This window comes from Globicephala melas, chromosome 7 (genome assembly GCF_963455315.2).
Source record: "Globicephala melas chromosome 7, mGloMel1.2, whole genome shotgun sequence".
In the NCBI taxonomy this organism is placed as follows: domain Eukaryota; kingdom Metazoa; phylum Chordata; class Mammalia; order Artiodactyla; family Delphinidae; genus Globicephala; species Globicephala melas.
In genome coordinates this window covers 93,036,668-93,093,315 of record NC_083320.1, presented here as the reverse complement: position 1 = coordinate 93,093,315, position 56,648 = coordinate 93,036,668, and the positions used below count along the sequence as shown (strand labels likewise).

At 37.9% G+C, this 56,648-nt stretch overlaps 1 protein-coding gene across 3 annotated transcripts; it reads right to left on the bottom strand.

The window, feature by feature from the left end:
* Window positions 1–208: 208 nt before the first annotated feature.
* Window positions 209–45,950, bottom strand: MCM6 (minichromosome maintenance complex component 6). 3 transcript variants are annotated; one of them, XM_060302486.2, is made up of 18 exons: window positions 45,766–45,948; window positions 35,899–36,045; window positions 34,467–34,577; window positions 33,323–33,572; window positions 31,591–31,756; window positions 31,159–31,304; window positions 30,244–30,394; window positions 25,613–25,754; window positions 23,030–23,171; window positions 22,207–22,314; window positions 21,184–21,339; window positions 18,546–18,674; window positions 16,660–16,821; window positions 10,460–10,501; window positions 7,985–8,120; window positions 6,455–6,610; window positions 4,091–4,230; window positions 209–743 (listed from the first exon to the last, which is right to left on the bottom strand). In XM_060302486.2, exons 1-18 carry the CDS (start codon window positions 45,870–45,872, stop codon window positions 627–629), a joined length of 2,508 nt encoding a protein of 835 aa, XP_060158469.1. In that variant the 5' UTR covers window positions 45,873–45,948; the 3' UTR covers window positions 209–626. The 3 variants fall into 3 exon arrangements, with proteins under 3 accessions (XP_060158469.1, XP_060158471.1, XP_060158470.1); XM_060302488.2 differs by lacking the exon at window positions 4,091–4,230 and having other exon boundaries at window positions 45,766–45,950; XM_060302487.2 differs by lacking the exon at window positions 10,460–10,501 and having other exon boundaries at window positions 45,766–45,947.
* Between the last annotated feature and the right edge of the window lie 10,698 nt (window positions 45,951–56,648).

The following is a 56,648-nucleotide window of genomic DNA, read 5'->3' as shown; positions in this document are numbered from 1 at the left end:
AAACTTTTTATTTTCATAAACTGTCTTTAAAAAAAACCAAAGAGAACTGGAATTAACCTTGGAAAGTCATCTCCAAGGCCTCTTAGCTTTCACACTAACAAATTCTTATAAGGACTCTCCTCACAGGAACCTACACCTAAATGTTTACCATAATGCCGTATTTCCACCCCTTTGCCCCAGGAATCAAGCAAAAAGGGAAAGACTCATATTCATGAATAAATGGAAGCAATAATTTATAATAGAAATAAAGCCAATAGACAACTGCAGAAAAAGTTATTTTGGTGAAAAAAAGTAGTTGGCAATTGAAAAATGTTATTTCTCCAATAAGACACCACATAACAAAAACAACAGACCTTTTCCTACACATGAAAACAAAGGTCTCAGTTATAGAAATGACACACTACTGCAATCCAACTTTTTTTAGGCAAGAAGCACACTAAACAAAGGGATAAAACCTGCGTTGGTATAAAAGGAATGTGACATATGAGGCAATCAACTTGGTTCTTCTTCCTCAGAGTAAATCTTCCTGAATCATCACTCCCAGAAGCACTTCTCTGGCTAGTAGAGCTCCACTCAGACTCCACGCCAGAGGTGGAAGGCCAGTTTCTCTGGTTACTTTCAATAGCTCAATCTTCAAGCAAGTAGTTAGGGTTAACTACTAAGTAGGGATCTTCTTCATAGCTCTCACTTCCTTCTGTGGAGCCTTTCAATCCAGCTTGGGTGAGCTCAATTAGAACATGATCCTATGAAACACAAACGTTTGTCCTCAGTTCTCCAGCAGTATTATAAGAATGTTAAGATACACAGGACTTGGACTTGACCCTTCTTCTGAATATTTGTGACTAACATTTTCTTTCATTTCCCCCCAGAAACTCTCTCAGAAAAAGGACTATATCTTAAAGTCAATATCAAGCTTCTGCTAAGTCACCTTCCCATTAGGATATAGACTTTTTCATATCATAAACTTTTGAAAAATTAAGAAATACATCAGTAAGACTGACGTTGTGATTTTAATCAGGTTCCCTAGCATATATATCAACTACTTATAAATATAACTTCAAAAAAGAACATATGAATTTTACAATCATGCAATTGTATAAAATCCTCTGATAAGTATGTTTATGATTCTGTTTATCACTCTGATAAGTGTTTAATTTCACTTAATATTATGTTAATTTTTAATTATTGGCCACTGAACTCTTTTATATACCATCCATTCATAATTTAGTTAGAAGTAGAATCTAAAGATAATTAACATGAAACAATTTTCCCTCTGACCTATTAACTAATTAAAAAAAGCAGAACATGCCATGTGGCTTAATAAACTTGATGACAGATTTGAAGCCATGATGTAACTATAAGTCTAATACGTCCACAAATGAGAAAGGCTCCTACCGAAGGCCCATACAGAGGAACTCAGGAAATAGTGATGTGATCCTAAGAAGGTGGAAAAGGCCCACAGTATAAGCACTAATTCCACTAAGAGGGATTGGACACTTTCAAGCACTCACTCTATGTACTAACACACCTTCACAGGAAGCATATTTGATTAGCACAGTACAAGTTCCTTAGTCTTCTGTACTGAGTTGGCTCAGGCGGTGAGTCAAACTTAAAAAGGTAAGCCCAATTTAGATCAGTTAATTTCACAACGTGTCCAAATGTGGATTTCTTGCATGGACCATCTTATCTTACACTGATCCCAGGGCCACAAGGGAGGGAAGGGCTGGCCTGATGCAAACACATTGCCCACCACTAACTAGATAGACAACTCTGAGCACAATGCCACCCCAGTTCAGCTTTATTTTTATACATATTATTCATTAAATTTTGAATGGAATAGTTCTTCCCACACCCCCACACCTGTAACCATAGACTCATCTAGTTCTACAGGGAAATAATTTTTCAGATGACAAACCCTGATATGTGACAACTATAATATTTATATAGTGAGCATTGTGAAGTCAACTGCAATCTCTGCCATTTGAACAGAAAAATTCAATCATTTAACAAGTATTTGAGCCCTCTATGACTTAGGCACCACTGTAGATTCTGGGGACACAGTGGCTAAAGAAACAAAGTCCCTGTCCTCATGGTGCTTGCATGTTAACAAGAGAGACAAAATAAACACCTAAATAAAGACTATACTGCCAGGCAATGATAAGCACTATGAAGAAACAAAGCAGGGTAAAGGGGTGACAGCAAGGAAGAGGCTATTTTGACTGGCCAGGCAAGAATAACTTCTCCGAGAAGGTAACATTTGAGCAGACCTCAGAATGGAGGATGGAATATGGGCAAAGAAACAAAGGGCATGTACAAAGGCCTTCATGCTTGGTGTGTCTAAGGAACAGTGACAAGGCCAGTGTCACTAAGCAGAATGGGCAAGGGGAAGAGGCTATGAAAAGAGGTGAATGAGGTGGGCAGGGGCTTGCTTGTGTAGGGTTCTGCAGGCCACGGTACGGAGACTGGATTTTATTCTAAATGTGAGAGAAGGACTAGAAGGAAGGGCACTAAAACAATTTGATTTGTTAAAAGATCTGTCTGGCTGCTGGGCAGAGAGCCACTGCAAGGGAGGACAGTTAGGAGGCACCCATGGAGGTCCAGGCACGGTGGCTTGGGTAGATGTGACGGTGGTGAGAAGAAAACAGAGAATACTGATACTGAAGGCAAGGCTCACAGGATTTGCTTATAAAAGGAGAGAAGTTGTGAGGGGAAAGAGAAGTCAAGGAATCAAGGATAATTCTAAGGTGCCTGGCTTAAAGCAAATGAGTAAGTGAAACATTGCAAGGAAAAACTGTTTTGAACACATTAAGCGTGAGACGTCTATTAATTTGCAAGTAGGCAGCTAGCTACATACATTAGCAATTTAGAGGACAGGTGAGAGCTGGAGATATAAATATGGGAGTCATCACAAATGGTTTTTAATTCATAGAACCAAATGAGATCACTTAGGCAATGAATATAAATAGAAAAGAGGTCTGAGAACTAAGCATAATACTTCATTTAAAAAGTGACAAGAGAAAGACTCAGGAAAAGAGAATAAGAGGAAATAACCAGTGAGAAGGAGAAGACCCAGGAGAACATGGTGACTCAGAAGCCAAGTGAACAAAGTATTTCTAGGAGTGATCAACTTTTTTTTTTTTTTTTTTTTTTTTTTTTGCGGTACACGGGCCTCTCACTGCTGTGGCCTCTCCCGTTGCAGAGCACAGGCTCTGGACACACAGTCTCAGCGGCCATGGCTCACGGGCCCAGCCGCTCCATGGCATGTGGGATCTTCCCGGCCCGGGGCACGAACCCATGTCCCCTGCATCGGCAGGCGGACTCTCAACCACTGCACCACCAGGGAAGACCAGGAGTGATAAACTTTGACAGATGCTGCTGACAAGCTGAATACTGAAAATAATCAACTGATTGGAGTAGTGAGAAGGTATGTATGTAATGGTCCTTTAAGAGAGTAGGAGAATGAACTGCCTAGGGAAAAGTAATAGCATCAGGCAGTGCTACTGTGAGGTCAGTACTACTGTGACGTTGATAAGACAGAAGTAAAGAATTGTCCATTTGAGATTTGTGGTCATGAATTTAAAATAAAAGTGGGCACATGGTTGTATGCTTTTCTCCAGATACTTTTAACTGCATAGATATAGGTATAGAAAACGAATTAGATTGAACCAAATCTGGAATTTTGCCAAGCAAGTAATATAAAAGAGAATGAATGAAGTTGAAAGTATAAGAAAAAAGTGATCATGGGATAGATTTTAAGCTGGGTAATGGGGGAGATAACATGAGGAAGGATAAAATGCAGAAAATAGGTGACAGTGGTCAGGACGCTCAAAGGTTTATGGTAGAGTGGAAAACAAAGGTTAAAAACACACAAATAATAAGACCCTAAATTCACTTTACCAGCTTTAAGTTCTGCTTATTTTAGCAGAAGAAATAAGTCAATTAACTGTTAATAATTCTCTCTTGTTTTATACAACTCCTAATTCTGACTAGATCCTAATGATTCAAAATAAATGAACATCTAATGAACCTACAAAGATTTGAGGCATGAACTCCTTCTGTAATACCTCAGCAAGCTTAATTATATACGTACATAGTGGGTGAGTCGATAAATGACTTTCTCTATGATTCTCTTTTTATTTATCAGCTCCTCTTCAGAATCTATTTCTGATTCGATTTCCTTCAAGTACCAATTAACAAGCTCACTCCTCTTTAATGCCGACTCATCCTCTTCTGTAACAACAAAAAATACATTTAAAAAGGATTAAATTATCCTTGTAGCAAACTGTATTGCCAATTCTTGGAGTCTGCATGCACAAGATAATGTACAGATTAGATAACCTTCAATCTGTCAGAAAACATATCTGCTGAAATAAGATTTGCAATCTTCCAGCATAAGCCTGAAAAATATTACTTGAATTAAAGTATGCCTTACTTTATCTTGAAAAGAAAAATCTAAAAAAATAGAGATTATAAGAAACAAGTTTCTTAAAGCTATAACGACTTCAAAGTATGAAGGTGTTTCCTTCACCTTCTCATGCTTCACCACCTATGATAATCTGTCAACAGCAGTTGAAAGCGTAAATTAGGAATGAAGTCACAGCAAGCAAAACTGCTTAAATACAACTATTCCTCTTTGGAAAGGGGAACACTTTATGGAATTGAGGTCAACCAAGGAGTGAAATCCATAGGTGTTCACTCAAAAATAAAAAATTACCAATTTATTCCAGCAAGGTCTATCCTTATTGACTGAACTACCTGCCCTTTAGGGTCCAGAACTCTAAATTCACAAGAGAAGTTGGAACCTGGCAATATTTTAAACTATCACAGATATAAAGTATACTAAAAGAAAACTTCATTTGTCTTGATTTTAGAAATTGCTAATAAAATACAAAATCAAAATAGGAAAATTTTAGCTTTACTGATGATGCCTCTGAAAAGTTTTATTATGGTTGTACTGAAATTTCAGTGGTTTGTCCAAATGCTTTTGAGTAAGTAATCTCTTTGGTTTACAGTTTAAAGTTTTGCCAGGGGACTTCCCTGGTGGTCCAATGGTTAAGACTCTGCACTCCCAATGCAGGGGGACTGGGTTCCATCCCTGGTTGGGGAACAAAGATCCCACATACCGCAATGAACCCACGTGCCCTAGAGCCCATGTGCTGCAACCAGAGAAGCCTGAGAGTGGCAACGAAGACCCAGAGTAGCCTAAATAAATAAATGAACTTTAAAAAAAATAAAGTTTTGTTAGAAAACAGCTGTCTATCTGAAGACTGAGAATTAATAACTTACCTGGCTGGGTGAATAGCGTCTTTTTTCTTTTTTTAGGGAAAGGAGGAAGACCTAGAATTTATCTGTGGAATGCACTGTGTGGGTGCTAATCGTATCTTTGCTCCATTGATGGTTGGCCATGTTTAAAACTTAGTTGCATGAGAGAGAGAAAGAATAAGTACAACATGAACACAGGAATGTTTGCTCCCAAAACTTTTTATGTGAGAAGGGACTGGAACTAAAACCTCTCTGTCCTAGTGGCCTCTTTACTGCCTTCTTTCCTCCTTCCCACTGGTCCACAGTTCCCAGGGGAATGAGGGCAGAAACTAAAGGGCTTAAATCTTTTAGTAAGCTAAGACAATCTCTGGTGTTCTCTTCCTCCATCGCAGTTAGGACACTCTGATGAGAATATGTCTGGAAGCCAGCATACTGACAGTCAAATAAGAATTTTTTGATGGTTAATCACCAAATCGAAGTTTAAGTTCAACCCCTTGATTTAATCACTTTTCCTTCTGCCTTGTGGCTAACTACAGGTTGAGAAAACCTGGATAGCATGGTAAAGCAGTTAAGAACAGGAAGGGTAGTAATGTTCAGGTATCACACTTTACCTACAGAGAAATGAGGATTTTACTTCATTTCTAGTCTGGAATGTACTTGTGCTAATAGCCTTTTGAGTTTCAATTACTTGTCTATGATATATAAACACTCTAGGAGTCCATCCATTTTAAACAAACCCATTGTAAGGAAAAGTGACTTTGCATCTGTAAAAACATTTGTTAAGTGCGTCTTTATATATTATCAGATCCCAAATTCAGCTTCACAAATATTAAAATAGGCCAAGGACATTAATAAGAATGAGTCATAAACCTTTGACAATGAACTTGTGGGGAAACGTCTGGGCTGGTAGATATGCTGACATTCCCTAGTAGATTTTGTTTGCCAAAGTGAGCTTGTCTAACAGTTTCTCATCTCTTCTGACAAAATAACACAATCTTTAGCAATCAGAAGTTGTTAGCTGATTCACTTTGTCATAAAGCAGAAACTAACACACCATTGTAAAGCAATTATACTCCAATGAAGATGTTAAAGAAAAAAAAGATGTTAGACAAAAAAAAAAAAGTTGTTTATGTGAATACAGCTTATGTAAGTGACTCAGCATGTGAGCAGCACTAAGTATGTATGGCCTCACCTTCTTCCATCTTTCTGAGATGAAGCACAATAAGGTTAGAGATTCGGCAGTATTCGGAGAAGCCCAGCCTTAAGGAGGCTTTTGGAACAGCATCTTGGTTCATGTCTTCACTGTGGCCATTAATTCCATTCACAGGAGCAGGGATATCAGCATGACCTAAGTGAAATATTAACTGTTTGAATCTTCTTTCTGTGCCTCCAATACTCCCCTATTAAATGTTTATAAATATACTACTTATATTTTAATACTACTATTAATAATATTAATATAGTTATATAATTATAACTATATTATATAGTTATAATTATATAACTATATATATTATATATATTTATATATAGTATATATAGTATATATAAATATATAATATATAAATATTTATGAGTATTTTTTATAAATATAAATATTATATAAAATTTTTATATTTATAAATATATATAAATATTATAAAAATATTTATATTTAAAAAATATATATAAATATATATTTTTTATATATATTTTATATATAAATATATTAAATATATATAAATATTATAAAAATATTTAAATATAAATATTATGTAAAAATATATAATTTTTTATATTATTATATATAAATTATATATATAAATATATAAATATAAATATAAATATTATATAAAATATAGTTATATAATTATATATAATATATAGTTATATAAATATTATATAAATATATATTTATATATATAATATATATTTATATATATTATATATATTTATATTTATATATATAAATATTTATATTATATATATAAAATAATATTTAATTATATATATAATTATATTTATATATATATAAAAATATATAAAATATATATTTATATATTTAAATATATATAACTATATATAACATATATAATATATATATAACTATATTTTATATAATATATATAAAAATAAATATATATTTATATAATATATATTATATAAAAATATAGTTATATAATTATAACTATATTATATAGTTATAATTATATAACTATATATAAATATATATAATATATATATTATATAACTATATATAATATAAATAATATAGTATTAAATTAAATAATTGATTTAATACTAATATTAATAATAATATATTTATACTTATATATATAAGTATAAATACTTATATTTTAATACTATAACCATATAGTTATACTCAGTATTTAGTAATTGTATAAATAAATTAGAAAGTTTATAAATGCTACCAGTGAAGACAAAAACCCATTTGGAAGGGATGGGAAGATTGGGAGATAAAAGGATTTCATAATCTGAAAGTGCATTTGCAATATTAAGTCCACTGTCTCCATTTTGGTGTTTTTTCTCTCAGTCTTTCAAGCATATATATTTTATATCAAGTAATTATATTTTAACTTAGAAACAGTTAATAAAATTCAATATCCATTTTTTCCCCTTTTGCTAATAGACTTCACAACCATCAGTAAGTGCATTTTTACCATGACATCTCAGAGAACATTTTGGTCCCTAACTCTAGAACAGTCATGAACAGACACCTCACCATGGATGCCATCTGGGCCCTCATCTACCTCCATCTGGGCATCTTCGTCTTGATCTAGATTGACATCAGGTGTTTCTACACGGATGATTGATTTATTCAGTAACCTGAAAGCTTCCTTCACATGTTTAGGCTGGACCTAAGCCAATCAAGATGAAGTAAATCAGTAAGCCAGTCTTTTTGATACAACAAACAGACTTTCTCCATATGAAATTACAGTGGCATTTTGGTTTTCTCACATTCTCCCTCTACACAACATAAAATATGAGAGAACACCATAAATTCACCAGAATGGTTAAAAGGACCAACAATATTGAGAATGTAGACAACTTTCATTCACTGCTGCTGGGAATATAAATTGTTACAACCATTATGGAAAACTGATTTTCAGGCTTTACTAAACTGCACACACCTACAATCTATGACCCAATGATTCCACTCCTAGACACACACCAAACAGAAATGTAGGTATAAATACATCAGATGAACTAAAAGACCTGCACATCCCATAAGAACCCAAATTGGAACTATCCAAATGTCCATTAATAGAAGAATGAGCCAATCACTGTGATAACATTCACTGATAGTTACGTGTATTTAACCACAACTGGGAGGGGAAAAAAGGTTGAAAACAACCTAACTAACCATCAGGAAAAGTATGGTTAGAATACTATATAACCATAAAGAAAAAAAAAAAAAGGTTATCCTCAGAGAACAGTAGCAGTGACTGTAAACAAACTGAAAGGGTAGCTCTTAGAGATGCTAGTAAGGAATGTTCAACTTCCTGATCTGGGTATAGATTACATAGATACGTTCATTGAAAGTTAACAGAACTGTACACTTGTGATTTGTGCACTCTCTATACGTATGTTTTGCCTCAAAAAAAAAAAGCCTACTTAGAAGAAAAATTACAAGTCTATTTGGGGGCAGGGGGAGACTGCTTTAAGTCTTTGTATGAATAATCAACAGTCTCTCTAAATCTACTCCCTTCCTAATGAGCTGAGCCCTATAACAATAGATAAACCCAGCAGAGCAGCCTTTTTTTTTTTTCCTTTAAATACATTACCACCTGCAATGAAACTTTAAGCCATTTGAGAACAGTCAATATCAAGACATATCCTAGTAAACTTACTGGTCTACAAAAATAAGAGAGAATACTTTGGAAAGAGAAAAATATCAAACTACTTATGGAGGAAAAATTAATAATCAAGGGCTGGCCTCAGATTTTCGCAAAGAACAACTGATGTCAGGATACAGTAGAAAAATTTCTAAGAAAAGAAAATATGAGCCAGAGGTTGGATGTCATTCAGGTAAAGACTACAAATAACCCTGCTGAACATAACACTCAGGGAATATTATTCCCATGAACTCATCTTTTTCATCAAACCCTTGAAAAAAGGCCAATTTTCAATCAGTGAAGTGATAAGTTAGAAATCGTAACAAATTTATCTCCAATGATCATGCCTTGCACACATTTAGCTACAAAACTAAGACTTAAACAAACGTGGGAATCAAGAGTGACAACAAAATGTAAATGGTATATTTCCTGAAGATAGAGGGGTACAGGGAGACCCAAGAGATGGGAGTAAATTTGCTGATAGCCCCCAAAATGAGCGGAAGACGTAAATAAACATTTCTCCAAAGACATATAGATGGCCAAGACGCATATGAAAAGATGCTCAACATCACTAACTACTAGAGAAATGCAAATCAAAACTACAATGAGGTATCACCTCACACCAGTCAGAATGGCCATCACCAAAAAATCTACAAACAATTAGTGCCGGAGAGGGTGTGGAGAAAAGGGAACCCTCTTGCACTGTTGGTAGGAATGTAAATTGATACAGCCACTGTGGAGAACGGTATGGAGGTTCATTAAAAAAACTAAAAATAGAATTACCATATGACCCAGCAATTCCACTACTGGGCATATACCCAGAGAAAACCATTAATTCAAAAAGACATATGCACCCCAATATTCATTGCAGCACTATTTACAATAGCCAGGTCATGGAAGCAACCTAAATGCCTATCAACAGATGAATGGTTAAAGAAGATGTGGTATATATATACAATGGAATATTACTCAGCCATAAAAAGGACAGAAATTGGGTCATTTGTAGAGGCGTGGATGGACCTAGAGACTGTCATACAAAATGAAGTAAGTCAGAAAGAGAAAAACAAATGTCATATATGAACACATATACATGGAATCTAGAAAAATTGTACAGATCAAACTTTTTGCAAGGCAGAAAGACAGAGAACAAACGTATGGACACCAAGGAGGGAAAGGGAAGGTGGGATGAATTGGGAGATTGCAATTGACATATACATACACTAATATGTATAAAATAGATAACTAATGAGAATCTGCTGTATAGCACAGGGAACTCCACTTTGCTGTACAGTAGAAACTAACACAACATTGTAAGACAACTATATCCCAATTAAAAAAAAATTTTGCTGATTGCCTCTCACCTGTAACAGATGATAAATCAAGCCATGGATAAGCATATCTGACTGTGCAAAGGTAAACAGTAAAATATTATTTACTAAAATCAGGTGGTTGGGAGGGAAGGGAAGAAGAAAGAAGATGAAACATGCTAATTTTATCACTTCATAGTAGAGAACCAATAGAGAACTAAGGGTACAATATAAAGTTATAATAATAAAAGTAACCACTAAAATAACTTTCTGAATCTCAGAACTACACATACAAGCAAAAGCAAAGTGACCACAAAATGAAAAATCATGTCAACTATAAAAAGAAAACAAAAACGAAAACCCAAATAAACCTATCTCTCATACCAATAAATGTAAATGGGTTTAACTTACATGCTAAATAAATTTTCTTTGCATCACAAAACAAAATCCGACTCTATGCTGTATATGTATATAAGACACACTTAAACTTACTCAGAAATGCCGAAAAATAGTAAAAAGTTAGGCAAAGGTATACCTGTATACCTAACAAAGAAAGCAAGGTGGAGTTCAGGCCAAAAGGCATAAATGAGACAAAGTTAGAGGGTACAAATCTCAATGAAAATATATGTATCAGTTAAGAGAACAACAATATCAGTAAAATAGAATTTATAGGAGAAAAAAGGATAAATACAAAGAGACAATAACTATGTTGGTAGAGAAATAAAACCTATTCATAGGAGACTTTTCTTTTAATTAATTAATTAATTTTTGGCTGCACTGGGTCTTCATTGCTATGTGCAGGCTCTAGTTGCAGCGAGTGGGGGCTACTCTTCATTGCGGCGCCCAGGCTTCTCCTTGCGGTGGCTTCTCTTGTTGCGGAGCACGGCCTCTAGGCACGTGGGCTTCAGTAGTTGTGGCTCACGGGCTCTAGAGCGCAGGCTCAGTAGCTGTAGCTCACGGGCTTAGTTGTTCCACAGCATGTGGGATCTTCCCAGACCAGGGCTTGAACCCTTGTCCCATGCGCATTGGCAGGCGGATTCTCAACCTCTGCACCACCAGTGAAGTCCCCATAGGAGACTTTTAACTTTCAATCTAGAGAAGATACAGTAGACCAAAAAACCCCACAAAAAAATAGAAGACCTATGTAACATAATAAGGTAACCTCCCCCTTCACAGATATATAAAATTATATACACTGTAAACAGAGACTAGGCCTTCCATTGAGGTGCTCATGGAACACTTATGGAAATGGGCTCTGGGCTACAAAGCATCCAAAAAACCAAATTCCAAAAAACCAAAAAACTAAATGAGAAACATAGACATCATTTTCTAATCACAATGCAGTAAAATTAAAACAAGCAACCAAAAAAACATTCTAACTGGATATTATTAAACTCTGAAACAACTCTTGGTAGTGGATACTTTTCTAGGAAAATGTAGCTTACCAAAACTGACCCAAGAAGAGATAGAAAATCTAAACAAGACTGACTTCCATGGCAGAAATTAAGAACGATGCACCCAAATTGTATACACTAGACCCAGAGAGTTTTACTTGAGAATTCATATCAGTAAAATAGCAGATAATTTTAATGCAATAGAAAACCATTCTAGAATAGAGAAAAAAGGGGAAAACTTTCAAAAATGTAAATGAAATAACCACGATAATAAAACAGACTGCAAAAACAAATGGAATCAATGTTTTTTATGAGTACTGCTTTAAAAATTCTAAATAACAGCAAACAGAAGCCAAATGCATTAAAAAAAAGTGGGATTTATTCCAGGAAGGCTTGACATTAGAAAGTCTATTAATTTATTTTTCATTTTAATAGATCCAGGAGAAAAAAAAATCATGATTAACTCTATACACACTAAAAAGACAACTGGCCAAAAAAAAAAAATCTTCTTGATAAAAATATTCAAGACATAATAATAAATGTATAGTTCCTATTGATAAAAACACATCGTATCTCAGCCACAGAGCCAATTAGGAACAAGAAAAAAATGTCCAATGTCATAATTATTAGACATTGTATTACAACAGCAAAGGTAAATTAGTGGAAAATATGGGAAAAGATTAAGTTTCTTTTTCAGTAAGAATAGAAAGAAAAACATATGCCATTTATCATTTGCAAATAAGAACAAAAATCTGGAAAATCAACAGACTCAACTGAAAAACTACTACAAACAAAAGGCATCAGTATAGTACAAAACTAGCATACAGAAATCAATAGTTCATATATACACGCAACAACCAGTTAAAATATAAAATGAAAAAAGTCTACCTTCAATACCCACAAAAATAACAAAATATCAAGAAATAAATTCAACAAGAAACATGCAAAAATCATATGAACTTTAAAACCTATTGAGTGAAACAAAAGACATATGTGGAAAAATCTAGAAACAATAAATGCTGGAGAGGGTGTGAAGAAAAGGGAACACTCCTACACTGCTGCTGGGAATGTGAATTGGTACAGCCACTATGGAGAACGGTATGGAGGTTCCTTAAAAAACTACAAATACAACTACCATATGACCCAGCAATCCCACTACTGGGCATATACCCTGAGAAAACCATAATTAAAAAAGAGTCACATACCAAAATTTTCATTGCAGCTCTATTTGCAATAGCCCGGAGATGGAAACAAACTAAGTGCCCATCATCAGATGAATGGATAAAGATGTGGCACATATATATAATGGAATATTACTCAGCCATAAAAAGAAACGAAACTGAGCTATTTGTAATGAGGTGGATAGTCCTAGAGTCTGTCATACAGAGTGAAGTCAGAAAGAGAAAGACAAATACCGTATGCTAACACATATATATGGAATTTAAGGGAAAAAAATGTCATGAAGAACCTAGGGGTAAGACAGGAATAAAGACACAGACCTACTGGAGAACGGACTTGAGGATATGGGGAGGGGGAAGAGTGAGCTGTGACAAAGCGAGAGAGAGGCATGGACATATATACACTACCAAACATAAGGTAGATAGCTAGTGGGAAGCAGCCGCATAGCACAGGGACATCAGCTCGGTGCTTTGTGACCGCCTGGAGGGGTGGGATAGGGAGGGTGGGAGGGAGGGGGACGCAGGAGGGAAGAGATATGGGAACATGTGTATATGTATGGCTGATTCACTTTGTTGTGAAGCGGAAACTAACACACCATTGTGAAGCAATTGTACCCCAATAAAGATGTTAAAAAAAAAAAAAAGACATAAGTGGAAAGATAATGAGGTCTCTGGTACTCAGAACTGTTAACGAATGTTTGCATTTGTCATTCTAGACACCTGAAAGGAAGGCACTGCTTTAACCTCTTGAACTTAGGCATGGCCGTGTTAATTCCTCTGACCAATGAAATGTGACCAGCAGTGTCATGTCATTTCTAGATAGAAGGTTAAGAAATGGCATATGATTCACCTTGTCTTTTCTGTCTTCTGTGATCATGGAAGTGTATGTCAAGAAAGAACCTTTACATCAGCCTGAATTTCTGAGCGATGTGAAGCGCAGAGCCTCTGGCTAACATAAATGAACATGAAGCATGAGCAAAAAAATGTAATTGTTTCTGTTTTAAACAGCTGAGATTTTTATAGTGGCATAATCTAGATTCTAACTGCTATTATGCTTTCTTAGAAAAAATCATCATAAAGAAGTCAATTCTCCATATTAACATATAAATTTAACATGTTCTCAATATCAATAATTTTGGGGGGGGTATACTATTTTTATTTTATTCATATTTAAATTTCACCTCAAATACTGAGCTCAAGTATATGCTGGCCCTATGTTCAGATTTTTGAAATAAAGATAAATGGACAGATAGCTTTAAGGGTGAATGTATTTCATATTTCACAATATATTCAACAATTAGGGAAAATCTAGGGGGTGGTATTATTATATACCTTTATACATTTGGTAGCACAAGTACAGGGAAAAGCCATGCAACTGGAGGAAAAACCCATTTCAGGGCTGAACAGAGAGGTCCTTGAATGCCAACAGAATCTCCCCTTGACTTCAGACAAACCAAGGAGTCTGTCAGTATACAAAAAACACTGAATTCAGGAGCAATAGGATAGGTATTAAGGAATTGGTTCTTGCCAATCAGGATTATGTGGGCCAGTCTGAAGTGAGCAGAGGTGGCTGGAGGCTGGAAATGTTGTAGCTCAAGTTCAGAATCTATAGATTAGAACAGCAGTCTAGAGACAGAATGGTTAGTGCTTTGTTCAAAAATTCCTGGGTTTTCCAAACAAGTTAGGATGCTTTCCTCAAACAGTGAATATCACTCATCAATAAAAACCAAAACAAAACAAAGCCAGCTGGCTATTAAGTTCACAACAGCCAAAAGAGAACAATGCAGTTGAACATGCATTGGAACAAAAGTGCAACAATGCAGTGGAACAAAAGAGAACATTTAAAATATTGTGGTACTAATGCAAGAGGAGGCTAAGACAGCATAGGAACAGAATTCAGGAAAGAGATCCTAACAAACACAAGAATATATAATAAAAGCATACCAAACCAGTGTGGAAAAGACGGATTGTTCAGTAAGTGGTGTTGGAACAACTAGGAAACTAGCTGAAAAAGAATCAACTGATTTACACCTCACATCTTACAGAAGGATAAATACCAAATGTTTGAATGATTTAAATACAAACAATGAAACCATCTAAATGCTTGAGGAAATCCTGAGAAAATTCTTTTATAATCTTAGAGTGGGGGAGGCCTTCTAATAAAGTAAAAAGTGAACAAAGAATATGATCATAAAAGGAAGTAGAAATGGCTCTTAAATATATGCAAAAACACTCAATTTTATTCAGGAACTGCATCTGTGTATATATATATGCATATATGTATATTTATTTTATATCATATGCATTTACTACCTATTGAAAAACCAAAAAAAGCAAAGAAAAATCTGTTAGAAATTCTCCAAGACACATCAGTTCTATGAAATTCATTTTAAGAAACATTACAATGAAGAAAAAAAGAAAGGTACAAATGTTAGTATGGTTTTTAAGAATTCCCCTCCATCATGGCCTATTCTTTCTCTACAGATTCCACTATATTCCTCCCAATACCCTTCACTCTAAACTTTCCACCTTCACTCTAAAAATTCCTACCAAAATTCTATACACCCTTCAGTGATCCAGTTTAAATGTTGGCATCTCCCCAAACCCTCCACCTTTGTTATGAAATAATTCATCGATCTCTGTACTCTTTGCTGATGACACTCCATCTAATATCGTCTCTCATATTTCACATGCTTAATTAAACATATGTCTTGCTCCCACCAAACTATCAGCAATGGAAGACAGGGGCTCTTTTATTCATCTCCTAACTTACAAAGATGTCCAATAAATGTCAGGAGAATCAAAGAATAACAAGTAAGACAGTGTGAAAGTATTTTGTAAACAGTAAAGTACCACATCAGAGAATTTGAAAAATTAGACAAAAGGAAAAAAGCCAAAAAATGAAATCTATGAGATAGAAATGGTGAATGAAGTAAGAACAGTGGTTACTTCTGGGGAAGGAAGGGTGCAAGGGAACTTTTTAGGATGATGTAAACCTTCTTTGTTATAAGCTGAGTGGCCACAAGGGTGTACGTAAAAAGTCAAAGCTGTACATTTTTCTCTATGTGAATTATACCTCAATCATACTATTAAGAAAAATAGCCAAACTCCTTCCTCAAACAAAATCTTACACTGTCTAAAATATAAAGCTAGATAAAAGCAGGGCTTGTTTGCTTGAAGCAGAGATGAGGGCATCCTTCCACTCTGCCCCCCATTTACTCCCTAAATACCCACTGACATGTACCTGTAGAACCCAGGGCTCAAAGAACAATTTAATATACACATGTTATACAAAGGAGAATTCCCTTATTAGGAGACTGGAGGCTACATTATCATATCTGTATCCCCTCCCACAGGCCTAGCACATTGTAGGATTTAAACAAATTTTCCTTGAATGAATGGCATTAATCTTGAACTCACCTCTATATGTATGTACTCTATAATCTATGTCATGATTATCTCATTATCATTAATCTAACTACTACATTCAAAAAATGGTTGACAGCAACATTCTTCAAGGGGAAAACCCCAGGGTCAGGGGTCATGTATCCTATGAGCACTCAATAGTCATATAAAAATAAATCTGCAGCTAATGCTAGTATGTCTTATACCAAACATAAAAACAGCTTGTAAGCCAACAAATCAATTTCTCTTTCCCATTATGTTAGAGTGACTTTGATACCTCATCACAGCAGTGCATCCGAGCCATTGCTTCAGAGAGACGGATCATGCTCTCAAGCTGTCGCACTGTAATCCTCCATGAAGACTTGGTTACTCCAGAACCATCCCTCTGGCGGAGGCGTTTATACTGTTCCACAATGAAGTCCTCCGACTCTTTAGAAATCTGTTCCAGAATATCAGTGAAGTCAGAGCATTTCTACTTAATGGGAGCAGCTTTAAACATTAAGTTTAAGAGCCTTCCAGGTGAAGATACTCTGGGGGAACTAAGAAGGTCAAAACTTTGAAACCAATGACAAGAAATTAATACTGAAATGCCTTTCAAAAGAAACTAACACAAAGGAGGACTATGAATTCCATGTACTAATTTTATGAATAGGAAGACAGTAGAGTTAGTATTTAAGCAAATGACCATTTCTAAACAATGTATACTTTTATACCCAACATGCGAAAGCTCATTAAACAGATTACTGCTCAGGCTATTCTTGAGGCTCAGTTAATTAACTTATGCAGTCTTTGGGAAAAAGAAAAGTCAATATATATAATACTGCCCCCTATCAGTGGCTTCACGTTCTGTGGTTTCAGTTACCTGTGGTCACCTGAAGTCTGAAAATATTAAACAGAAAATCCCAGAGATAAACAATTTATAAGTTTTAAATTGTGCACCATTCTGAGAAGTGTGATGAAATTTTATGCTGTCCAATGTCCCATCTGGGACAAGAATCATCCCTTTATCCAGTGTATTCACGCTGTATATGTTACCTGCTTATTAGTCACTTAGTAGCCATTTTGGTTATCAGATCAACTGTTAGGGTAACATAGTGCTTGTGTTCAAGTAACCCTTATTTTACTTAATAATGGCCTCAAAGTGCAAGAGTAGTAATGCTGGCAATTCAGATATTCTCTTATTGTGCCTAACTTATAAACTGAACTTTATCACAGGTATGTACGTATAGGAAAAAACATCGTACATATAGGGCTTGGTACTATCTGTGGTTTCTGGCATCCACTGGGGGTCTTGGAACATATCCCCTACTGTATATATACCTTATTATTAATTAAATAATAACAACAAAATGAGGCATTCTAAAGAATACTGTTTTTCAGAGCAAGGAACTAAGCATATTAAGGAAGCATGCCAAAGTCAAGAGGGACCAGCGTAGTCATGGAGAATAAATGCCTCTGCAAACAAAAGTGCTTTACCCTTCCCTTGGGACAGTGAGAGTCAATCCCAATATTAAGTGAAGGTGATAGATAATTAAAATCTAAGCATAACTCCCAAAAGTCAAGCCAGAAAGAGTGTAAAAACCTCAACCAGAATCAAACAATTTTTTTTTTGTACTCTACTTTAGGAAAATGTCAAAAAAAATGCATTATGGAGGTTTATCTTAAAAATAAATGTCCAAGTGAGCACCCTGGATCCTGTATTGTAAAAGTTACTCATGTTCATTACAATAACCTAGAGGAATACAAGCTTCCCTCAGAGACAGATTTGAGAGCATTCAGTAGACTACTGATTTAAACACATGCAGTTTTAAGATTCTTAGGAATAATGGTTGAAATAAAAGGATATCCTACATTATTTGGTTATTCAAAACTGTTCACCCATAAAAATCTTTTTATTATACCTAAAAAGTTAAAGAAATTGAACTTTTCAGACTTTTAAAAAATTCCCTTTCTCAAGTCTCTCTGAGGAAACAAACTGTTCTCAAAAAAAAACCAAAAACAAACCAGAAAACCCAAACCAAAATCAAACCAACCAACTAACCAACCAAATGACCTTAAACACCCAAACAAGTCAGGTTCAGTTAATTTCCATACAACGCTTTTGTTTAAATGCCACTTTCATATACTTATTATGCCCAATTACAGTACAAAAGGGCAGGTTACCTTGGGCTTAAACTGTCTTGCAAAAAGAAGATACCTCCTGATATCATCAAGGGAATACACACGATCAATTGATTCTTCAATTCTTGAATGCAAGTCTACTATTCGCCTGGCGATAGCATAGTCTGTAACCTAATTCAAAATAAGAAAGTCATTTTAATCAGTTATAGTAATATCCACTCCAGACTATCCCAGGCATTAAGAAATTTTTTATAGCTAACAACAATAGCTCTAATATGCCACCATAAGATGTATTAATGGGTTCAAGTTTCTGATGAAAATTTAGTACCACATCCAAAATCAAAAGTTTAAATGTATACCTTTGCCCTACTCTAAGACTATTCCTGAAGGAATTTACTGACTTTAATATGGCAGAAATAAGATTTCTAGGGCCCTAAGTGTGTCTAGAAGCATTAATTCATGCAACCCTCACAAAAAATTTACTAGGTAGATAATTATTACCCCCATTTTACAGATGAATAAATTGAGGCCTGGAAAGATTAAGTAACTTGTCCACACAGTTAGTAATAGAGCAAGGATTTGAAGAGTCTAGTTTCAGAGTCCATCCTCCTAGCCACTACATTACGTTGCCGCTTATGAACATACGAATGATGATCATCACAGAACCGTTATTAACATTGAAAAAAATAAAATCACACTAAAAATATGCAATACTCTCAAACAGTACAGAAAAAAAAAAGTAGAGATACACAGCAAATGGTAAAGCAAACAGGGCAAAAAGTTAATGTGAACTGAATAAAGGGTATATGAGTATTATATGCACTATTATATTTCCTGCAACTTTTCTGTAAGTTTGAAATTATTTCTAATTAAAAAGCTAAAAAACTAATTTAGTAAATTATATATAGACAGAAATATATGAAAATCAGACAATGCCCAACAATGGGGAGGAGGGGACTGGGTTAAACATTTATATAGATTTGTGAAGGAAAAGAACCAAACCCAAACATAAAAAACGAAAACCCTCTAAACATTCACATTAATGGGAGGCAAATTTTATCTAGATGAATTTAAAATTTTGCCGTAAGCAAGAGGTATGCATTGTACCTAATGTACTGTAGGACCTCCATGCTCAGCAATTAAAAGTACAGTACAACATGACCTTCTACAGAAGGTCATTTTGTACTTCTGTGCACATCTGAGATGGGCAATGTTGTTAAATATTTAAGTCTAAGTATAAATAACTCTAATACTGACATGTTAGAATGTAAGTAAATCTGCAGTTTTTTAAAAAAAAATTTCTTTTATTTATTTATTTATTTATTTATGGCTGCATTGGGCCTTTTTTGCTGCGCGCAGGTTTTCTCTAGTTGCAGCGAGAGGGGGCTACTCTTCATTGAGGTGGCTTCTCTTGTTGTGGACCATGAGCTCTAGGTGTGCGGGCCTCACTAGTTGTGGCTCACGGGCTCTAGAGCAGAGGCTCAGTAGTTACGGCGCACGGGCTTAGTTGCTCCGCAGCATGTGGGATCTTCCCAGACCAGGGCTCAAACCTGTGTCCCCTGCATTGGCAGGCAGATTCTTAACAACTGTGCCACCAAGGAAGTCCCTAAATCTGCAATTTTATATTCAATCTTAACATTCTTACACAATTAGGAAAAAAAATGTGACACATGCAATAATTTGATAGGAAGACAGAGGAAGACAAATGACTCAATTTGAAAAAAAAAGAAAAAGAAAAAGAAAAATTTGTTTGGAACCCCAATTCTTTTCAACCTTAATGAAAGAACAAAAACAAAAATCTAATAAAAATCATGGGCTTCCCTGGTGGCGCAGTGGCTGAGAATCCGCCTGCCGAAGCAAGGGACACGGGTTCGTGCCCCGGTCTGGGAGGATCCCACATGCCATGGAGTGGCTGGGCCCGTGAGCCTGCGCGTCCAGAGCCTGTGCTCCGCAACGGGAGAGGCCACAATAGTGAGAGGCCCGTGTACCGCAAAAAAAAAAAAAACCTCTTAAAGAGTATGGTTGGGAATTAACTGAAATACTGTTTTTTTGAGAATCAAAAAACAGTAACAAGGGGACTTCCCTGGTGGTCCAGTGGTTAAGAATCTGTCTTCCAATGCAGGGGACGCGGGTTTGATCCCTGGTCAGGGAACTAAGATCCCACATGCCGTGGAGCAACTCAGCCTGCACGCCACAACTACTGAGCTCGCATGCCACCACTACTGAGCTTGTGTGCCTCAATTAGAGATCCTGAGTGCCACAAACTACAGAGCCCACATGCCCTGGAGCCTGTGCACCAAAACTAGAGAAGAGAAAACCTGCATGCCACACTAGAGAGAAGCCTGTGCAACACAACAAAAGATCCCGCGTGCCGCAACTAAGACCCAGTGCAGCCATAAATAAATAAGTAAATAAGTAATAAATCTTTAAAAAAAACAAAACAAAAACAGCAACAAAACCAAAAAACTTGATATTCAACACAATTAAGCAGAACAAGCAATTCAAGTGATTTTCAGTTGCTTAATAAACCCCTGTCCAATCCTGTGCCACTCTGAGAGAAATGAAAGGTCAGTGACAACACATGCACCAGTTCTTCAGGAGTACATCCTCCAGGTTTGTCTCACTCAATTACTCAAACTGGAAATAATAAAGGAAGCTCAGAGCGATAGCTCATAGTTACCTCATTACATTCATCCACAAGTATAAAGAAGAGATCAAATCGGGACATGATAGGAGCTGACAAGTTTATATTCTGTTTCAATGATTTTGATCTGTCATAGTGTCCACTGATTGGGTTTGCTGCTGCCAAAATGGATGTCCTGGCATTTAGAGTAGCCTGACCACAAAAGGAAAAATCGTGACAGGTTTAAAAAGACAACTGTAATGGCATATGACAAAATGCTCAACCTCATTCATAATGAACTAAATGCAAACCAAAAGAATAAGATATCATCTTTCACCCAGTGAATCATCAAAATTAAAGTCTGATAATATATAGCAACAGGTACTCCCATATGATGTTGATGGTATGATGTGCACACCCTTTAAGCCAGCAATTTCTTACTAAGAATTTATCTTGCAGCTAGGTACAGGAAGATATGTACAAGGATGTTTACAATATTGTTTGTAATACTAAAGGCTGGAAATGACCTGAATGTCACTCTTCTTTATAAGAGTCTAATGAGCCAAACTGGGGTATGTACAATTGAAAATCATGGAGTAATAAAAAGACAAGTGGATCTAATATATACTGGTATAGAAAGATTACCAAAATAAAATTATGAAGTTAAATGAACAAGGAACAAAACTGTATGTGTATTATGCTTATTTATGATAAAATATTCCTAAAAGGGACATAAACTCAGCAGATACTTCTGAGAATCTATTGGTGCTAGGAGTTGGAGGGGAAGATTTTTTTTTAACTTACGGTTTAAAGTATTGCTTACATTTTTCTTAACTATTTGAATGTATTACTTTTATTTTTAAAGTTTGATTTCTCTCTAATGCTAGTTACAATATTGTACTTATTATTTTCATTTAAATAATCCATCGACTTGATTAATAATCCTCAAGGCTGTGTTTTCCGTTTCAGTAAACTGCATTTCATGTTGAAGTAATGCATTTTATCCAAGTGATCGTCTAGAGCTACATTAATCTACAAGGCTAAGGCAAGATGCAATGGAACAGAAGTGGACACACGTACCTTCACTCCTGCTTTAGTGATGGAGATGGTCTGCTGTTCCATAGCTTCGTGAATAGCAACTTGATCCCGCACCTCCATCTTATCAAATTCATCAATACAACACACACCCTGTAACCAAACAAACCTAGCATAAGAAACTGCCTTTCAGATGTCAAACGGCAAGGAAACTCAAAGTTTGCTACCACAGAGACCTTTCAGTTCTTTTAAACAACTAAGATAGGTAAGTAAGCAATCCTAACTCCCTCTACTAGAATAAGATAGTACAATAGTTCCCAGAGCTCGAGGGAACCATACTCTTTTGACTCATTTTAAACCAAGAGTGAAACTAAAAACATGCAGTTACTTATTGCACTTTTATTCAACATCAAAACCTTGTATAAATCTCAGGGTCAAAATATTCTGGGTTACTACCTCAGTGTTGACTTTAGGCTGGGAAAGTGAAGGATGGAGTTGGAACATAATGTTTATAAGTATATATAGCTACAATTTACACGCATTCACAGAGCTAACTGATCTATGACAAATACATGCAAAATGCAATAGATATACTCATAGATGTGTCACAGTCTAGAAAGGAAAACTGCTGAGAAGTACTAGTCACAGCAAACACACAAGCTCAGGGCAAGTAATACGTTCTAGAGAAGTTCAGAAAGTGCTTATTAATGATGACAATCCCAATTTCTAGATTAATAAAACCATGAATTATTTATTAAAAGTACTTATTAAAAAGAGGACATCTCCTTAATAGGAACGTATAGGCCTTTATTGATAGGGATGGGGATATTCTGATTTCTTTATATCCAAGAGGGTAAAACGTTCTTACATTATCAGCCAGCATCAAAGCTCCAGCCTCAATGACAAACTCATGAGATTCTTCATCTCTCACAACAGCTGCTGTTAAGCCAGCAGCACTGGATGCTTTGCCACTGGTATAGACAGCTCTGGGACTGAATTCCTCCACGTGCCTGTTCAAGGTTATCATATTCATTAATATATGACTACAAAGCAACCTTTTCAGGATTATCAGCTGGTTATGGCTTATGTCAAGTAAGAATTTAAATTTCTAAAAGAACATTTGAAAGAGGCATTAAGAAAAAAAGCAATTCATAAAGACACATGCCATAGACCAAAGAGAAAGCCTTTTCTCCTTTGGTCTTTTAAATAGGTCAAATCCATTCCTGTTAAAGGAAGATGAAGTTCATACATGGCAAAAACAATAATAAACAGTTCAGCAAAAATGATCTATTAGAAGGCCTTGCACTTAAAATGAAAACAAACAAAAAACAAAACAAAACAAACAACTACAACGAAAAAAAGAAAAGAAAACAAAACAAGATGGGACATTTATTCCAAAAAGGCAAGGCTGGTTTAACATCTAAGAATCAATAACATGCCATATTAAAAAATGATAAGAACCACCTTAACAGATGCAGAAAAAGCATGTCAAAAAATCTAACGGCCATCATGATAAAAACTCAACTAACTAGAAGAGACTTTCCCTCAATCTGGTAAAGGGCATCTATGAAAACCCACAGCTAACATCATACATAATGGTAAAAGGCTGAATGCTTTCCCCCTAAGAGCAGTAACAAGACTTAGGGGTCTGCTCTTGCCACTTCTATTCAACATTATACTGAAAGGTTCAGCCAGGGCAACTAGGCAAGAAAAAGTCACCCAGATTTGAAAGAAACAACAACTATCACCATTTGCAGTTAACATGATCTTGTCGACAGAAAATCCTATGAAATCCACTATAACAGTTAGAACTAATAAGTCAGTTCTTGCGATGCTGCAAGATAAAAGATCAGTAATTGTATTTCTACACACTTGCAATAAACAACCCAAAAATTTAACTAAGAAAACAGTTCCATTTACAATAGCATCAAAAAGAATAAAATACTTAGAAATAAGTTTAATAAAAGAAGAACAAGCTTATACCCTGAAAACTACAAAACATTATTGAAAAATTAAAGAAGACCAAGATATCCCATGTTAATGGATCAAAAGACTTAATATTGTTAAAAAGCAAACATAATCGTGTACAATACTGTTCAGAGGCAACACTGCAGTACATCTTTCTGTGGTGGTGGTGGGAGAGGTGGGAGGCAGGGGCAGAGGAAATGAGAAAAAAAGAGAATTCTCTTAACACAGGACTATTACCTTCAAATCTAGAACTCAGTCACTGATATACTTGAAGGAAATAGTATTTAATTATAAAACTTCAACTAAAAATGTTTCAGCTTCTAGAACATTTCCATGTTAAAAATTTCCCAGACAAATAAAGGAAAGGCAGCTTGATATAGTATGAAGAGCACATGCTTGGCAGTCAAAATGCTAAGTTCTAATATTCATGGCTTAGAGGCACTTGTCAGCTCTATGCAGTTAGGCAAATTACTGAGGCTCAGAGAAGTTTTGCTTGCCTCCCTAAAAGAAGAGAATAATATTACATGCCTGTCTGGATGCTGGTAGGATAAGACATAACACACACACACACACACACACACACACACACACACACACACACACACACACACACACACACACACACACACACACACACACACACACACACACACACACACACACACACACACACACACACACACACACACACACACACACACACACACACACACACACACACACACACACCACCAAGAACACAGCAAGTGCTCAAAAACTGGTTGCTCTTATCTTGACCTCTAAGTTTCTTAAAAGTTTGAAAGTAAGCAAGTGTTTTATTATAGCTTTTAAAAAGAAGCAAAAATTGCTAAAGTAGTACTCATACTGATAGGTTTAGCATAAAATGTCTCATCTTTATCACACTGTTTTTGGAAAGAGTGTCCTCTTTAAGAACCTTAAGGATGTTTGTATTCTTAATCTCAGCAATCCTATGCCTAGGAATTTACCCAAAGGAAAATAATAAAATAAAAACTTATACACATTATGATGTTCACTGTATTTGACTATTAAAATAAATTACTGTTAAATTGTCTAATATCAGGCTAGGGGAATGATTTTGTAAGTTATACCAACAAAAAACAACAATCATGAACATAAAGAAACATGGAAAAATATTTAGGGTAAATTAAAATTATGCATGCTGTGACTTACAACCATGAGAATATATATTCATATATTCAAAGACTTTTACACAAAGATTAAAAAAATTCTATGTGGGACTGGAATTACAGACAATTTTTCCCTATTCCCCAAAATTGTAAAATGTTCTTACATTCTACTTAACAAATTAAGGTGTACTTAACCTAAGAGAGTTATATATTCAACAGTCATACTTTATACTCCTGCTCCGGTAAGGGCACACTGACTGCATTCTTGGTAGCACAGAAAGCCTGGAACTACGCATATTGTTTTCTCTGCTGTACTATCTCAGGCAAACACTTACTTGAGAAACTGGCTCTTAGCTGTACTTGGGTCACCAACAATGCAAACATTTATGTCCCCTCGAAGAGAGGTTCCTTCCCCTGTTGTCTTTGGAACACCACCAAAGAGCATCAGCAAGATACCCCGTTTTACTTCGTCATTGCCTGAAATGAAAATCCAAGGTATTTTTCAACATGAGGTTAAACAATTTCACAGGAAACTACAAAGGCATATTTACCAACCAAAAGAGCAGAGACCGCTGAAGAAAAGCTAAGACTAGAGTAAAAATATATGGTTCTTGTCCTGTGAATGTAAAGTCACCCAGTCACTGTCCTAATGTCTTCACCTAATCATAGATGGCAATGCTCACCATTCTAAGAGCCTCTCCTTGTCCGTAAGTCCTACTTCCTAAACAAAGCCTTTCCCCATGTCACAGTCCTCAAATATCTCTCCCCATAAATAAACTATGTCCACTACAGCCTACCACATTTGCTAGTTCTTTCTACAGGCAAGTCTTACAGCTCTACCAAGAGTTTGAGGAAATGGTCCATGACTTACTTCTTTTGTATCAGGTACAGTGACCCATGCTGAATATAAATACAAGCTAATTGAACTGATATGGATTAGATAAGATGCTGAATGTGATTTACAGCTGCTTCTGAGAACTGTTTATAAATGCAATATAAGAAGGAAATGCACAATTAAAAAAAAAAAGACAACACCAGATTTTTAGAAATGTGATACCAGAAGAAACATTTTTCCATTTTAGTTATTATGACTTTCTGTGAATTCCATCAACAAAGTGCTAGGTACATTTATACAAAACACTCCTTAAAAGCAAAAAATTAAAAATCCAATCCAAAAACAAAATTTCTCTGACTCATAACCTATATGAAACAAATGTGTTGGAGGTGTGGTAGTTTTAAAATGGCCCACAAATTATTTGATAATCCGCTTTTCTAGATGGAGCTTAATTCTCCTCTCCTTAAGTGTGGCTGGGCTTAGCAACTTGCTTCCCACAAATAGCCTATGGTAGAAGTGAAGGTGTCTTAACTTCTGACACTAGGTCCTGAGAAGCACTTTGCTTCCTCCTTGCTCTGCTCTCTTGGATTGCAGGCTCTGGGGGAAGCCAGCTGCTGTGTTGTGAGGACACTGAACCAGCTCAATGGAAGAGACTCATGTGGCAAGGAACTGAGGCTTCCAGCTGACAACTAGCACTAACATAAGCAGTGAGTAAGCTCCCTCATCAGTGGATTCTCCAGCCCAAGTCAAGCCTTCAGATGACTGCAGCCCCAGATGACGTCTTGGCTACAAACTCATCAAAGACTGAGCCGGAACCACCTAGCTAAGTCTCTCTCAAATTTCTGACCTATAGACTTTATGAGATAATGTTTGTTGTTTCAAGCCATGAAGTTTTGGTATAATTTGTTATGTAGCAACAGTTTAGTTTACAGGGGAATGGAGCAACATAAAATTTGACACCTACTCATTATAAGGGAGGACACTCTAAAATCCACAAAAGATTATTAACATAAAAGAATTTCAGTTCAATTTCATTGACCAAATATTTAAGTAGAAAAAAAGGTTAATTTTCAATGATTAAAAATATATACCTAGGGACTTCCCTGGTGGTCCAATGCTTAAGAATCTGCCATCCAATGCAGGGGACGTGGGTTCAATCCCTGGTCAGGGAACTAAGATCCCACGTGCCACAGTGCAACTAAGCCCGTGCACCACAACTAGAGAGCCTGGATACCACAACTACTGAGCCTGCATGCTCTAGAGCCTGTGTGCCATAACTAGAGAACCCACACACACCACAACTAGAGAGAAGCCCGTGCACTGCAATGAAGAGCCCACACACCACAATGAAAGATCCCGCGTGCCGCAACTAAGACCCGATACAGGCAAATAAATAAACAAATAAATATTTGTAAAAATCCCAATAGCTTAAAAATATATGTATATACCTAAGAGAAATACCCATAATCTTTTTTTTTTTAAAAAAGATGTTGGGGGTAGGAGTTTATTAATTAATTTATTTATTTTTGCTGTGTTGCATCTTCGTTTCTGTGCGAGGGCTTTCTCTAGTTGTGGCAAGCGGGGGCCACTCTTCATCGCGGTGCGTGGGCCTCTCACTATGGCGGCCTCTCTTGTTGCAGAGCACAGGCTCCAGACGCGCAGGCTCAGTAGTTGTGGCTCACGGGCCTAATTGCTCCGCGGCATGTGGGATCCTCCCAGACCAGGGCTCGAACCCGTGTCCCCTGCATTAGCAGGCAGATTCTCAACCACTGCGCCACCAGGGAAGCCCCAAGTACCCATAATCTTATGAATTCTTGCCATAACTCCAACTGAATGCGGAAGATAAGGATGGAAAAAACAAGGGTAAAGCATGAGGCCTGAAAATTTAGTCAAATCCTCAACACACAAGGGGATTTAATGAAGTGAGCAGCTAGTAACCAAGAGCTAAGAAAATATGAAAGAAGAAACCACAAGCTATAGGCATAGTAATATAGCCAAAAAACATCAAGAAATCTCTCTCCACCATGAAAACTAAAAAGAAAAATGAGATCAGGATATTAATCTGGCATATTAGAGTATACTTAAGTGCAGTTCTATCCTAAAGCCAGAAAAAAAGACTAAATGACCTTTTTTTTTTTAAAAAAAAAAAAACTATGGTAGAGGGCTTCCCTGGTGGCGCAGTGGTTAAGAATCCGCCTGCCAATGCAGGGGACACGGGTTTGAGCCCTGGTCCAGGAAAATCCCACATGCTGTGGAGCAACCAAGACTGTGTGCCACAACTGCTGAGCCTGCACTCTGGAGCCCGCAAGCCACAACTACTGAGCCTGTGTGCCACAACTACTGAAGCGCGTGTGCCTAGAGCCCGTGCTCCGCAACAAGAGAAGCCACCGCAATGAGAAGCCTGCATGCCACAACTAGAGAAAGCCTGCGCATAGCAATGAAGACCCAATGCAGCGAAAAATAAATAAATAATAAAAATTTAAAAAAACTGGTAGAGTGACGAGGGCTTGGCGATGGCAGCCCTGCAAGCGCACAAACGGCTGTCGGGAGGCTGCTGTGTGGCGGCCGCTGAGACCTTCTCTGTCTGAGCCACAGTTCCTGAGTCCGGGGTCCCGTTTCCCGGAACCTTCAGATTTAAAGTACTACATGAAAATGAAAAGAAAGGTGGTGTATGCTGCCAGCAGGCTGAGATTGGGTGCTAATGAGGAAGCCTTCATTTTAAAGGAAGATTATGAAAGAAGATGAAAATTAAGATTGCTACAGGTTTGAGAACAAGAAAGAGATATTGCTTTACAAATAAGAGAAGATATAAAACAGAGAAGAAATCAGCAACTCACTCGTTTGGCAGAAGAACTAAGGACAGAATGGGAGGAATCACAAACTCAGAAAATAAAGAACTTGGAAAAACTGTATTTGGCAAGTTTAAGAAATATGGGAGAGGGGCATCAACAAGCCAAAGAAAATGTAAGTGAGCACTTATTTGACTACCTGCCTGTGGTAGTGATACTTGTTAAAAGTAGATTACAGTTGTTAGACACTTATAAAAATGTTTTCATGGGCTTCCCTGGTGGCGCAGTGGTTGAGAGTCCGCCTCCCAATGCAGGGGACACAGGTTCATGCCCCGGTCGGGGAAGATCCCACATGCCGCGGAGTGGCTGGGCCTATAAGCCATGGCCGCTGAGCCTGCGCGTCCGGAGCCTGTGCTCCAAAACGGGAGAGGCCACAGCAGTGAGAGGCCCGCGTACCACAAAAAAAAGAAAAAAAAAAGTTTTCATGTATAGAATTTGCTGCGGGCAGTCCGAACTTTTTTGTAAATTTAATATAATTTAAGAATTCTGCTAGGTTCATTTCCTAGTAAGAGTCATGTCAAGAATAATCTATTTCCAATGATGTTTAAGTTAACATTATTCTCTAACAAATTTATGGTTACCAAAGGGGGAAGGTGGGGGGGATAAATTAGGAAGTTGGGATTAATATATACACAGTACTATATATAAAATAGATAACCAACAATGACCTAGTGGATAGCACGGGAAACTATACTCAATATTTTGTAATAACCTATAAAGGAAAACAATCTGAACAAGAATATATATATGTATATAACTGAATCACTGTGCTGTATACCTGAAACTAACACAACATTGTAAATCAACTATACTTCAATTAAAAAAACCAAATATTATTGTCTTCCAGTCCTTAACTATCTGTGTAAATAAAATAGTAACCTTCAGGAAAAAAAAAATTGTGGTAAAATATACACAACTTTTAAGTGGTCCAGTGGAATTAAGTACATTCATTATCTTTTATAACCATCACCCCTATCCATTTCTAGAACTTTTCATCATCCCAAACAGAAACTCTATCCATTAAACAACAATTCCCTATTTCCCTCCTCACCAGGTAACCTCTTTCTACTTTCTTTCTCTGTGAATTTACCTGTTTTAAGTACCTCATTTTAAGTGGAATTGTATAATATCTGTCCTTTTATAAATGACTTTTTAAAACCCCTTCTAAACCCACTAAAAAACTTTCATAACCTGACTTTTGTGTTTTAAGAAGTCACATGTTGCTGTTTTATAATCATTATTTTGATTTCAAGTTTATGCCACAAATGGATAGAACTCTTACCATGTATAGTAGGGAACAGGCTTGTACAAAGATTGTGGTATAGATTTTTATCTTGACTCATTTCAAACACTTTCTCCCACTCCTTCACAGTCATTTGGTTCTTAATGCTCTCAGCTGTCTGTTCCTCATCTCGGAGCTCTTTTCCTCCGAACTGAGGGGTGGAGAAGAAAGGAAAAAAATAGTAGTATAGAAACAGTCAAAATAATGTGAAAGAGAAGAAACATCACCACAAACGAAATATAGCCTGGGAGGTCAACTTCAGAATCTGCTGACTGTAAAGGTTTTTTAAAAAAATCTCCTAACCAGTATGGCCTAAGTTAAGATACTGAAGAGCTTGTCATTTGTCCAGTGATTTAAAAAAAACAAAAAAAGCTACCACTATTGTTTTGTATTGCTATCTAAATGAATCTAGATGCTCATGAGATGAGCCATAATAAAATGTTAATCACTGATATGAAGATGAAAATGAAGAAACAGTACATTATGTTCACCACTCATTTTCCAAACTTTTCCTCACTGCTTTCCCCTCCTGGAACAAAATCAAGCTCTGAAGAACTACAATACCTGGGGTCGATCACTCTCAGAAAGAGCAGTATACTGTACTTCCCAGATACTAAATTTTTCTACTTGTACTTTCTCGAGGAACGTGACAGAGGAACTTTAACAATTAAAAACAGAAAAACAAAAACAGAAAAACCACTATGAATAATAATAGTACCAATGCTCTTAAAGCATTGAGCTCTTATGTACAAAAATAAATAAGACTTTTCCTTAAGATCGGGAAGACAGACATGAAAAAATCTGGTTTTAAAACTAAAGAACAAATCTCAACCCAACCCTGTTTTTAACACTGAGTTTGCGGCAGCCTCAGGGGATGCCTTTCTTAAGCTCTGCCATTCTACTAAGAAGACTCACCCTCGGGTTGGTTGGTGCAACACAACAGGCAAGAAAGACCAGCCTGTATGAAAGATCCCTAACACCAAGTGCCCGGAGCCCTCGAATGCCTTCTGTCTCATATCCATCAACACCACTGACACGGTAATTAGTTTCTGCACGTGCTCCTGAAACAATGAATGATAGACTGTTTCACAGCTCAAATACTGAAGGTGCTGAGAATCAAAACTGCTCAGATAAATGAAACCTATAAATGCAAATATTTCATTTAGGCTTTGAAATTTTTCAGAACAGTAGCTTTTATAGCAAACCAATTTGTTTTTACTCTCATCATAGTTCCTTGCTCACCCTCTGATTGGTAGCCAAAAATAAGACAAGGAAGACGCAAGAAGCTAGATACTCTGCAGTTCGGGTAACTGAGAATTTGTTAAATTTGAGCCACAGATTACTGACCTGGTATGCTAAGCTTAGACACGTCAGGCACAACAATCAGCGTCCCTGTAAAGTCACACTTGTCACCAGCTTGAGCTGACTCCACAGCTTCAGCCCTCAAGATCACTTCTAAACTGCGAGGGATACTCCCTCGAGGAAGCTCAGCTTGAGTCTCTTGAATACGAACCTGTAACAAAGACAAATAAATTGCCAAGGATGAGAAGAGATCTATTTCAAATGCCATGCAATCTAAATTAAATGCCACAAATATCGACATATCCTAAATTATCTTACTAGTTTGCAGACTTCTGACATGTGCCAACATTCATCTTAAAAATTCTCTACCATAAAACTTTCAATTTGGTAAGAGATTACATCTACTTAAAAACTTCAAGTTCACTTTTACTGTCATTAAACAACATGTATTTTTTTCTTTGTTCAAACTGACTTTAAATAATTGTTCTGTGTTCCATCTTCCTCTAAATTGTCAGGGAAATTTTATGAAAAATTTCACATCTTTTATACCCTCCACCTCAACACAACTGTTAACATTACTTAAGACACACATATTTTTACTGTATTATTTGAAAGAAGTTGCAAAAATCAAGATACTTCACCCCTAAATATTTTAGCACTCACCTCTTAAGAATAAAGACAGTCTCCTATGTAACCACAATACCATCAATCACACCAAGAGATTTAAATATTTAATTCCATAACGACTTCTTTATCTAGTCCATCTTCAAATTTCCCCAGTTGTCAAGAATGTCCTTTATTACAGCTGTTTTTTTCCTCCCCAAACCAAGACCCAACCTAAATTCATATTTTGTATTTGGTTGTTATATCATGTTCTTTATCAAATATAAAGCATCTTTGACCCAAAGTTGTTGGTAAGAACACATGTTTCCTATAAACCAAGTATCAGAATAAAACAAGAAAGCTAAGTAAGGACTAAAAACTGAATTTAATATAAATTATTTATTTTAGTCTGGTACTCATTCTCCAGTGCTTGAGCTGCTGCAGCTTTTCTCTTTGCATATATCAGAGTTACTAAGCCCTGAAGAGCTTTAGCCCCTTCATTCTTACTGCTACCATCCAACTCTTGCCCAGTTACTACAACTGCCTATTAGTCTCTTGTTAAATACCACACACAGTTGTCTCATTAATCTTCCTTTAAAATTCACATCATCTGAAAACTTATCCCCTTGCTTATCAAGATAGGTCCAAGCTTCTCAATCTGAGATTTAAGGCTCCAAGTACTTCCATGCTTCATACCAAATCATCTCTCAGATGATCTCCAATTTGGTTCCTCTACTTTAATCATGATAATCCTCATTGCTATTGACAAGCATGTCCATTTTCACCTGTCCTTTTATTTATGCCTTCCTCCCTCCTAACCACCAACTCCAAGTCTTACACCAACAAGTCTCTACTTCTGCAAAAATTTTCCTAACTCTAGCTTGTAATAATAACAGTAATAATAATGGTTACTGTTTATTCTTTGACAAATACATTTTATTTGCCTGAAGGAGCTTCCAATCCAAGTTATTAATGGTTAGAACACATTTATATACTGATAATTGAAATTTGCATTACAAATTTTTAGCTTAAATCTGTAGTCACACTTGATGAACCTTGACTTACATAAAAACTGAGTTTAACATTGCCTAAGTAAGCTTATAATAATTACAAGTGCCTAGAAGTGAATTATTAGCATAGGCTGAATCTGATCTAAAAAGAAATTAATAAGCACCTTTTGAAAATCAACAAATCTCGATTTATTTGTATCCAGCAGGAATCTCCTTCTGTTGGCACAAACTGGATTTCGGCAGATGTTTGGCTGTGTGTATCTGAATTGTTGTTCTACATCCTTGATCACTGTCTGACAGTCCAAGCACAGGAAAGTTCCGCTCACAAGCTCTGGATGAACTGGGTGAGTCCGTACCACCTGCCCACTGATGCGAGTGAGCAAACCAATTCTGGATGAGTTGAGTTCTCGAATTCTGTTTAAAGACAGATATTGTATTACTAAATATTCATTTTCAAACTAAAAATTTTCACTTTTAATGAGAGGATATTCAATGATAATTTATGCTTAAAATAACAACAACAAAATAAGAGACAAGGTATTCTTTGGACTCTCCTACAAGAATAATTTAGTCAACATGCCCATTCCTGAAGTATAATGTACATGCATCCACAACAAAATACATAAATGAATAAATAAGAAAAACTAAGTAAAGGACATGAAAGAAATGCAATTACAATTATAAAACACAATGATCCCATTTTTGTTTTATATGCAAATACATTTTTTTCTTACCTACATTTCTAAATAAGCATTTTCACAGTAAAGTTATCCTTGGGAAAAATTATCATAGGAAAATTTTTTTTTCTGAACTTGAAGGTTTAGAAAACACTGTATTTCACAAACCCATTTTATATTAAATAACTTGGTAATTTTATAAGTAATTTTAGTAGTTTAAGTTTTCAAAATATCACTTCAATTTCCTCCAACAAATTTATTCTTTAAATAACTGCTAAAGAGGAAAACAGTTTAAAAGCTATGCTATTTAAGCTCTTGACAATTCATTAATTTTTGTGACTGTTCTCAGTTTTCATATTTTCTCACTAATTTTTCACCTCAACATCCCTTAAAAGGTCTCCTAAAATACTATAATCCCCAGAAATTGCTTCACTTAACATACTTCCCATCCCATTTTCCTGGAAATACATATTTTCCAAAACTAAATCTTCTGGATAACTGGATATAACTCTTTATAGACCTGGATATAACTCTTTATAGACCTAAGACTACAACCTTCTGAGCTTTCTGACAATTAAGTGATGCCTATACTATTTGGGGAATTTTTTTTTTTCAAAGAAGGGTTTCTTACTTGTGTCTGGTAGGAAGATCTTGGAATGCAACATAAAAATCTTTGGCAAGAGGGATCTCTTTACGGTCTTTGACAAAGGTTTTCAAGGCCCGACACAGGTAAGGGTAAACTCTGAAAAACAAACAAAAAGTAAATCAACTGACAACTTCAAGAGGCTTACCAAGGGCTCCTTCCCCTTATGCTTCCCAACAGCTGAAAGTAAGGAATTTCATCTGGCTACAACCAAGCTTTAGAATTTAACTCTGTGGGACACTTCTATCATCTGATCCAGGTTTAGAGCATCTTCAATCCTCTCCTATTCCACCATAAATATATCTAAGACAATAGAAACACCAAAGATAAAATGCTGTTCCTGAAAACCTATTATTTTTAAATAATCATTTAGCATGCACACAGCAGGTCACTCCTCTGTCCAAGATGACTCTACTTGAACCACCTGGGCAGTATACTACCTAGCAAGGCAGCCTCCCACTTGTCAAGGCCTACTATTTTCTTCCAGGTTTTATTCTTGATTGATAGGAAGTGGATAAGGGCAGGGAAGGAATTTGTGTACTGATTTGAGAGCAAGTTGGCAGAAACGTTTCACTTGACTGGTTAGATGGAAGTGTGCATGTTCTCTTAACTTTTAAATAGCTGAGGCAGCTTGGTTTAAGTGGTAGGATCTGGAAGTCCTCTGAAAAATCAGCTACTTTCAGGAGACAGAACTGCGGCACGGTCTGTGCATGAGGTACAGGCACAGGTGTTTCCACCATCAGCCCTGATTTTCTATTTCCCTCTCACTTGTCAGTACAACTTTTCCTGCTACATACTATCACAATAAACTCTGCTGCTTATCCCTCTAACCGTTCTTGATAGCCATATATGACTAGAAACACCGAGACAAATTCTCCATCTCCCAGTACACCAGGTAAAAGAACAGGACTGTGACTCCTTACTCCTGGGTCTTCATTTCTCTTTCATAACAGTCCACAGTGTTTATTTTAACCTGATTTTATTTAAACTAAGTTTTGTATAGAAAGATATTTCTGGCTTTATATAGCAATTGAAAGCAAAACAAAAGCCTAATGTCTAATTTCTGCCAAAAAAATACCATTCAGCTTTTAAAATGTTTCAAGGGATTTTATATGATATGGGGAGGGAGAGTGGATTAAATGAATGACATAGCAATAGCACTGAAGCCTGAAACAAAGCAATCCTCTTAACACCTGGAAAAACTACATAGAAAACAAAGGTTTTCAACATTCGCATGTGAAAAACAGTCAACTCCACAAAGGCTTAAATTAGTTCAGAGCAGCACTAAAATGACCACTGGCTGTATCGAAGGGCCTCTGTGACAGCTGCCCTTTTGCCTCACAAATGAACACTTCCATTCTAAGAATAGCTGGCTTCCCAGGCTACATGTCTATTTAAAGTGAAGATTAATACACCAAACCTATAGAACTCCTCTTGAATGGTGGTGGAAAGTTGCTGGTTAAATTGCTCCAGGTCCAAAAAACTCACAACCAATGTGTTTCTCTCGGGACGAATTAACTCCTCAGCTAACTGCAAGTACTTAATTTCTCCATCGCTGTTCTGGAACCTGTAGATACATGCAAGTCAGATTAAACCTAAGAATTAGGCAGCAAAAAGAAGAATGTGAATGCCTGATAATTCAGCATATTGGTTAAAGACCATCAGTTTTAGGGTCAGACAGGCCCATTTTAGTAGTTGTATAACTTGGGGCAAGTTACTTACCTATTCTAAACCTGTCCCTCTTCTGTTTGAAAAAATAATAATAAAAAAGATTAGAACATCATCTTATCTCTTAAGATCACTGTGAAGATTAAATGAGAAAATGCCTTTAAAATGTTTTGTACAAAGCTGGGAACATAGCAAAACTACGTCTTCAGATTTAAATCTGAATTTCTTGATTTAACACTTTCTTAACTGTACACACCAACAATAAAGGAATAGTTAGTATTTGTTGATTAGAAAATATTAAATCAAGATATCCAGGTTAGGAGATTGGTTCAAGATGGCGGAGTAGAAGGACGTGTGCTCACTCCCTCTTGTGAGAGCACCGGAATCACAACTAGCTGCTGGACAATCATCAACAGGAAGACACTGGAACTCACCAAAAAAGATATCCCACATCCAAAGGACAAAGGAGAAGCTGCAATGAGGTGGTAGGAGGTGTGCAATCACAATAAAATCAAATCCCATAACCGCTGGGTGGGTGACTCACAAACTGGAGAACAATTTTACCACGGAAATCCACCCACTGGAGTGAAGGTTCTGAGCCCCATGTCAGACTTCCCAACCTGGGGGTCCGGCAACGGGAGGAGGAATTCCCAGAGAATCAGACTTTAAAGGCTAGCGGGATTTGACTGCAGGACTTCGACAGGACTGGGGGAAACAGAGACTCCACTCCTGGAGGGCACACACAAAGTAGTGTGCACATCGGGACCCAGGGGAAGGAGCAGCGACCCCATAGGAGACTGAACCAGACCTACCTGCTAGTGTTGGAGGGTCTCTGGCAGAGGCAGGGGGTGGCTATGGTTCACTGCGAGGACAAGGACACTGGCAGCAGAAGTTCTGGGAAGTAGACACCTCCTGGTGTCGCCCACCAAAGAGCCTGTAGGCTCCAGTGCTGGGTCGCCTCAGGCCAAACAACCAACAGGGAGGACACTCAGCCTCACCCATCAGCAGACAAGTGGATTAAAGTGTTACTAAGCTCTGCCCACCAGAGCAACAGCCAGCTCTACCCACCCCATCAGGAAGCTTGCACAAGCCTCTTAGATAGCCTCAACCACCAGAGGGCAGACAGCAGAAGCAAGAAGAGCTACAATCCTGCAGCCTATGGAACGAAAACCACATTCACAGAGAGACAGACAAAATAAAAAGGCAGAGGACTATACCAGGTGAAGGAACAAGATAAAACCGCAGAAAAACAATTAAATGAAGGGGAGATAGGTAACCTTCCAGAAAAAGAATTCAGAATAATGATAGTGAAGACGATCCAGGACCTTGGAAAAAGAATGGAGGCAAAGATTGAGAAAATGCAAGAAATGTTTAACAAAGACCTAGAAGAGGTAAAAAACAAACAGAGATGAATAATACAATAACTGAAATGAAAAATACACTAGAAGCAATCAGTAGAATAACTGAGACAGAAGAATGGATAAGTGACCTGGAAGACAGAATGGTGGAATTCACTGCTGAGGAACAGAATAAAGAAAAAAGAATGAAAAGAAATGAAGACAGCCTAAGAGACCTCTGGGACAACATTAAATGCACCAACATTTGCATTATAGGGGTCCCAGAAGGAGAAGAGAGAGAGAATCGACCTGAGAAAATATCTGAAGAGATTATAGTTGAAAACTTCCCTAACATGGGAAAGGAAATAGTCACCCAAGTCCAGGAAGCACAGAGAGTCCTAGGCAGGATAAACCCAAAGAGAAACACGCCAAGACACACAGTAATCAAACTGACAAAAATTAAAGACAAAGAAAAATTATTAAAGGCAACAAGGGAAAAACGACAAATAACATACAAGGGAACTCCCATAAGGTTAACAACTGATTTCTCAGCAGAAACTCCACAAGCCAGAAGGGAGTGGCACGATATATTTAAAGTGATGAAAGGGAAGAACCTACAACCAAGATTACTCTACCCAGCAAGGATCTCATTCAGATTCGATGGAGAAATCAAAAGCTTTATAGACACACAAAAGCTAAGAGAATTCCACACCACCAAACCAGCTCTACAACAAATGCTAAAGGAACTTCTCTAAGTGGGAAACCCAAAAGAAAAGAACCTACAAAAACAAACGTAAAACAATTAAGAAAATGGTAATAGGAAAATACTTATCGATAATTACCTTGAATGTGATTGAATTAAATGCTCCAACCAAAAGACACAGGCTTGCTTAATGGATACAAAAACAAGACCCGTATATATGCTGTCTATAAGAGATACATACAGACTGAAAGTGAGGGGATGGAAAAAGTTATTCCATGCAAATGGACATCAAAAGAAAGCTGGAGTAGCAATACTTATATCAGGTAAAATAGACTTTAAAATAAAGAATAGGGCTTCCCTGGTGGCGCAGTGGTACAGAGTCCGCCTGCCGATGCAGGGGACACGGGCTCGTGCCCCGATCCGGGAAGATCCCACGTGCCGCGGAGCAGCTAGGCCCGTGAGCCATGGCCACTGAGCCTGCGCATCCGGAGCCTGTGCTCCGCAATGGAAGAGGCCACAACAGTGAGAGGCCCATGTACCGCAAAACAAACAAACAAACAAAATAAAGAATATTACAAGAGACAAGGACACTACATAATGATCAAGGGATCAATCCAAGAAGAAGATAAAACAATTATAAACTTATAGGCACCCAAAATAGGAACACCTCAATACACAAGGCAAATGCTAACAGCTATTAAAGAGGATATCAATAGTAACACAATAATAGTGGGGGACTTTATAACGCCTCACCTACACCAATAGACAAATCATCCAGACAGAAAATTAATAAGGAAACACAAGCTTTAAATGACACAATAGACCAGATAGATTTAATTGATATTTATAGGACATTCCATCCGAAAACAGCAGATTACACTTTCTTCTCAAGTGCACACAGAACATTCTCCAGGATAGATCACATCTTGGGTCACAAATCAAACCTTGGTAAATTTAAGAAAACTGAAATCATATCAAGCATCTTTTCCAACCACAACGCTATGAGATTAGAAATCAATTACAGGGAAAAAAAAAACGTAAAAAACACAAACACATGGAGGCTAAACAATATGTTACTAAATAACCAAGAGATCACTGAAGAAATCAAAGAGGACATCAAAAAATACATAGAGACAAATAACAATGAAAACATGACAATCCAAAACCTATGAGATGCAGCAAAAGCAGTTCTAAGAGGGAAGTTTTTAACAATACAATCCTACCTCAAGAAACAAGAAAAATCTCAAATAAACAATCTAACCTCACACCTAAAGGAACTAGAGAAACAACAAACAAAACCCAAAGTTAGTACAAGGATAGAAATCATACAGCTCAGAGCAAAAATAAATGAAATAGAAACAAAGAAAACAACAGCAAAGATCAACTCTATGCCAATAAAATGGACAACTTGGAAGAAATGGACAAATTCTTAGAAAGGTATAACCTTCCAAGACTGAACTGGGAAGAGGCAGAAAATATGAACAGACCAATCACAAGTAATGAAATTGAAACTGTGATTAAAAATCTTCCAACAAACAAAAGTCCAGGACCAGACAGCTTCACAGGTGAATTCTACCAAAGGTTTAGAGAAGGCTAACACTCTTCCAAAAAATTACAGACAAAGGAACACTCCCAAACTCATTTTATGAGGACATCACCCTGATATCAAAACCAGACAAAGATACTACAAAAAAAAAATTACAGACCAATATCACTGATGAATATAGATGCAAAAATCGTCAACAAAATACTAGCAAACAGAATCCAACAACACATTAAAAGGATCACATACCATGATGAAGTGGGATTTATCCCAGGGATGCAAGGATTCAACATATGCAAATCAACCAATGTGATACACCATATTAACAAATTGAAGGATAAAAACCATATGATAATCTCAAAAGATGCATAAAAAGCTTCTGACAATATTCAACTCTCAAAAGATGCATAAAAAGCTTTTGACAAATTTCAACACCCATTTATGATAAAAACTCTCCAGAAAGTGGGCATAGAGGGATCCTACCTCAACATAATAAAGGCCATATATGACAAACCCACAGCAAACATCATTCTCAATGGTGAAAAACTGAAACCATTCCCTGTAAGATCAGGAACAAGACAAGGATGTCCACTTTCGCCACTCTTATTCAACAGTTTTGCAAGTCCTAGCCATGGCAATTACAGAAGAAAAATAAAAGGAATCCGAATTGGAAAAGAAGAAGTAAAACTGTCACCATCTGCAGATGATACTGTACATAGATAATCCTAAAGATGCCAGCAGAAAACTACTAGAGCTAATCAATGAATTTGGTAAACTTGCAGAATACAAAATTAATGCATAGAAATCTCTTGCATTCCTACACACTAACAATGAAGGATCAGAAAGAGAAATTAAGGACACAGTCCCATTCACCACTGCAACAAAAAGAATACCTAGGAATAAACCTAAGGAGACAGAAAACCTGTACTCAGAAAACCATAAGACACTGATGAAAGAAATCAAAGATGACACAAGCAGATAGAGATATATCATGTTCTTGTATTGGAAGAATCAATATTGTGAAAATGACTATACCACCCAAAGCAATCTATAGATTCAATGCAATCCCTATCAAATGACCAATGGCATTTTTTCCAGAACTAGAACAAAAAATCTTAAAATTTGTATAGAGACACAAAAGACCCCGAATAGCCAAAGCAATCTTGAGGGGAAAAAACGAATAGCCAAAGCAATCTTGAGGGGAAAAAACAGAGCTGGAGGAACCACAGCTGGAAGTCCCTGACTTCAGACTATACTACAAAGCTACAGTAACGAAGGCAACATGGTACTGGCATAAAAACAGAAATATAGATCAATGGAACAGGATAGAAAGCCCAGAGATAAACCCACGCACCTATGGTCAACTAATCTATGACAAAGGAAGCAAGGATATACAATGGAGAAAAGACAATCTCTTCAATAAATGGTGCTGGGAAAACTGGACAGCTACATGTAAAAGAATGAAATTAGAACACTCCCTAACACCATACACAAAAATAAACTCAAAATGGATTAAATACTTAAATGTAAGGCCAGACACTATAAAACTCTTAGAGGAAAACATAGTCAGAACACTCTATGACATACATCACAGCAAGATCCTTTTTGACCCACCTCCTGAAGTAATGAAAATAAAAACAAAAATAAACAAGTGGGACCTAATGAAACTTAAAAACTTCTGCACAGCAAAGGAAAGTATAAACAAGATGAAAAGACAACCCTCAGAATGGGAGAAAATATTTGCAAATGAATCAACGGACAAAGAATTACTCTCCAAAATATATAAACAGCTCATGCAGCTCAATATTAAAAAAACAAACAAGCCAATCAAAAAATGGGCAGAAGACCTAAATAGACATTTCTCCAAAGAAGACATACAGATGGCCAAGAGGCACATGAAAAGATGCTCAACATCACTAATTATTAGAGAAATACAAATCAAAACTATAATGAGGTTTCACACACTGGTCAGAATGGGCATCATCAGAAAATCTACAAATAACAAATACTGGAGAGGGTGTGGAGATAAGGGAACCCTCTTGCACTGTTGGTGGGAATGTAAACTGATACAGCCACTATGGAGGTTCCTTAAAAAACTAAAAATAGAATTACCATAGGACCCAACAATCCCACCACTGGGCATATACCCAGAGAAAACCATAATTCAAAAAGACACATGCGTCGCAATGTTCACTGCAGCACTATTTGCAACAGCCAGGTCATGGAAGCAACCTAAATGCCCATTGACAGACAAATGGATAAAGAAGATGTGGTACATATATACAATGGACTATTACTCAGCCATAAAAAGGAATGAAACTGGGTCATTTGTAGAGACGTGGATGGACCTAAAGACTGCCATACAGAGTGAAGTTAAGTTGGAAAGAGAAAAACAAATATCGTATATTAACATATATATGTGGAATCTAGAAAAATGGTACAGATGAATCATTTGCAAGGCAGAAATAGAGACACAGATGTAGAGAACAAATGTATGGACACCAAGGGGGGAAAGCGGGGGGCTGTTGTTGGTGGTGGTGATGGTGAGATGAATTGGGAGATTAGGACTGACATATATACACTAATATGTATAAAATAGATAACTAATAAGAATGTGCCATATATTAAAAAAAGTGATAAGTAATAAAAAAACTCAAAAAAACCCAACTCTATTAATGATACTAAAAAAAAGAAAGAAATACAGGTTAAAATCCAAAGATTTAATTTCTAAAGAGAAAACTGACAGATTAGCTGTTGATTTATGAACCAGAATACAAATAAATACACAGAAATGAGGTGCTTCAGCGCCTAAGACCTTCAGGAAAAAGGAAACATACACACACACAAAGTAAAGCTGGTGTGTTTTTTCTAAAAGCGTATCATACGAACATATTTGATTTTTGTTCTTCTAACATAACCATGCAGATTAGTTTTGAGAAAAAATCAATTCCTCCTTCAAATACAGCATGTTCAACTGTTAAATACCTAAATATCTATCTGCAAAGCACTATGCCAGAGGTACCACAGGCTGGAAATGACAGCATCGTCCCTCTGCTGGGGTTGACACTCTCATAGGAGACATTTCTACTAAAAAGAGGGACAAGACATCTAAATGTTCATGACAAATGAACGAACAAAATGTAGTATACACATACAACAGAATATTATTCAACCTTAAAACAGGATATTCTGCAATGTCTCAATATGGATGAATCTTGAGGACATGGTGCTAAGTGAAATAAGCCAATTACAGAAAGACAAATATTGCATGATTCTACTAATATGAGGTATCTAAAAGTCAAATTCAGGAATTCCCTGGTGATGCAGTGGTTAGGACTCCACGCTTTCACTGCCGTGGGCCCGGGGTTCGATCCCTGGCCAGGGAACTAAGATCTCACAAGCCATTGGGAGAGGCCAAAAAAAACCCCCAAAAGTCAAATTCATAGAATCAAAGAGTGGTACGGTGGTAGGAGGAAGAGGAGAATGTGGAGGTACTACAGGCATAAAGTTTCAGTCAAGCAAGATGAATAAGCTCTAACAGATCTACTGTACAACAATAACACAGTAGTTAAAATTTTGTTAAGAAGGTAGATTTCATGTTAAGTGTTCTTTCCACAATAAAATAAAAAGGAAAAAGAAAAAGGAGGAGGTAAAAGAATGTAACAGGGGAATATAAACTAATTTTGCCTAACAGGAACATCTACAAAGGCTTCATGCATATAAAAGGTAACACTGGAATTCGGCGTTGAAAGACTTTCAAAATTTGAAAGAAAAAAAAAATGAGTGGTGGATAGATTGGCTACAGATGTTTGCAAGTATGTAGCAAAGTCAGGAAGGGTATGGGAGGAGTGTGGATAATGACAGAATGGCTGTGGAAGATCAAACTGGAAAAGGCAGCTGTGAAGAATTTGGATCTTATTCCATAAGCAATGGCAATCAAAGTTGGTATTTTGAGAGGGCGTTAACATTTTTTCCCCAACAAATACAGGGATTATTTGTCTTGTTCATCATTGTGCCCAGGAGTCAGCTGCATGGCAAACTTCAAGGAAGCAAAGGTAATTACATTATTTGTTAAAATCAAACATAACTGAGGACCTGTGTAATGTGGTGTGGTGGCTAGGGGGGATTAAGGATGGGATTTACATTCAGATGAAACGGCTGACAGGTAAATATATTACCAGAGATGACAGAAAATGGCAGCTTGGGAACATAAGGGAAGAAAGGATTGGTGCTGCCTGAAAGGTTTCTAGGGTTTAACAAATGAGGTATGATTCTTTAGCTAGGCTTTGAAGGATGAAGAGCTGTCAGGCAGAGAGTAACATTGCCAAAAGTAGGGTAATATAAGTTAAACTATGGTTTTAACTCTATCAGAATTTCACAAGACAGCAGAATTATTCACAGTGGTAAAAGTGTGGAAACAACCTACACATCCACGGATGGATGAAGAGACAAACGAAATGTGGTATAGACATACAATGATATACTATTCATCCTTCAAAAGGAAATTCTGGCGCATGCTACAGCATGGAAAACCTCAAAGACACACACACTATGCTAAGTGAAGTAAGCTGGTCACAAAAGGACAAATATTGTATGACTCCAAGTCTGAGGTACCTAGAGTAGTCAAGTTCATAGACAGAAAATAGAATGGTGGTTGTCAGGGGCAAGAGGGTCGGGGGGGAATGGTGAATCATTGTTTAGTGGGTGCAGAGTTTCAGTTTGGGAAGAAGAAAAGTGGTCTGGAGATGGATGTTGGTGATGGCTGTATAACAAGGTAAATGTACTTAACGCCAGTGAACTCTGTGTTTAAAAAAGGTTAAAATGGGGACTTCCCTGGTGGTCCCGTGGTTGAGACTCTCTTCCCAAAACAGGGGGCATGGGTTCGATCCCTGGTTGGGGAACTAAGATCCCATGTACCACAGGGCACGGCCAAGAAAAAAAAAAAAAGGTTAAAATGGTAAAGGTTTTATCACAATAAAAAAAAAAAAAAAAAAGAATTTCCTGCCATGTTATGAGCCTTAAAGACGTGGAAGTCATTAAGGCCCTTGAGAATAGCTAAAAGAAATTTTAAGGATGGGAAGCATTTTCGTAAGACATGTGCTAATTTTTAAAAGCTTCACTATAACTAGCGCTAACAACTTAGTGGAGTTTCTAAATATTAGTAAAACCGCATATGACTTTTTTTTTTTTAGGACTATGGCAAAGAGTCTCAGGCCAAGATGTCATCGAGGAGAACTTCAAATGCAAGAAATGATCAAATTAAAAAACTGAGCTCTTAAAAAAAAAAGAGAATTTCCTAAGACATTCCGCAGTGCTTCCACTTCTTCCTGGAGGCGGTAGAGTCCCACTCAGGGAAAGCAGAGCTATATCTGCACAATCTAAGAAAAGTAACTGGTGGCAGTGGCTGAAAGCCAGGGAGAGGGGGTTTGAGATGCCTGGAGCCTAAAAAAAGGCAACAGAAAAAAAAGAAAAGTGGGGTTTGGAGGGTTGGAAGGAAAGGAAGAGACGGAGGAAGTGCGTTCAGCGCCATAAGCAGGTCGGGCCCTCGCCCGAGCATCTGTCAACCACGGGGTTCACTCCGGCCCTTTCAACTCCACGGGCTCCAGGGCTGCCAGGCCCTCGGTGGACCCCAGTCAGGCCCCCGCCAGGATTCATACGCCAGTTCGGCCTCCCCCGCGACCCTGAGGACGCGCGGCCTAACTGGACGAGTTACTCATCCCCACCCAGCCTCAGGGTCCGAACAAGGAACCGGGGGCTACGCGACCGCCAGCCTTACAGGCTGTGAGGACTGAACGACGGGCCTAAAGCGCTCGGCCCAGGGCACTGCGCACGGCAGGAATTTGCGGAAGAGCTCCAGATGGATTTCACCCCCGGAAACCAGCCCAGCCGGCCCAGCCTCCTCTCCGCGGCCCGCTCTCCGAGGCGCGCGACCCCTCAGTTCCCGAACACGCGCGGGGCCCACGGCACCCCCGGGCTCCGGAAGCCGCGAGGGGCGGGAGGGGAAGTTCCGCGGGTAAGGGGCGCCCTCCGACTTACTCCTCCAAGAAGTCCACGAATAGTTTCTGGCACTTCTCGGCCACCTCGTCGCGGACTTCCAGGTGCTGGCTGCCGGCGCCAGGCTCCGCTGCCGCCGCGAGGTCCATCGCTGCTTAATGCTGAGGGGCCGCCGGCGCCTCACTGGACCGCAGAGAGTTGCTTCTCCCCGGACGCTGCCGCTCGGCGCGCACCTCCTCTGCCCCGCCCCTTCGCCGGAAGGCCGGAGCCAATCGTGGCGCAGGAGCTCGGGGATTTCGCGCCAAACCTGTCCAATGAGCGCTGCGTCTCTCTCAGCCCCTCCCACGAAACGGAGATTTCGCGCCAAATGCAAAGACCAGAGAAAGCCGGGTGATCGGCCTCTGCGCCTGCGCAGTTGTTCGTGTCCGGGGGAATTTGGCTGCTGGAGCGAGTTAAAACGTAAGATCTTTGCCCGGGGGTGGTTTTTCAAATGTTCTTCAAATAGTTTCACTTATATTAATTGAGCAAGAGGCGTAATGCCTTATGGAAGAGGAAAAAGAGTAAGATTCCGACCTCCTGCTTGAGCCATCTAATTGGAGGATATAAACTGTAAACCACCGGCTGAAACCCTGTAAGAGTCAAAAGTGACGTAGTAACAATACCAGGGGGAGGGGAGAGAGGAGAGTTGGCAGAATTACTCTGGTTGGTGCTGACCGGGAAAAATCAGCGAATATTTGACGCTGTTGATTACTTCCCCTCTCAAACGCACTCTTGGTTTGTGTCCTCTTGACTTCCCCTCTCTTTTGCCATATTTTCCCGACTTCGTTTCACTTGATTTTTTTCTTATCTCTTTGGCCATTCCTGGTTAGCCTCCTTTGTAGGCGCCTCTTTAGGGAGTGCCTTAAATGTTCTCGTCCCAGAGCCCTCTTTTTCCATAAAGGAGCTCTCTTGGGCGATCCCCTTCACTCACTTGTTTTCAATTTACCAAGGCCTTGGTGCTGATGACTTCTGAATCTGTATCACCAACCAGTTCTGTTTCCTGGGGCTCCAAGAAATTACAAGAAGCCTGGATCAATTCCATTTTTTGAGGCTTCCAAGCACATTAAAAAAAAATATTTTTTTAAATGCCGAACAGGATGACATGAAGCTACAGTAATTCTTTTAGCACACACACATAGAGAAAGACACTATTCACAAGATATTTACAAGGTTTAACCAAAAACTCATTACTTGTGTGCTGTAGTGTATTAGTGTGTATATTGCTTCATTTGAAGGGGATGGGAGCCCTTGCAGGCCTGTACCCTTCAGCCCTTCACCAGCTCCAGATCTGCCTGCCTACAAGACATCACCACTTGTATATACTTTAAGAACCTCAAACTCACCTGTTTCATGATATTCACAGCCCTTCTGCACTGGCACAAGAATGGATCCAGGAGCTATCTAGGAGCAGATTGCTGACCAGATTCTGTCTCATTCTCTCAAAAGTCCTCCTTCTTTTCTTTCCCATTTTTCTTTTTCCCCCTTCTCTTCCTCTTCTGTCCTCAAGGTAGATTTCCCAGAACTAAAGCACCGTGTACAGAAGGAAAAAATCAAAGAACAGGAGTGCAGAGTTCCAGGCTAATTTACAGCTGTGCCCACTGAGAAACTTGGAACTTGCTCTTCTCAACTCCCTACACCTCACAGGCCCTCCCTTTCCCCTTCAGACATGCACCTCTGGACCAGAATAGGAGATGAGGTCTCCTAGTGAGGGTAGTGGAGCTACCTTCCATAGAAGAGGAGGATGTGAGTTATGAAACATATCTGAGCTGTATCCCAGAGAGTAGTATGCCTCTGTGTGTGTGTAAGCCTGAGACTGCTATCCTTAGAAAGGCCTGCTTGCAAGGTTGGCCTTTGGCTGGCACTTGGGAACTTGACTGGTAAACAGTTCCCTACACTGATATTACACTTTCCCTAAATGGTAAGGATGGCTCACTGTGCCTGAAATGCTTTTTACAAACAACGTGGTTGATACTGAATATCTTCTGACAGTTTGGAATCTTGACATGTGCTCGGTAGACGGTGCTTATGTGACCAGCCCCCAGTAACAACACAGGCTTCTCAAATGAGCTTCCCTGGTAGACATGTGTGTGTTATTACAGTTTGATGCTGGGAAGGAATTAAGTGCATTCTGTATGACTCCAGAGGGGAAGGACTCTAGGAAGCTTGTGCTTGGTCTCCTCAGGATTTTGCCTCCTGTGCCTTTTCCCTTTGCTGATTTTACTTTCTATCCTTTCACTGTAATAAATCATAGCCATGAGTATGATTATATGCTGAGTCCTGGAGTCCTCCTAGCAAATCATTGAACCTGAGGATGGCTTTGAGGAACCCCCAACACAATGTATGTGTTTTTTAACCTTATAATAGAGAATTTCAAACACACATAAATGTAGACAGAATAGTATAATGAACTTTCATTATGTAACCCCGATAAGCACTAACATGTGGCCAATCCTGTCCCAACCACACACCCCATCTGCTTTTCCCTCTCCATAGTGATTATCTTAAACTTTTTATTTTAGAATCGTCTTTTAAAATAGTCTTGCAAAAGGTAGTCATATACTCTATGCCCATTTTTCCCTATTGTTAACATCTTATATTACCACAGTACATATGTCACAATTAAAGAAGGAACTTCAGTATTATTAACTAAACTCCATACTTTATTTCGATTTCAGTAGTTTTCCCCTAATGTCCCTTTTCTCTTCCAGGATCCCACCCAGGATACCACATTACATTGAGTTGTCCTATCTCTTTAGTCTCCTCTGGTCTTGCAGTTTCTCAGAATTTTCTTGGTTTTGATGACATTGACAGTTTTCAGGTATACAGCTCGGGTATTTTGCAAAATATTCCTCAGTTGGGATTTGTCTGATATTTTTTCTCATGTTTAGACTGTAGTTAGGGGGTTTGGGAGGAAGACCATAGAGGTAAAGTACAGTTCTCATCATTCCCTTATGATTTTGAAGCACATCCTAGATATCATATCATTTCATCTGTAGATATGTCAGAAGGCATCTCTATAAGATAAGGGCTCTTTTTCCTGAGACATATCTTTGGCCGGGCTGTAGCAGTACAGGTTGATGATGCTGATTCTTTTAAAGCTAATTGTAATATTTTCCTTGATTACCAACACTTCAATATATTTTGAATAAAACCAGCAGATTTAATTTTTACATGGTTTAGGTGGTGTACAGTATTCAATAATATATTTATCAAATCATATGATGAAATATTTTCTTCCAAATAAAGTCAATCCTCATCTTATAAAATATGTAATATATATTACCTCTTATTAACTAAACAAGAGAATTAGATGTTAGCTGCTGATCAATTCGTTTTTAGCAGTACATGATTAAATGCCTTTTTAGTCATTTGCCTTCCACTTTAGTTACTTACATATGAGAAGTTTGGTCATAATGTGTAGCAAAAGTAGTGGTGAGGGCAGTGGTAATGATGGCAGTTTCTACCTGTTTTTATATAATACTTATTTAATTTTTTCCAAAGGTGAGTGCCATAATTACACACACACACAGTTACTGCAAAAATATTTAAAACTTTCATTATATTTCTCAATTTATTATAACATCATTTTGACCATACTTATATTACATTATTATACTTCAAGAAAAGAGGAGCAGCATATAAATTTATTCTTGTTTTTATAGCTATTATGAAAATGGGTAATTTAATTATATTGGTATTATTTTAATATCAATTTGACTGCTTTTAGTCATTAGTTTTACAAAATGTCTTCCAGATTTTCTCTCCCAGTGTTTTTTAGGACTATTTCTTGAAACAATATTAACATTTTTGTTTGCATTGAAAAACGAAGTTGGATTTTTTTCTAACAGAACAGTAAGTGTGATTTAGCCGATTCATTTACAATGAGGACAGGCTTCGCTAAGTGTTATGGGGTGGATATTTCTGGACATTGAATGACCTAAATCTTGAGCTCTGAGGTTTTGGCCAACATTTATCTAAAGAACATTATAAAATGAAAGAAGTTTATTTTCAAAAATTGTATAAGCAAAGGTTTGTTGAAATTAACTTTTTTTTTCTTCTCAAGTTTAGGAAAGATTTGGACAGCAGAAACAGAGTGAGGAATCCTCAGAAGAGATGGTAGAGCAGCCTTAGGAATAGATGTGATCACCCAGAGAGCATCTGAAGAAAGAGAAGGTAGGTCCAAGCATGAGACCCTGGGGAATACCAGCATTTAAAAGGAGGCTGAGGGGCATCCTAGGACTTCCCTGGTGGTCCAATGGTTAAGACTTCACACTTCCAATGCAGGTGGCCTGGGTTCAATCCGTGGTCAGGGAACTAGGATCCCACATGCTGCAGGGCGTGGCCAAAAAATAAAAAAGGAGGTTGAAGAGGAAAATGCCATGGGAGAGACTGGGAAAGAAAAAGAACAGCCAAAGAAATAGGAGGAGAATCTGAAAAGCCAAAAGAGAAGACTCTGGAACTAGTCATTGTCAGTGGTAAAGGCTGCAGAGTGGTCAAGGAGGACAGAGACTAAACATGGCGGAAGGAGCTTCAGTGATGTGGAGGGGTGGAAGTTAGATTGCAGGGGAGTGAAGAGAGCAGAGGAAGCAGAGTGAGTGGCGACCACTCCTTACTAAGTTGGGCTACAAAGACAGAGTGGATTGTAAGGGACGTGCTCTGCTCTGTCTGGGTTGAGAGGCCCTTGACACAGGCTTTGGTGCTTTTGAAACAGTTGGCTGTTGGAGCACAGGTGCAGGGAGAGAGAGCCAGTCAGCAGTTACTCTCTCCCTCTGGCAACTGAGGAGAAGAGGGGAGACTACATGGTCCCCACCATTTGCGATGGAAGGGGTTATCTCACTCCACAGAGGCCTCCTGTTACACCCTCTTCCACTCGTACGGCCAGGGTTACCACCTATGGTAGCAAGGCTGCTGAAACCCAGTCAAACTCTACCAGCCCAGCCAATCGCCCTGGTAGAGAGCTTTGTTCCAGATTGCACAGAGTTACTAGATGGGCTAGCAGTTTCCCTGCACATAGCCCTTCTCCAAGAAAATTGGCCTTAGCTAATCCTACTTGTCATCCCCAAAAGGCAAATATGGGGAAGCCTTTTACTCTACAAAAGTATGTACAATAAAGGAGTACTCACTCAGAACCTTGCACCAGAATCCAGTTGTACCTGGAAGGACGTTTTGTATGCGGAGTAATTGGCATAGCTTCAACAGTTAAGCACATGGGCTCTGGATGTGAGTCCTGGCTCCAATACTTAAGTGATCTTGGGTAAGTTACTTAACCTCTCTGTGCAATAGGTTTGCTATCTGTGGGACAATAATAGAAACCATTAACAGCACTATCGTTATAAAGAGTAAATAAGATAATATGTATAATGAGTTTTTATCTGAGGGGTAATAATAGAACCTGCTAATAGGGCTGTCATTGTAAGGATTAAAAGAGATAATATGTATAAAGTGCTTCATAATATGTGCAAATATGCCTGGCACATATTAGATATCATACTCATATTCTATTTAGCCCTCCTCAGTACTGATTCATTATAACGCTATTTATCTCTAAAATATTTTCCATAAAAATATATTTGTAGGGGAATTCCCTGGTGGTCCAGTGGTTAAGATTCCGTGCTTGCACTGCAGGGGGCATGGGTTCGATCCCTAGTTGGGGAACTAAGATCCCGCATGCCACGTGGTGTGACCAGACCAAAAAAAAAAAAAAAAAATATATATATATATATATGTGTATATATATATATGTATACTTGATGACATATATATATATATATATACTTGATGACATAAATACACTACGGTATAGCATGTGTGTGCTGTGTGTGTTGTGTGTGTGTGTGTGTGTGTGGTGTGTGTAACCTTCCTTTGAGTGCTCCTATGAGTGCTCAGCCAAAGAGAACCACTGTAGCCTGCTGTACTGTATACTCTGTACCAGTAAAGGTTGGTTAGCCCACCACACCGCAGAACTGCACATTGCCATCTGCCGAAGTGAGTGTGTTCTGCAACTCACCATATTAGGACTACCAGCTGGAGATGGGTGGAAGATGGATGTTATGAAGGGCTTCATAAACATCACTGCCACTTGGGAGGAAAGACCAAGAATGATATGACATGTGCCTGGGAGAAACTTTGGCCCAAGGCATGTCTTAACTTCAGAGTTATTGAGGAGATCCAAGAGCAAATGCCAGTGTTCCAGGAATGCATTTCCCTAAGGACTGTGCTATGAGGACCCAAGTAGGGCTGATATGGCTGGCATTCCCATTTGCAGGGACCCAGAGACCCCTTGGCAACATGGGATATGTGTCCATTATGATTAGACCTGTCTCCTTACTGTCTCACCTCCACCGTGAGACTTTCTGACCTCCCAGCCTACAGTTCTCTCTCCTTTCTCTGAACTCTGGAAACATTCCATCTCCCAGTTGGCACACATAGTTTTCTGCGTGATTAGGTTGGTTTTCTTTTCAGGCTGTTATCTTTTGGCTTGATATCAAACATTTTTATTGACTGATTAAAACTGGGAACTTGGGAAGACTTAACATCTCTAAGAAACTAAAGGGCACGTTTTCTTAAGAAAAATTTTTATTATAGAAAATTTCAAATATATTAAAAAGTAGAATAGAATTATGCACCCCTATGTATCTATCACCTAGTTCAATCTTATTGGATCTATAACCCCACCATCTTCTCCTGACATTAAATTATTTGGGAAATTTCTGACGTTGTATAATTTCTTTTGTAAACAGTCCAGTATGAATCTGTAAAAGACAAGCATTCCTGTAAAAAAACATACAGCCACTATATCAGATGCTCTTATGTACCCCTTCAGGTCCTCACGTGTCTCTTGTTCCAGTTCCATGAGCGCTCTGAGCCACTTGATGGTATCTCCTGCCCCTGTGCCTCTCAGGTTTCCCTGTTGTCACCACAGAGGAACTGGCTCATGCCTCTTAGAAGCACCCTGGAGGAGAGAGGAAGTCAAGGTCACACAGAATCTTTGATCAATGGGAGAGGAGAGTCAGTGGTTAAATTGCTTTCCCCTAACCAATCCCTTACATGTGGGTATGTAGGTTAGGTTAGGGTTTTTCCCCCTCCCTTCTTCCCCTTGCCCCCCATTAGAAACAACAGTGCAATAAACCTCTTTGTATGTGTGTATTTCTGGAGGATAAATTTCTGGGAGGGCTGGTCCTAGGTGAAAGGGAATTAATATTTTCGATTTGCCTAAACTGCCAAATTGGTTTTCAATAAGGTTGTACCAATTTATTCTCTTACCAATGCACAGGGCATTTTCATTTTAAGTGAAATAAGAACCTTAAGCCAAATGGGTTAAATTCTGAGCTTAGAATTACAGGTGGCGGTCTGTCCGTGAGAAATGATTATTTGGGTAATAGAAGCTACCTGGTACCCCAGAGTCTCAGCAATCCCCAAACTTTGCTCCATTCATTCATTTATTCAATCATGCAACAAATATTTAATGAGTACCTACTATGCATCAGTACCAAGGTACTACTGATACTGCAGTGCCTGTCTGTTGTGTAGCTTATATTCTAGGGGGCCAGGCTGAAGTGGAGCACACTGAAAACTTGGATAGAATTCATTCCTTCTTGCTGTTGAGCCTCAACCAGGTAAATTGTTTCTGTTACAGTTAGCCCAATAATGACCCAGTGTTTTATAAAGAGATAAAACCCATCTTCTTGGCTTGAAATTGAAAAAGGAAATTTTACAACCCATTCTTCAAGACAAAAAGAGATGCATACTTTTCACGTGCAGTTGTGGCAGGCTGTGCCGGCATCAGGGGCTAATCATCCATCTTTTATCAGCCCCAGGAGACTCATTCTGGGCCTATAAGACTGGTGGGTTGACAGGCAGCTCAGAAAAAGAGGCACTTACAAGCAGCTCACATACAACCAAACGAAACATTTTTCTGATCTGAATGCAAGTCCACCAGGTTATTGTGAATAATTAAGTGAAAGGAAACAAAAAAGAAACACAAAACCAAAAAGAACCCGTGCTCCTTTCCACGGTTATAGAAGATTGTATGACTGATAGCGATGTTTAGAAAGCATTGCATTGCACAGTTATGTGGGAGGCAATAAGGACAGCTAGTCTGATTCCTAGCATGGCTTCAACTAGAATATCTGAGAGTGTGTGGCATGTGTGGGTTTTGTTGTTATATTTTTAATTAACAGGTACAAAGGGCTGTAGTGCTTCGTGCTGCTACTGGTTCTTTCTGTGCTACAGCTCAGTGTATGAATCCTGTCCTTCAGTCATCAGTGTGTTGGGGTATCCTTCAATGGGCAGACATTTCTGTAGATAGGGCTCTTAGAAACTTACAACCTAATGATGGAGGCAGGATATGAATACAACTAAAAATTGCAGAAAAATGCAAGTATACCAAAATACATAAAATATAAAGTGATATGAAAGTAGAAAGTTGAAATGGAGGATTCTAATTAGGATATTTTCTGTAAATTGAGATAACCTATGGGGAGGCAAAAAAAAATCTTTCATTCCTTATTTTATAATAAATTATAATTTTAACAATTGCAAGTAATACATATTCAGAGGGGTACAGATAAATAAAGGCAGAGAGATACAGATAAAAGACAATAAAAGCCACCCCAAATTGTATCACACAGAAATATTATTGGTTAATATTTTGATAAATATTGGGTGGGCCAAAAGGTTCATTCGTTTTTTTCTGTGAGATGGCTCTAGTAGCACTTAGGTGTCTTTAACTTCATTCGAAACAATTTTGTTAGATTGTATGTGACAGCTGTCATATCAGCGTGCATTTAAAAAAAGACTTATCAGAATTGGTGAATTTTTTTTTTTTTTTTGGCTACGTTGGGTCTTCGTTGCTGCGCACGGGCTTTCTCTAGTTGCAGCGAGCTGGGGCTACTCTTCATTGCGGTGCGTGGGCTTCTCATTGCGGTGGCTTCTCTTGTTGCGGAGCACGGGCTCTAGAGCACAGGCTCAGTAGTTGTGGTGCATGGGCTTAGTTGCTCCGCGGCATGTGGGATCTTCCTGGACCAGGGCTCAAACCTGTGTCCCCTGCATTGGCAGGTGGATTCTTAACCACTGCGCTACCAGAGAAGTCCTCACAATTGGTGAATTTTTGTGTAGCCATTTTAATATTGAAGATGGAAGAAAAAAAGCAACGTTTTTGGCATATTATGCTTTGTTATTTCAAGAAAGGTAAAAACGCAACTGAAACGCAAAAAAAAGATTTGTACAGTATATGGAGAAGGTGTTGTGACTGATCGAACATGTCAAAAGTGGTTTGCGAAGTTTCTTGCTGGAGATTTCTCGCTGGACGATGCGCCACGGTTGGGTAGACCAGTTGAAGTTGATAGCGCTCAAATCGAGACATTAATTGAGAACAATTTATGTTATACCACTCGGGAGATAGCTGACATACTCAGAATATGCAAATCAAGTGTTGAAAATCATTTGCACCAGCTTGGTTATGTGAATTGCTTTGATGTTTGGGTTCCATTCAAGTTAAGCGAAAAAAACCTTCTTGTCTGTATTTCTGCATGCGATTCTCTACTTAAATGTAATGAAAAATTTCCATTTTTAAAACAAATTGTGACGAGCTATGAAAAGTGGATACTGTACAACAATGTGGAATGGAAGAGATCATGGGGCAAGTGCAATGAACCACCACCAACCACGCCAAAGGCCGGTCTTCATCCAAAGAAGGAGATGTTGTGTATATGATGGGATTGGAAGGGAGTCCTCTATTATGAGCTCCTTCTGGAAAACCAAACGATTAATTCCAACAAGTTCTGCTCCCAATTAGACCAACTGAAAGCAGCACTCGACTAAAAGCATCCAGAATTAGTTAACAGAAAACACATAATCTTCCATCAGGATAATGCAAGACCGCATGTTTCTTTGATGACCAGGCAAAAACTGTTACAGCTTAGCTGGGAAGTTCTGCTTCATCCACCGTATTCACCAGACATTGCACCTTCGGATTTCCATTTATTTAGGTCTTTACAAAATTCTCTTAATGGAAAAAATTTCAATTCTGTAGAAGACTGTAAAAGGCACCTGGAACAGTTCTTTGCTCAAAAAGATAAAAAGTTTTGGGAAGATGGAATTATGAAGTTGCCTGAAAAATGGCAGAAGGTAGTGGAACAAAAGGGTGAATACATTGTTCAATAAAGTTCTTGGTGAAAATGAAAAATGTGTCTTTTATTTTTACTTAAAAACCGAAGGCACTTTTTGGCCAACCCAATATATTTCAGTATTATTTTAATGGCTATCTAGATTACTATAAAGTCCACCCATGTAGTATATTTTTACAAATTTAATTTAAATCTTTAGATGTTTTTGAGGAATTAATGAGTCAAAGGGGAAAGCATTTTAATACTCTTGATATGTGTTTTCAAACTGTCCTCCAGAAAAATGATACACTCTCCAGCATTGTGGTAGTACCATTGCCATTTTTTCCCTCCTTGCCAATTTAAGAAGAAAAAATGAGACCACATTTAGTTTTTACATGTATTCTAATGATTTTCTGGGGAACCTCACCAGCTTTCAATAAATACAGTTCAATGGACTGCACTAAATCTGGATTTCTTTGATTGTTCCATTGTGGCTTACACAAGGGTATGCTCTCCTGTTGCATTTCACACAGAGGGTGAAACTCTGAGACTACATCTTCCTCATTGTCTTAGTCCTTAGAAATGGATTCTGAGACAGAGATTTCTGTGCAGGAGATTTATGGGGGAGTGCTCTTGGGATCAATACCTAGTGGAGTTAGGGAAAGCACAACCGGGTAGAGGGAGAAATTGAACTGCGATGCAGTTGCAACAGAGACCTCAGCTGATCCCACAGATAGCCCTGGAGGTCAGATGGCCCCTCAGAGCTGTCCCACATAGAGG

What these genes read in the sequence shown, in the direction of transcription:
- MCM6 (XM_060302486.2), bottom strand. Translation starts at nt 45,872, where the DNA reads ATGGACCTCGCGGCGGCAGCGGAGCCTGGCGCCGGCAGCCAGCACCTG. An exon ending in ATTCAAGAGGAGTTCTATAG is followed by an intron (nt 34,578 to 35,898) that starts GTTTGGTGTATT and finishes TTTGTTTTTCAG; the next exon opens with AGTTTACCCTTACCTGTGTC. An exon ending in GATCTTCCTACCAGACACAA is followed by an intron (nt 33,573 to 34,466) that starts GTAAGAAACCCT and finishes GTCTTTAAACAG; the next exon opens with AATTCGAGAACTCAACTCAT.